The sequence below is a fragment of the Coenobita brevimanus genome, chromosome 54, assembly GCF_032717465.1.
Source record: "Coenobita brevimanus isolate Jiangsu-jjx chromosome 54, ASM3271746v2, whole genome shotgun sequence".
NCBI classification, from domain to species: domain Eukaryota; kingdom Metazoa; phylum Arthropoda; class Malacostraca; order Decapoda; family Coenobitidae; genus Coenobita; species Coenobita brevimanus.
In genome coordinates, this window is record NC_137007.1 from 32,213,210 (window position 1) to 32,285,298 (window position 72,089).

Sequence of the window (72,089 nt, forward strand, 5' to 3'; positions counted from 1 at the left end):
ATACAAAAGACCCTGTTGATGGAAGTGAGTCATTGGTACTGGGTGTTCAGGTAGACAAGTCTCGTCGCCAGACTCCAAGGCATAGATGACTTGAGACCACATCGCATCATTACGTTGTTCCGCTTTTACCGTGTCTGAGGAATACTCGGCAAGAGCAACATCCTCGGCTATGGTAGCAGCAATGTTTCTACTCAACCCGTCGGCTACGACATTTTGACGGCCTGGTAAATATCTGACCTCTGGATCAAACTCCATTACCTTGCCAAACCAACGCGCAACCTTACCGTGCAAGTTTTTTCCTTTAAACAAGTCGCGTATGGGTGCATGGTCAGTTAAAACAATTATCCGGTAGCCAAAGATAATATCCCGGAAATGTCCTAACGCCCACACGACTGCTAATGTCTCCAAATGTGTCGTCGAATAGTTCTTCTCTGGGGGTCTTAGTGCCCTACTAGCATATGCTATGGTATGTGTCTTACCTTGCTCATCCTTCTGCTGTAACACCGCTCCCAGACCCAGACCTGAGGCGTCCGTGCACAGATAGAAAGGTTGAGTATAATCAGGAAACGCTAATACGGGTGTTTCTGACATGGCTTGTTTGAGCTCGTTGAAGCTTTTCTCTTCCGAGGGTCCCCATTTCCATGCAGCGTCCTTCTTAAGTAGCATCGTTAAAGGTGATGCTATGATGGCATACCTGTGGACAAAACTCCTATAAAAGCCAGTGAGGCCTAGGAACGATCTTATCTGATCCTTGTTCTGTGGTGTAGGAAAATTTATTAGGTCATCTAGATACGCTAAGACGTCTTGCCCTAACATCTCGCCAAACAATTGGTTTATCATCCGCTGAAATGTTAAAGGAGCATTACTCAGTCCAAAAGGCATCCGGAGAAATTCAAAGTGCCCACGGTGAGTGCTAAAAGCAGTAATGGGATGCGACTCTTCGGTCAGCTCCACCTGCCAATACCCTGACGCTAGATCCAGACAAGTAAACACAGTATTTCCCTTACCTAATGACTGAAGTAAGTCTCGCAGATGCGGAATCGGGTAACGATCCGGTACTGTTTGTTCACTTGCCGAAAATCCACAACAGGTCTCACACCACCGTCCTTCTTAGGCACTAGAAAGAGTGGTGCATTCCAAGGCGAGGAGGAAGGCTGGATAACTTCATCACGAAGCATCCTTTCAACTTCCTCATCCACTGCTTTCCTTTGACTGTGCGGTAGATGGTATGCGGGCACATAAACTGGATTTGTACCAGGGCACAAACCAATATGATGCTTCACCCTATCCGTCCTACCCAGTGCTTCTCCTGGAAGTGCTACTACGTCGGAAAATTCTCTAAGGAGGGCTAGGAGTCGTGTTTTATGGTCTACATTATCCGTGACCTTCACATATTGCTCCAGCTGTTTTTCCCTTAGCCAGACGTACGGGTTCCGACTGAGTCGTTGCTTGAGATGTAACTACAGGAGAGATCACCGGCACGTCGTCGACTTCCTTTATGGGGGCACCATAGCGCATCAAGTCGCCTATATAACAACCATCTCTGAGCTTAACTGCGCCACCACTCATATTTGCGATGAAGAGGGGCGTCTTCTGGTCTTGGCCAACGCTAGTCAGAGTCGATTCCAGCGACAATGCCTTATGTTTTACAGTCTCAGTTAAGCATGCTACATCAGTTCCCACCGACACGTCAAGTACTCGGACAGGAATTTTACAGACAGTTTGACTGGGTAAGTGGTGATTACCACTCACTATAGCCCTGACTTTCTTCCAGTCCATACCCTCTGCTTCGTGTGCATCCGGGGACTCCCTTGACTCTTCACTTGTCGGGGTCACAACTGGTTGGACGGCTCCTGATTGGATGCCAGTTCCAGTTCGTGTCGCTGAGGGATTAAGGCCTACAAACTCTTTCCCATTAAAGGAAATGGAATGTCTTTGAGGGTGTATTACTATATCATACTCCTCCATGGTTTCAAAGCCTAACAGCCCATCAGCTGGCAGAGGAAAATCCTCAACCACATAAAACGTAGCACGTAACACAGGAGATCGTTTATCTGCCCTCAATGTCAACGGCACCTGGCTTACAATCTTCATTCTACTCCCTGTCACACCTGTCAACATTACATCAGGTGGTGATAATGTCCAGTTTGTTAGAGGCATTTCACTTTTAAGTCTTTCCAACGGTTTACTAGAAATAATGTTTGTACATGCCCCTGTATCTACGATCAGGGACACTTGGCCTTTCCCTATGATCCAAGGAATAGATAATAAGTCCACCTTAGTAATAGCTGCCACACACGCATCGGTGGATTGTACTATTTTAATTACTTTGCGCGCGGCCCTGAGCTTCCCCCAAACTAGCTGGGTTCCCTAGTTTCTTCCTCTTTTCAATGACAAAGGGGCAGAGGACAATGCCCATGTATGACACACCATCTTTTCACCTCTGGCTTAACAGCCTTGGTCCTTTGCTGTGGAGAACTAGTAGCTGTGTCTCTCCAGCCTGAAGTTTGCAAGGCTTTGCTAGCTTCTGCATAGCATATGCCTGCCTTCGCCAAAGCCTGACTTTCAGTACAGTTAGGATGCTGCTGTGCTATATCAGTAGCCAGATTAGGTACAGGTATCTGCCACAAAGGAGGAGGGTTAGTCTGAATTTGCACGCCCATATTGTTAGTCATGCCCCAGGTATTTGGATAAGGGCCCTGGGTTTGCATGCCAATATTAGTATTCATGCCCCATTGATTAGGATTCTGGGTTTGCATGTCAATATTAGTATTCATGCCCCATTGATTAGGATTCTGGGTTCGCATGCCAATACCATCTGTGTTTATACCCCATGCATTTGAATAAGGAACAGAAAATAAATTCTGTCCAAAACCTTGTGGAGTACTGAAAACATCAGAAGTATACACAGGTATGTGAGTGGTTGTAGTACTATCACTAATGACTGGATTTTGCATATCTTGAGTGACCAAAGGTACTGCTGTTGTCTCAACTTCCACAGTCTCCTCACTAGGATTACCCTCTAGCAAGACTAGTGGCCATTTTGGATCTAACTGATTGCTCTGGGACTGTTGAATAAGTATGACCAGAATGCAAATGCAAAACGTTCAAATCCTCATCCTGTCCTTCAGAAATATCCTCATCACCCTGATCCTCAATATGTCCTTCACTCATTTAATATGTCTGAGCACTTTTATTTGATGTATCAACCCACTCATAAAATTCTGAGTCTAGTGGGATTGGCTTATCTCTATTTCCCTAATTCTACGTCCCCACTTCACTGTATCCATCTAACCTTGTCAGTAATATTCCCCTCCCAGTTACAGGAAGATAAACTGACATAAAAAAAGGATAGTTACGGTAAGTGACAGAGAACGGGACACATATAAAATACACAGAAAGTATATTTATTTCAAGGGAATTCTGAGAAACCTTTATTTCCACACATTAACTAACTAACGTGTGTTGATTCAAGTGTGTGTGTGTGTGGATTACTAATGCATGGACACTACCTAGATATGAAAGTCCAGGATGATGTTCCACATTCCACGTTCCACACTCCACCAGACTCCTCCAACCATACACGGCAGCCCGCTCGCTGTGGGAGTTAGCAAGCGAGTGGTTCGCCCTGCATCACGCCAGGCCCGCCGATTTCGGTCTCCCTCGGCTCGCCTCGGCCGTCCGCGCCTCTGGAGTTGCTAGAAGTCGCTAGTTGACCCTCTCCTCACCGCACTGGCTTGAACTCCCCTTATCTCGCCTCTCACACACAAGCGCGAGATTCTTGCCAGTTTGCGTTTGAAGATGGAGATATCTCGCACAGCACAGGGCGAGATAACTGCCAGTTTGTGCTTAAGATAGGAATCTCGCACTGGCAGAATAATGGGAGGAATTAATATGCACCACTCCAGTTTATCTGCTCCACTTAACTCACTGGTAATTAGTCCCCTTACAACAGTAGAGTAAGATTTTCTGTTTCACCTTCAGGAACGAGCGATTGCAAGGGTTACTGGTTCACAGCATAAATCCCTTTAGCACCTATCGTATCCCACCACTGCCACCAATTTAATGTATCGGTACACGGCTAGCACTAAATATCGTGCCACCGCTAGCACCAATAAAATAATGTGTTCTGCTGTATGGTATAACTAGACCACCGTGTTGGATCGACGACACTGTCTGTAGTACACGTCAGCTACCCGCCGTCACTGCCCGACACTTCCCACCAAAGGTCCTCTGCCATGAGAAGATGGAAGCTGGTCTGTTATTAAGTGGTAGCGTAAGGTGACAGAAATGAGCAGATTAAATCTCTCTTTATTGGGTACAGAATAATATAACTGCGACCCGAGAGATATGTAAGAGCGACCCGAGAGATATGTAAGAGCGATACCACCTCCCTTTAAAACTATAAAACGGCTTCTGACGCTGTACGCTCACCGAGCCGACTAGGGCGCGGTGCTGAGGTCAGCTAAAAAGTGAGGTGCCGAGCATTTACATATACTCTGGGCTTATGCAAAAAGTAGAGATAAATGACAACTCTACTAGCACATTATACACCTCTATTAAATGGTATTAAGTACATTCACATATACCAACATAATAAATGGTTCCCCAGGACTTTACACTTACGCACTATTCAGATATCTTTTCACTTCTCCTAACCTTCATTTTATAATTGAAACAGGGTGGCACTTATGGTCTGCCATCCACCTTCTTCTATACCACAGGTAACAGCGAAATGATATTTGGTTGTTCATCATTCACACTTCATTACACACTGTTAATTATGACTAAACAGCTTTAAAAATTATTATGTAAAATGAGTGATACTACAACTTCATATGGAAAAAGATGTTGACACCAGAACACTCAACATTTGACTCCGTCACTTTGCACTTCAACTGATGGCTCTCAAAATCAAATTACTTCATTCTTGTCTAACCCTCAACACATTCACCAAGTCTGGTCGCAATCGGATGAAACCGTTTGAGTTGCCTTTGTTGCGTGATCTTACTGTAAAGGTTTGACCCCTCCCTGTGAATCCCTTACTCTTTATCCTTTGAACTCTCTAATATAATTGTTAAGAGGTATTCTTAGCCTTTCATGTTGACTGCTGGTTAACTTTGGCAGAGCCTTCCTCGGACTGTTTCACCAATAGCCTAAATCTTCTAGGTTTTTCAACGTAACGGCCCCAAGCACTTCGAGCAGAATTGCTCTTTACCTTGGTTTCTTTTTGTTCGCCTTTCTTTGGGTTAGACTGTTCTTGCAAGCTTTTTATTCTTTGGTATCTTCTTAAAAAAAATGGTGTAAGGACATTTAAGAACTTGTGCCCTAAACATACACTGTAAATTTTAGTTTCTGCGTCAGATTGCTTGTTCATTCTTTCGACATTACTCATACAGCTACTTGGCATCTCACAAATCAACCAAAGTGAGCAGTAACGTGGAAAACATGACAGGAGCAGACATTATAGTATTTCACTGCTATGGAAACTTATAATAAAACTTAAGATCTTTTATGAATACAACCAGTGCCGTATTCTAGGTGGCGCAGGCGACTTTAAAATACATCTCCCTTAATTAATTATTTTGCACGTTACACCGTAGCATTCGTTTGTATGCTATTTACATCGCTTAAATATCGATACCTCTTGCATGAGTATCATACAAGAGAAGTATCGTGCAGAATAAATAGCTAAGGAAGAGGTGTTACGAATCTCTAGCGCCACTGAGAATACGGTCCACTAAAGGAGAAAGAACTGTGTAGCCAAATTTTAGGCTTGGATGAAAAAAAAAAATCTAAATTACCTACACTACAGTCACCACCTCATTCCACCATTATTCAACCAGTTTTGTAACACCACACACACACACACACACACACACACACACACACACACACACACACACACACACCCTTCCTCTCCACAAACACACACACACACTCGTACTCCCACACCCCTCCTTACCTCGTACCCCCAACCCTCAAAAAGAAAACTCAGGAACAAGCCACCGTCATTAGAGTTTCACAAAAGAGTTTAGTGGAGCAAGAGAGAAAAACAGAAGGTCCATTACTCTGTGTCGCCTCAGCCCTGCCACTCTGAAACACGCAGCACAGAAAAGGTCTTGATAGAGCTTCCGTCTCTTGAGTGAAGGAGAGAGAATTGCGACAAAGAGGTAGGAGAGAGAGAGAGAGAGAGAGAGAGAGAGAGAGAGAGAGAAGAGTTATAAGGAAAATTAGTACCTCAAAAGGCCTTACGATCCATACTCAGGAGGTCCCATAAATGAGGTTGCCAGGTACACGTTGCAACTCTCACTGCAAAAGGGAAAATATAGTGAAGACGAAGGCTCTCCCCACCCACCTCTCCCACTGGCAAAACGGGCACGGAAAAGAAAATGCATCTTTGTCTGCGTCTCATTTCTACCCTCTCTCTCACTAGCATTATTGTTATTACTCTCTCTCTCTCTCTCTCTCTCTCTCTCTCTCTCTCTCTCTCTCTCTCTCCCTCCCTCTCAACTCGTGGAGGAAATCCAAGCCCCAAGTGTGACTGGCTTAACAACAGGCGGAGGGGACGATGCAAGAAGGCTTTAAGGCAACTTGACTCCCCTGCTGTGCGACTTGACCCTCGAGAAATGGACTAAGCTGCTTGATATCCTCCTTGCTTCGAGGGGTTGGAAAGAGAGGTGAGGGTGGGTGAGTGAGTGATAAATGCATCTGAAACTACTTACCTACTTCTCTATTTATCTATCTCTCTATCTAATATGATATATAATATAATAAATATACATACATATGAGGAAGTGAAAGAGGGTTGTGGTGTGGATGTGGATGTGATAGAAAGAGTTAGGAAAAATACATTAAAGTGGTTTGGCCATGTGGAGAAGATGGAAAGCGAGAGGCTAACGGGGAGAATGTAGAGGTTGAGATGGAGGGATGGATGTAGAGGTAAAGAGGTGTGAGCTGAGGGGAGGGCAGTGAAATGGAGAGGGACAGGGCGACATGGAAACAACTTGTCTGTGGCCACCCCTTACGGGATTAAGGTATCTGGCAATAGATAGATACACACACACACATGTGTATATATATATATATATATATATATATATATATATATATATATATATATATATGTGTGTGTGTGTGTGTGTGTGTGTATGTATGTATGTATGCATTAATTCAAGTAACAAATAATTCAATATTCAGTGGTAGACCAGAAGAAACGGCATTACTCTCTCTCTCTCTCTCTCTCGTGCCAGTGACTCAGGATTATTTTACCTACACACACACACACACACACTTCCTACGATAAAGCTGAACTCTTTGCTCAAACTTTTGCTTCCAACACCAACCACTTGGGACAATTCCGGTGCTGTTCCTATATCCCCCCTCCCCCTCCCTCCCTCTCTCCCTCCCTCTCCCTCTCTCTCTCTCTCTCTCTCTCTCTCTCTGGACAATTCCGATATGTTGCTTTTATCTCCAACCCTTTGTGAATGTGTCTATTTACAACATTTATCCTTAGGACTTACTTTCTGTTTTTTCCTTTCTCCTCACAGTGATCATCATCATCATTATCATCATCATCATCATCAACACCCTAATGCCCCACTACTGCTGCTACCTTTGCCAAAGAAGCTGGACGCAGGTTGTTCATTCACCCGCGCCTGTTTGTCTGCCTGTGTACAATATATCTCAAAAAAGTTGTTATCGGATGTCAATGAAATTTGATGGATAGATGGGCAGTGAGTCATGAAAGCGTTAATTAGGTTTTGAAGTGAACCCCGACCCTCATGCAGGACTATATCATAAATTTTTATTGGTGTTGGCGGAGGTATGCTCTCTCTAATTTTGTGTAACAGGGCAGACTAAGTCCGTAGAATTGACTGAATAGGTGAGAATGAAAAAGTATTCGTCTGGTAAAAAAATGAAATAACCGCAGTAAATCATATATTTTAATGACGTTGGCGGAGATATGCCCTTTCTCGGTGCTTTCTAGTTCTCATTTTTTTTTTCTGTTGTAATTGCTGTTAGTTCATGAAGATGCTTTAAGGTGTTTATCAAGACTGCACCTATCCTCTCCAGTTAGAAAAGTGTATCCTAAATTCAACAAAATCGCCAGGAAATTGGAAATGTAAAGGAAGAAGAAGGACATCCCCGTGTGGAGTGCGTTAATTAAGATGCACCGAGCTCCATCAATATCCGCAGTAGAATAGAAGAGGAAATGGAAAGGGAAGAAGTGGTATTGGACGTGGATGTTGGGTTACTTCACTCATATCCATACTGTAAGTCATTTCAGTACAGAGTGTCAAGGTTATTTCTCTGCAGGATGATCAGTGTTAAATCTTTTGCTGATAAACTTAATCTAATCTAATCCAGTCTAACCTAACTTAACCTCTTTTCTTGTTTTCCAGTCTAACTTAACCTCTTTTCTTCTATTCCAGTCTAACCTAACTTAACCTCTTTTTTTCTAATCCAGTCTAACTTAACCTTTTTTTTCTAATCCAGTCTAACCTAACTTCACATCTTTTCTTCTAATCCAGTCTAGCGTAACCTAACCTTTTTTTTTCTAAACCGGTTTAACTTAACCTCTTATCTTCTAATCCAGTCTAACCTAATTTAATCCCTTTTCTTCTAGTGATCTAATCCAATCTAATCTAACTTCACCTCCTATCTTCTAATCCAATTTAACCTAACATAACCTCTTCTCTTCTAATCCAGTCTAACCTAACTTAACCTCTTACTTTAAGCTCAACAGTAGGCTAATCTAACATGACGCTGTGAGATTAACCTACCCGAATGTAACCTTATGTAACCTAATGCAGCCGAACCTAACCCAGCACTAACACACAGTGCTAACACCAAGACTAATCAATACAACTAACCCAGCGCAATGCAACCCAGCCCCTAACCTAATCCCTTCTAACTTAAACTAATCCAGCTTAACCTAACCTAACCCTAACGCATTTAACAGACTAACCGAACCTGTCCTAATCTTTCCTAACGTAGTCTAAACGTAAGACACTTAACAACCAACGCTAATGTAACCGAACTTGAGCTTCCCTGAAAAACTTAAGTGCCCAAATTGACTACAGTCCGGAAAGTTGCTTCGGACATCTTGCACTGTGACGGACGGCGCTGGACGGAAAGCAATAGTGGACCCAAGAGAGAGGCTAAAGGAGTGGCGTGGTGCTGGGCAACAAGGTGGCCACGAAGTCTATGTTATTGGCCATTTGGGTTACGCGAAACACTGGACCGAGTAGAAGGTGCTTAGGGTGCGGGGCTGGTTGAGTTAGGGAAGTGGAAATAATTTAGTTTGCCTTTTAAATGAATTGGATGCATAAAGTAAGTAGTGAAGGTACTGACAAAGAACGACTAAGGCAAACATACTGAGATTTTGCAAACAGATACTATTGACTAAAAGGAATTGATAGAAAGGTAGACAGATTGATGGATAGGAAAGACAGACAGATTGGAAGAGAGAAATACAAACAAGCACGCACTAGAGAGAGAGAGAGAGAGAGAGAGAGAGAGAGAGAGAGAGAGAGATGATCGGTGGGAAGAAAAAAGAGTGGACAGACAACCCATTAAAAGAAAATCAGATCTCTCGGGTAACAGACAAAGACAACCATCGTAGCCACATTAAAGACCTAACCTTTGACCTGACCCTCCAATATTGCTGGAGTGGAAATAAACGGCGTCAATTTGAGGATAAAAAAGAAATCTATTAAATGTTGGCCCGAGCTGCGAGAGGAAATGGGCAAACTTTTCAAGACGGTGTGTGTGTGTGTGTGTGTGTGTGTGTGTGTGTGTGTGTGTGTGTGTGTGTGTGTGTGTGTGTGTGTGAGAGAGAGAGAGAGAGAGAGAGAGAGAGAGAGAGAGACAGAGAGACAGAGAGTGAGAGAAACATAAATGAAGGATATCAATCAATCAGTCAATTGACCAGTCAGTCAAACAGTCAGCAAATCTACCTACCTTTGTCTGCCTATCAATCTATCAATCTATCTATCAACCAATCCTTTTTTGCCCCATCAGGGAGTTGATCTACTGTAGGGTACTATTGGGGGGTCAGCCTCCCTCGCCCCTGAGTCTCATTATCTTAGCAATAAATCCCAACCACTCCTCGGATACAAGCCCTCTCAAACCCCATTCATTTGGAGCGCCTCAGCCCTCTAGACCACCAGGCCCTTTCAAAATAAAATAAAATAGAATGGGATAAGAAAAAAAAAGAAAATAAACTATCTCTGTTAAATAGCAGAGAAATATTTTAAATCATCATTATTTTGAAAAGCTACAGATGAACCTGAAAAAAAAAAGTCATGAAGGAAATTTGTCACTTTCAACTGGGGCGCCAACTGACGACGCGAAATTATTTTGTTGAGACTTTTTCCAGCTTTTTCATGTGTTTTGTGTGTGTGTGTGTGTGTGTGTGTGTGTGTGTGTGTGTGTGTGTGTGTGTGTGTGTGTGTGCTTTTTTTCCCCGTCTGTGGCGTTTCAGTCGAGAGAGAGAGAGAGAGAGAGAGAGAGAGAGAGAGAGAGAAGAGAGACTGTGTACGTACAGTATACTCTTATGTGTATGTGTGTGTTTGCGTGTGTATGTGCATGTATTCGTTTCCGTGTGTGTGTGTGTGTGTGTGTGTGTGTGTGTGTGTGTAGTTACGTTTGCGTGGATGCGTATATGAAATGTGTATGCGCATGTGTATGATAAAATGCATATATGTGCATGTACACATGTGCGTGTGCATGTGTAATGTGTGTGTGCTGCATACATGAGCCTGTATGTTTGTGTGAACGAAAAAGAGAAAGTGAAAAAAGAACGACTGTGGGATTAATCTAGAGCGGACGTGTGTGTGTGTGTGTGTGTGTGTGTGTGTGTGTGTGTGTGTGTGTGTGTGTGTGTGTGTGTGTGTGTGTGTGTGTGTGTGTGTGTGTGTGTGTGTGTGTGTGTGTGTGTGTGTGTGTGTGTGTGTGTGTGCTCGCATTCGTATATATATACTGTACGTGTTCGTCCGCTTTCACTTTGACAAAGCATTTTTCTTTCACATCTCCAAATGCACAGTAAACTAGAAAGCACTCAAAGAGCTCATACCTCCGCCAGTGCCATTGACATTCAAAAGGATCCAGGTCCGGATCCGTGGAGATATTGTGTGGAATACATAAGATCCGGATCCGACCCAAAATTTATTTAATTTTTTCTTAGCTGATGGCCCACCCTTCCACAAAATTTCATTGAAATTCATTGAGAACTTTTAGAGATATCGTGTGGACAGACAAACAAACTGACAAACATTGGTGAATACATAACTTCCTCCAACTTCGTTGGCGGAGGTAATAAAAAACACAAGTTCGCATCCTCAGAACTGGTATAAAAAAAAGCACGATTGTTTGTCTCTCTGGCCACACACACACACACACACACACACACACACACACACACACACACACACCTCATCATTCAGTAACACCATGGCTAGACAGAATACGTGTGGGATTACTGGTCAAAGAGTGCGTGGTTGGATGCTGCTTTGTGCCGTGTAATGACAGCACAACGCACTTGGCCACACAAGCCTAATACACCGCATCCCACGCTCTTTATTTATTCCCTTTTACCAGCTCATCCTCATCATTTGTTTACATTTTTGCGGTGTCGGACTGGTTGGCTTTCTCTGTCTGTCTGGCTTACTGTCTGTCTCCCTGGCTCTCTATCTGTCTGTTACGTCCCTTGTCTGGCTTTCTGTCTGGCTGTCTGTCTTGCTCATTGTCTGTTTGTTTGGCTCTTCGTTTGGCTTCTGTCTGTCTGTCTGGTTCTCTGTCTGGCTTTCTGTCTGTCTGTCTGGCTTTTTGTTGGACTGTCTGTCTGTCTTGCTCTTTGTTTGGCTCTGTGTCTGTCTGTCTGACTCGCTGTCTGGTTCTGTTTATCATCTGTCCGGCTGTGAATTGAAGTTAATATTTGTAGCTTACTCTTGGTGTTTAAGTGAGTTCGATTTAATTTGCTTTATATCTGTGAGAATGAAGAAAAAATGCTGCAGTTTATTTCATGTGCTTCAATGGAAGAAGAATATATTACGGCTCTGCATGCTTTCCATGGCACTTCTTCGTGACTAGCACCATATTCTTGTACAAATCTACTGCCGCAGCTCTGCATTAAAGATGAAAAGGTGGCAATTTTAGGCCAAGTTAGAATAAAGAGAGTAGAGCAGCCTCAAAATTATTCAAAAGATTATTTAGAATGCGACCAATACTATGCATATAATTTCTCTCTCTCTCTCTCTCTCTCTCTCTCTCTCTCTCTCTCTCTCTCTCTCTCTCTCTCTCTCTCTCTCTCTCATTATACAGGGTGTGCAGAGAAAAGAGTACCTTAGATTAAGGACCATATTGGGTTAATTTTGAATAAGAATTTCCATAGCAACATGACTTCAATTATATTCTCTTTACTTTAACTTGACCTAAAATTTCCCTCTCTCCATCTTGAATGCTGAGTTAAACAAATAGATTAACGCTAGAATAAAAAGCTACTATCGAAAAAATGTTATGGAAAGGATGTGGAGGCTCAGTATCATCTTTTTCTGCCACTGACCTACATGAAATAAGCTGCAACGGGGCGAAAATCTGGGCATAGTTAAGGAAAATAGCTGTCCCACACACAAAACCACCCTCAAGCTCACTTCAAAATACGAATCACACTTTCCCAATCTAGCATGAGATCCCGGTGAAGCGATGTGACAGTCAGAGTGAATTTCAGGACGGTGTAGCGAGGAGACCAGAGCCAGAGTCAGCCATTAGAGTGTGTGGGGTGCGTTTCGGTGTTGGGTAGGCACTTGAACACGCTCTATCCGAGACTAAGAGGAGCGAGGAAGATCATGAATACACACGCGATTTGACACGGTGATCGTATAGCGGGGTGAGAGAGAGACAGAGAGAGAGAGAGAGAGAGAGAGAGAGAGAGAGAGAGAGAGAGAGAGAACACTGAAGAGCTTAGGGGCTATATTTGATGTTCTCCCCTTTATCCCTTTACTCTGAGGAGCTTCGAGGTAAAACTAAGCTGTCTCGGATTTAGCCAGAAAAGAAGGCCTCGGGATGAAATTTAAGAGACTGCTTCTTGTTATAATCAACTCGTCTATCTATCTGCCTATCTATCTTTATTTATATCTGTCTGTCTGTCTGGTGAATAAATTTTAAGTACCTCGGTGCAATAGTAGAGGAGAGAGGTTAGTGTGTGATGTGAAGAGCAAAGTAGCCAGGGGTAGAAAAGTGGTCGGTGCTATGAAGACCTCCCCTTTTCTCTCCATCTACCCTCTCCCCACCTCCTACCGCCACCGTTGTCACTTGTTAGGTCAGTTCTGGCACTAACTACTCCTAATCACCTATTTGACCCCCAAGCACATCCTTAACTACTTTCTCTCCATCTACCCTCCCCCCACCCCCTCCTACCACCACCGCTGTCACTTATTAGGTCAGCTGGCACTAACTACTCCTAACCACCCATTTGACCCCCAAGCACATCCTTAACTACTCTGAAGCTGTGGCTGTGAAATTAAATGCCTCTGTTTAATGCTCTGGGAACTGTTGGCAATTCCGCACCTCGTAGGAGTCCGAGGATGGGCGAAATGAGAGTAGAGGACACGTGGAGGCATTATCATTCCTCCCTCATAACTAAGGCTCGACAAATTTTATGCATCCACGGTCTACTTTTCTATATGTGGGAATAGTCCAGTACCCTTAGATGAAAATAAACACGACAATTGTTACAGTGCCGTGCCTAGACTGGGAATAAAAGAAGGGAGGAAGACTACGGTTGTTTTTATTTTTTTTACCTGTCATTCTAGTTTCCTTGGTTCCCCTGATTACTGACTCTCATGTTTCCATTTTTTGTCATTGCTCTCCTTGGACTAGTAATATCTGTGTATCCATCTACCCATCTATCTATCTATCTATTTATCTATATTCGTATAAAGAGGGAACAATGGTAGTTATTATTTTTTCAACCCACGTCAGACACAAAGTCCTGGAGCTCAGTATTTTCATTTTTGAGAATTTCACCTTTCAGACGAACGCAAAAAAAAAAGAAAAGAAAAAAAAGAAAGGAAAAAAAAAAAAGAAATACGGAACATGGTGGCGTTATTAATTTTTGGACGCACGTCATTTCAAACTTCGTGAAACCTACATTCACCGAGTTTCCGAGTTTATAAGTTAAAGTTTCGAGATTTTCGGTCTTGTGGGAGCTGTAGGAATAAGTGAAAGAAGTCGGCAATGTTGATGTTTCAGTAAGTTTTAAAACCACACGAGAGGAACGCAACAAAAGAAGCAGTAACAATAGCAAGAAATAATCACCATCAACATCACCGAAACAAAACCTAACTTAGAGATGAGAACCGTGGCTAGGCGCATCGTGGCATCTGTCCTCGTCTTTAGTTTTCCTTTACCTTTTTATCTGTTTATTCTGTCTGCTTATTCTATTTATCATCAGAGAGAATTTTTGAACTGAAGGGTTTAAATGTAACCTTTATTAACCTCTTAACTAACAGAGGGCCTGGCATAGTTGAATAAAACGGAGAGAGAGAGAGAGAGAGAGAGACAGACAGACAGACAGACAGAGACAGAGACAGACAGACAGACAGACAGACAGAAAAAAAAAAAAAAACGTACACAGGTAAAAGGAACAATCAATGGACCAGGACAAACCTGATCAGCCAAGAGTGACTAGAAATACCGTTTAACTTTTACCTTAGCGAGAGACGGGCTGACAAAAATGAGAGAGAGAATGTGTGGAAGTTGCTGACGTGTGTGTGTGTGTGTGTGTGTGTGTGTGTGTGTGTGTGTGTGTGTGTGTGTGTGTGTTACTGGACTTCAAAGTGGTAGAGAGATTGTTAAGCACTGGAGTTGTAGTTTCTCTCTCTCTGTCCCTGTCTGTCTGTCTGTCTGTCTGTCTCTCTCTCTCTCTCTCTCTCTCTCTCTCTCTTCATGGAAGCCAGCCTGTCAAACGGATTTTTCGAGGTATGAGAAGCAATTCTCAAAATCCTTGGCAGAAGTTGGTGAGGTATTGGGTGCACTGGTGAGAGAGAGAGAGAGAGAGAGAGAGAGAGAGAGAGAGAGAGAGAGAGAGAGAATTAATAAATGGGAAAAGATACAACAGAGAGAGATATTTGAAAAACAATTGAATGAATAAAACAGGAGATAGACATACAAACATGAGGGATAGTAGAAATTAGAAGGCATTCAGAAAGCGGGTACTTCCACCAATAAAATTTCTGATTTATTGCTGTAATTCCCCCTTCCTACCTGACGATTACTTTTACGGTCTCACATTGTCAGTTAATTCTACGGTTATAGTCTGCCTTATTACACAGTTTCATAAAGCAGATATCTCCGGCGACGCCAAGAGAGTTTATGAGTATGTAATCTGTTCCACCTCAGAATCTAATCAACTCTTCCTTAACCCACTGCTCACGTGTTCACGAATTTAAAATGAAATCTGATAACTTTTTGTGATATCTCGTACCCAAACAGACAGACATGGATGGATACGAGGTATGTTAAAAAAATATCCGACCTTAGGCTCTTAAAAAATACATAACTAACATGTTGAGCTAAGATATTAATCCCCCTCAAAGTAAGCCCCTTCTGACTAGACACATGTAGCCCAGAGTTCTTTCCACTGCCTGAAATAGTTTTCAAAGTTGGTTTTCGGTATCACCTGCAGGTGCCTCGTTGCATTCGTCATGATCTCTCTCTCTCAGATGAACGTTGCTCAAGACACGTTGGAGTGTGCAACTAGCGACCCAGACTTTCTGAGGACTGTTATTACTGGATATGAGACTTGGGTGTGCATGTACGACCCAGAAACCAAAGCACTGTCGTTCCAGTGGAAGCATGCAGGGTCGCCTCGGCCAAAAAAGGCACAAGAGGTTTACAGCAAGGTGAAATGCACGTTGACAGTTTTTTTTTTTTTTCTCGACTACCGTGGTGTTGTGCATCACGAACACACACCAGAAGTTCAGACTGTCAACAAACATTGCTACCTAGACGTTATCCGTCGTCTTCGTGTCGCAGTTCGGAGAAAGAGACCAGACATTTGGAAAGCGGCAAGTTGGAAGCTATACCATGGCAAAGCCCCTGCCCGCTCTTCTCAACTGATTCAGGAATTTTTGGCCAAGTACAACACCCTGCAGGTCCGACAGGCTCCCTACTCACCAGACATGGCTCCGTGCGACTTTTGGTTATTCCCCAAGCTCAAAAGTCCGCTGAAGGGTTCCCAGTTTGAGACGAGAGAAAATATCATGAAGAATGCGACGAAGCACCTGCAGAGATACCGAAAACCGACGATGAAAAATGTTTTAGGCAGTGGAAAGAACGCTGGCCTACATGTATCAAGTCAGAAGGGGCCTACTTTGTGGCGGATTAATGTCCTCGCCCAACAGGTTAGCTATTTATTTTTTTTAAGCATAAGGTCGGATACTTTCTGAATGGGCCTCGTATATAACCTCCTCGAACTTGGCTGGCGGAGGTAATTAAAGAAGAGAAAAAAATATTCGAAAAATTCCAATTGGCTTTTCATCCTCACTTTTTCGGAGCTGATCGACTCTCCGAAAATATGCACCTTCTCATGAGCAGAATTTTGATGGAATTCTTGAGAGAGAGAGAGAGAGAGAGAGAGAGAGAGAGAGAGAGAGAGAGAGAGAGAGACAGACAGACAGACAGACAGAGACAGAGACAGAGAGAAAGAGAGAGAGAGGGAGGGAGGGAGAGGGAGAGAGAGGTTCGTATAATAAAATATGTACCGTACATGAAGAATGCAAAAGGCCAAAATTAGTAAAGGTGAAAGCGGTATGTCTGCTTTCACACCTTACGGGATTGAGGTGTCTGGCTATAGATAGATAAATAAATGAATAAATAAATAAATAAATAAAAAAATAGCTAGAACATAGGTAGACAGATAGATAGATGGAAGGTTTAAGGAAGGAAGGAGTGCATGTCACGGCGTTGTGCAAAATGAAAATAAAAAGTTGCTAAGTTGTTTGTGGTAGATGGGGGTGCTCGCTATCCACTCACTCGATGTAGTGCAACCTTTAGGTGAGTTTACACTGACTGACAAGCCAAATGGTTGCATGTAATCCGTGAATCCACAAACTACGTTGGGTGGTAACCATATAACCAAGTGAACTATTTACTAGGTTGGATGGTAACTATATTGCCAGGTCCTCCACCCCTCCCCCTCTCTGTCTCTGTCTTTCACTGCCTTTGTGTGTGTGTGTGTGTGTGTGTGTGTGTGTGTGTGTGTGTGTGTGTGTGTGTGTGTGTGTGTGTGTGTGTGTCAGATGGCAGAAACTGTGTCTGTAGTTGCAATAAAAAGGACCATTATTGTGCGTCCATCAGCCTAATGTGCACACACCCCGCCAAGTGCACACAGGGGACTGCACAACAAATATCCACACTGCTGTACCCGCAATTACGACCAACGAGGGGACGCGCACACATCGCCGAGGTTACACACACACACACACACACACACACACACACACACACACACACACACACACACACACACACACACACACACACACTCACTCACTCACTCACACACTGTTGAGATAAAAGACAGAAACTTCAGTATCTATATCTAATTATCTCTCTATGTATCTATCTACCTATCTTTTTATTTCATTATCTATTTCTCCTACAGGATTCACTTTCCTGATGTTATTACCCACCCCGTCATTTCATCAAACTCGGAAATTCAAGTTGCGAAAGGAGTAATAATGACTCTAACCTCATTAACTATAAAAGTTCCTCTAAATCTGATTAAAACAGACCAAAGTAAAAAAGAAAAATGTTAAATTTCGTCTAGGAAGTGAATGACATAAAGAAAAGTAAAAAGAAAATGAACGAAAAGAACAGTAAAAAACTGGAGTGTCGATCGTACGTCTCTCACAAATATCTTAACACAAAATGAGGAAAAAAAAAGAAAAAAAACGAAAGGGCAAAGGCATTAGAGAGAAAGAGAAGTGTGTGGAAGAAAAGGTCAATGTCTGCTCGGGGGAAGATTGGTTTGTATGATGGTAGAGTACTCGGCATGGGTTTTAAATGCTAGGGGTCAAGAAAAAGAGTGAGAAGTGTTGGAAATAAAGTTGCCGGAGGTTTGAATAGGGAGTGAAATGGTGGAAATGATGTGTAGAGGTTTGAATATGAAGTAAGATGGTGGAAATGAAGTTGCCTGAGGTCTGAATATAAAGTAAGATGGTGGAAATGAAGTGCAGAGGTCTGAATAGGGAATGAGATGGTGGAAACGATGTGCAAAAGTCTGAATAGGGAGTGAGATGGTGGAAATGAAGCTGCCTGAGGTCTGAATAGGGAGTGAGATGGTGGAAATGATGTGCAGAGGTTTGAATAGGGAGTGAGATGGTGGAAATGAAGTGGTGAGGTCTGTGTGAGAGAGTGAGATGGTGTGTTACGCGATAAACTGTTGGAAATAAAGTGTCTGTGTGGGAAATCAAATGATATGTTAAGCGAAAAAGATTGAAAGTGTTGGAAATGAAGTGTGGGAAATGAAATGCCGGAGGTCCTAATGGGGGTGAGCTGATGTGTTAGGCGAAGAAGTGTTGGAAGTGAAATGCCTGAGGTCTGTGTGGGGAAAGAGATGGTGTATACGGAAAAATGTTGGAAATGAAGTGTTGGAAATAAAGAGTTGCAAATGAGATGTTGGAAATGAAGTGTTGGAAATGAGGTGCCTGAGGTCTAAATGGGAAGTGGGAAAATGTGTTAGGCGAAAGTTGTTGGATATGAAGTGTCTGCGTCTGGGTCGGGGGTGAAATGGTGGGTTAGGCGAAAAAGTGCTGGAAATGAAGTGCTGAGGTCTGAGGGGTTGGGGGGAGGGAGGTAAATGGGGCGTTAGGGTGAGAAATGACACTGGGCGAGAGAGGTGTGAAAGTGGACATGGAGAGAGAGGTGTGAAAGTGGACATGAAGAGAGAGCTGTGAAAGTGGACATGGAGAGAGAGGTGCAAAAGTGGACATGTAGAGAGAGATGTGAAAGTGAACATGGAGAGAGAGAGAGAGAGAGAGAGAGAGAGAGAGAGAGAGAGAGAGAGAGGTTTGAAAGTGGACTCCTATGATGGAAAGGGAAGACCAGCGTGTATTGGTGAAGAAAATTAGACACAAAATAAGGATATACAGATAAGAAATAGACGAAGTGAGGGGAACGAGGGAGGCCAAAGGAAATGAGAAGCGTACAACCGGCATCCCAAAAATATCGTTAAAAAATCCAGTACAAAATACAAAGTACGTATATAAAAGGATTCGACGCTGTTTTCCAATCCCTTCAACATATTTATTTTTGTAGACGATGAACAGAGGAAGGAGAAACAAATCAAATAGAAAAAATCCGTACACCAGATTACGGATGTCCTTCAATCATTAAAAAAAAAAAAAATCTATAGCAGCTGGACTTCAACTACTGTAGTTTTTTTTTTTTTTTTATGGGGACTGTAATCTGGGTCTGGAAACTGAAACGCTGAAAAAAAAAAAAAAAAAACTTCGTGGTTAACAAGAATAAATTTTTAAAGGACTTTATCCCACAAAAAAAAGTTTGGTGTTAAGAATTTATTTTAAAGGACGTTATCCCACTAAAAAATCCTTTGGTGTTAACAAGAATTAATTTTCAAGGAGGTTATCTCGCCAAAAAAAAATCGTTTGGTGTTAACAAGAATTAATTTGAAAGGATGTCATCTCACTATGTTCACAACAAACACAACCTCAATAACCTTTTCAGTGCGCTGTGAACCAAGACACTCTAACCTTTCAAACTGTGTCTGGGTGGAACTCAAATATCAATGCCTTCATACGCTATGCTGCAAGTTTTCTGCTGTTACATTAGCCATCATTTAGTCATTGTATTTATCCATTCACGGTCCAAACTCTCTCAGTTGCTGAATAATTCACGCTGGATTGGGTACGTAGGACACGGAGTTATTTTTGTTTATTACCTCCGCCAAGGAGGTTATGTTTTATCCCTCGTTGGTTTGTTTGTCTGTCATTTTGTTTGACTTTTAGCAGTATTATTCAAAAGTTATGAACAGATTTTGATAAAATTTTATGGAAGGGTGGGCCATGGGCCAAGGAAGAAATTATTAAAGTTGGGGGCGGATCCGGGTCCGGATCCGGAGTATCCCGCACAATATCTCCAAAATTTCTCAATGAATTTCAGTGAAATATTGTAGAAAGGTGGGCCATGGACCAAGAAAAAATTGATAAAATTTTGGAGAGGATCTGAATCCGGATCCGGATCCGTATCCTTTTTAATGGCAATGGCATTGGCGGAGGTATGCGCTCTCTGAGCAATTTCTGGTTTATTTATATATTCATTTACTTATTCATTTGTTTATTTAACCCCTTCAACCCAAGGGCGTTACTTGATTTGTATCCTATTCTCGAAACCAAAACAGACGATTTCATCTAGTTTAAAGAAACCCTTGCCTGGTGGTGGTGGTGGTAGTAGTAGTAGTAGTAGTAGTAGTAGTAGTAGTAGTAGAAGTAGTAGTAGTAGTTGTAATGGTGGTGGTGGTGGTGGTGGTGGTGACGGTGGTAGTAGTAGTAGTAGTAGTAGTAGTGCTAGTTGTTGTTGTTGTTGTTGTTGTAGCAGTAGTATTAAAAGTAATTGTGGTAGCAGCAGCACTAAAGACCGCAATTTTAGGCCAAGTTAGAGTGAAAGGGGTGTAGTTCATTTTTGCTATCTCCAGGAAGTCCTACTCAATGATTACCTCACTCACTCAAGGGATTAAGGAAGAATGTATGCGATTTCTCCATCTCGAAAAAAATCCCTCTGAACTTAATAAAATTATTCGTATACAGCAAGAATAAAGAATAATATAATTTTCTTTTACTGATGGGTTGTTTGCAAAAAAAAAAAAAAAAAAAAAAAGGGTAAGAATTAAGTGGCAGAAAATAATCAAGGTAAATCATCCCTTGTGTGTAAATTCTTTGTAGTTTCCCCCCTCTGTTTTAAATTCATCTGTGTAAATCTTCTCCTGTATGTAAATTCATATACTGGATGTAAATCTTCCCTTCTGTTGTAAATCTTCTCTGTAAATTCTCCCACGTAAATCATCTCTTCTACACTTACCCTCTATTCCATCAATGTTTTCTAAGATATAAAGCCTCACTTTTCCCACATAAGAGACTGTAAAACAGGCCAACATTTTAGAATCTTCTGTAAACAAATCCCTTGCACTAAGTAGCATAAGGACGGGAGGTGTGCCAGCTAATGATGTTACGCAGGCTACATTTTCTTTACCCTTCCCTCCATCCCTTCCCCTTCCCTCCCCTTCCCTCATCCCTCCCCTCCCCTTCATTACCTTACCGTCAAATCCCTTCTGCTTCCTTCGTTTACCGTCCCTTTCATTACCTTCCTTTCCCCTCCCTTCCCTCTCTATCTCTTCCCCTCCCTTCCACTTCCTTCCCCTCCTGTCCCTTTGTCTCCGCTTCCTACTACTTCCTTCCCCTTCCCTCCCTTCCCCCCATTTCCTTCCCGTCCCTTCCCTTCCCCTCCTATCGTTTCCCTTGCACCCTCTTGCTCTCCCTCTCTCCTCCCGCCCCCTCCCCTCCTCTCATCTTCATATACCCCCCTCTTCTCTCCCCTCTACTTCCCACCACCTTCTTTCCCTTCCCTCCTCTCCCTTCAGTTTCCCTACCTTACCCCTCCATTTCCCTCCTCTTTCTACTCCCCCCACTTCCCTCTCTCTCCCTCCTTTTCAATTGCTTTCTGCTCTTCTTACATCTCACTTCCCTCCTTTCCCCTCATCTCCATTCATTTCCTCTCTCCCTCCCCTCCCCCTTTCCTTCTCTTCCTCTGTCCTCCAGTCTTTTCTTATTTCCTCTCATTCCCTTCCTTCCTTTCCCTTTCCCTCTCATCCCTTTCCCTTCACTTCCCTCCCCTCTCCTCCCTTAACCTTCTCTACCCTCTCACTTCCCTCCCTTCCTCCCTTCTTCTCACCCTCCCCTCCCTTCCCTTCCTCTCCCTCCCTCCATGCTGTTACAAACGCACTCCATTATGCATTCACCTCCCTGCCTCCCTCTGACTCTCTCATTCTCTCCCTCTCTCTCTCTCTCTCTCTCTCTCTCTCTCTCTCTGTAAACCAAAGTGAGAGAGAGAGAGAGAGAGAGAGAGAGATACACAATGGCCCTCTGCGGCAGGTTTCGCAACATCTCCTCCCAGGCTATTTATTTTGCATATTAAATCTTACCCCATTAATGTCCAGGGTTCCTGAGTGTTGGATTTTGGCGGCAGGGCACTTAGCGTACCGCCATCCGCCTATCAGCTCATGGTCGTGAAGGACTCTAGGCCCGTCGTTTTTAAAGGACCTTGGACACCAATGGGGTAACATTTTCTATGTTTAGATAGATAGATAGATGGATAGACAGATAGATAGATAGATAGATAGACAAACAAGCAGACTGACAGACAAACAGAGATAGGTAGGGAGGTAGATATATAGACAGATAGACAGACAAGCAGACGGACAGATAGACAGATAGAATAGATAGACAAATAGAGATACAATATGTAAATTATGCCGATATTAAAAAGTACAAGCAGAGAGGAAGAGAACTTTAAGGTGCAATATCCAAAAACAAATCGCTCAAGAAGAGGAATTACGACCTCTGGAAAACTGCTTAAAATCTGACCCTCCATCTTCAGCATCGAGAAGAAAGACAGCACAAAGGTAGGTGTCTCACGTGCTGTTGTTGCTGCTGTTTTTTTTTTGCAGTTGATTTATAACAGAGGAAAGTAACGTGACCTGGAATGACCTCCAATCGTACTCTGGATTAAAAAATAAAAATAAAAGAAGGGGGAAGAGGTAATAATGAAAGAAAAATAAATCGCTAATGTTCCTTCTCTTCCTGCGTCTTAAATCATTTTGCTCCGTCTCTAGAGTCTGTGTGTCTGTGTATCTGCCTCTTACCTTGATTCTCACTCTCTCTCTCTCTCACTCTCTCTCTCTCTCTCTCTACCTACCTACCTACCTCCCTCCCTCCCTCCCTCCCTACCTACCTACCTACCCGCGTACCTACCTACCTACCTACCCACCCATCCACCTACCTATCTTCCTAGCTACCTTCCTACGTCTCTCTCTCTCTCTCTCTCTCTCTCTCTCTCATAGTCTACCACCAAGCCAAAGATCAGAAATTAATTGGCACTCACGAAACCCAATTATAACCACGAAATACCGCCACTGAAATGCCACCGCCTCGAGTACAAGCAGGGTACAAAGTGGCTTAACAGGGTACAGAATCGGGTGTGTGGGGAGGATACAGAAGAGGGAGGGGAGAGAAAGATGAAGAATGAGGGGAGAGAAAGGTGAAGAATGGGGGAGGATATAGAAAGAAGAATGAGAGGGAGAGAAAGATGAAGAATGAGGGGAGGATACAGAAAAATGAATGAGGTGAGAGAAGGATGAAGAATGAAGGGGGAGAAAGATGAAGGATGAGGGTAGGTTACAGAAAGAAGAATGAGGGGAGAGAAAGGTGAAGAATGAGGAAGCCTGTTGAGTAGAGAGCTTAGAATGTGATGAGGAGGGTATGGGAAAGATGAAGAAAAGGTTACGAGAGAAAATACAAAATGACGATACAAAACCAAGGTACAAGCAGGCTACAAGAGTACAAAATTCAGTAGATGAGCGGCCATAGAAAGATCGATACAGGAGAGAAAGATAAGACATTAATATAAATCGATAGGTTGGATAATCGAATGAACAGATAGGATATAATACAAGAGGGAGATGGATACAAAAACCAAGGTGCAAGTGGGTCGACAAGGTACAAAAATAGCTTGGTAGGTAGAGTACAGAAATACAAAATTGTGTTGGTAGAGAAATTTTAGGGATCAAATGGGGAAGAAGTACAGAAAGAGAGGAGTATACAAAGACACTAATACAAAATCACAGGAAAATAAAAGATACAAAAACAGAGTGAATAGACAGGGTACAAAATGAGGGTACAGAATTGACAGAGTGAATTGACAGGGTACAATACAGGATGAGGCAAGCAGATGAGATGAAAAAAATAAAAAAAATGAAGGAAACAGGAGCAAAGGTTATTTCGTATTCTCTGCTCTGATGTCGGTCCATATCTCTGATGTACCCTCGCTGCTAGGTATTGGAAATGTGTGTGTGTGTGTGTGTGTGTGTGTGTGTGTGTGTGTGCCGGAGAAGAGACGGAAAGATGTATGAACTAGCACTGTTTGGCTTTTGTGTGTGTGTGTGTGTGTGTGTGTGTGTGTGTGTGTGTGTGCGTGTATGTGTGCCGGAGAAGAGACGGAAAGATGTATGAACTCGCACTGTTTGGCTTTTGTGTGTGTGTGTGTGTGTGTGTGTGTGTGTGTGTGTGTGTGTGTTTGCTGTCCACACACACACACACACACACACACACACACACACACACACACACACACACAAGGAGACATCGTATTTAACCCCACACTGTTAAACTGCAGTGGAGAGAAACCATGACAACGAGACGAGCATCCCAGTCACTTGTCCTCCCCACCTCACCCCCAAACTACCCCTCCCCCCTTTTTGCGCCTCCTTCCGCTTGCCCTACATTCCCCTTCTCACCCTACATTCCCCTTCTCACCCTCCAACTACCAACCCCCTCTCCTTGACCCCTCCTGTCCCAGATTTCCCCCCTCCCCATCTCTCTTTTTGTCACCTCAGAGCATCCCACTAGCATTCCACACACCTCACATGCAATACACACGCGGGCTATCTTAGCGTAAGGTGAGATTGTAGATAGATAGATAGATAGATAGAGAGATAGATAGATAGGCAGAGCTAAATAGATGGATGGATAGATAGAATAAATGAGTATAAAGGAGAGCAATGTTTCCAATGCCTGGCGAATAGGACTAACACTAACCCTTGTGGCACTCCACGTGTAACATTTCTCCAGAATGACTCTTCTTCATTTAATATGACTCTCTCTCTCTCTCTCTCTCTCTCTCTCTCTCTCTCTCTCTCCATATATATCTGTCTATATAAATCAGTTTATCTATGTATCTACCTATATCAATCATTCTGTTTATCTGTCTACAGTATATCTATCATTTTGAAGTACCACACCCAGAAAATAAACTTGGGTTCAGATATTGTGTTCATTTCAAAGTCCATCAGACCCAGGGGTAAGGATGGTACTTTTGCCGATGGGGTGGCCCATAAATAGCGCCCTACTAGAACCTCACCTGGCTGTACCTTGTGTGTTGCGAGGGCGGCTCAGTCTGCTGGTGTGGGTGTGGCAGTGGAGTAGGAAATGAATAAATGTTGCAGGGTAGACTGTGATACCTTGTGTGTTGCGAGGACGGCTCAGTCTGCTGGTGTGGGTGTGATACTGGGGGTTGGAAATGAGTAAGTGTTGCAGGGTAGACTGTGAAATCCCGCCATCTAAGCAGTCCCCGTAACACAAGAGATTCATCCGGCAGCCGTCCCAGCAACACAAGAAAATCACCCGGCAGAACTGATGAGGAGCGTTATATATGGACCACCCCGTATTTATTCACTGCATAACGATAAGCAAAGGGACGGTGAACGATATCTTTCGGGTCCTAATAATGGGATCTTCGTAGCCGAGCAAATATTTCAGAATAGTATGTACAAGATCTATAATAGTTCAGGTATAACGTGGAACGATATAATTGTCCCCAGGTGTGCATAATTTTTTAATAACAGTGACATATTCATTCTGTTGCTTTCTTCTAAATGAAAAGAACAAACTGTAGGGATCATGCAGGTATTATCTACTTCAGATATAGTTGCGAAGGAAATATTAAGAGTCCTCTGTCTCAATGGACGGAGGTTCGAATCCCGGATGGAGCAAGAAAGTGGATTAAATTTCCTTAAAGTAGACTACTGATTCACCATAAGACTCTCCGACATGCCGTAAAAACATCCCCACCACAGCCAATACACGAGTCCTGTTTGTATCGCTTTCAGTATGGACGGTGGGTGTTGGTGCTGAAGAGGTGACATGTGGAGGTGCATCGTACTTAGGAGGACTGCTGGATCTCAGGGAAAGGGCTGTTAATAACCAAGCCCAGAGTTGGACACATTAAAAAAAAAAAAAAGAGCTTCATCCTTTTCTGTGCTCCCCGTTGCCTATGATAAGTGAGCAGAAAGAGGGAGAAAGTGAAAAAATGTGAGAGAACATGAGCAAGAGAGACAAAACCGTGAGAGGAGGAGGAGGAGGAGGAGGAGGGGGAGAAAAATGTGAAAGAGGATGAGGGAGGAAAATGTGAGAGAGGAGGGGGAAGGGGGGAGAAAAATGTGAAAGGAGGAGAAAGGAGAGGGGAAAATGTGAGAGGAGAAGGAGGAGGAAGCAAAAAATGTGAGAGAAAGATGATGAGGGAGAGAGAAAAACGCGAGAGGAGGAGGATGGAGAGAGAAAAATGTGAGAGAGGAGGAGGATGGAGAGAGAGAGAGAGAGAGAGAGAGAGAGAGAGAGAGAGAGAGAGAAATAATGTGAGAAAAGAGGGAGAGAAAAATGTGAGAGATGAATAGGGAGAGAAAAAAAGAGACAAGAAGAGAAAGAGGAAAATGTGAGAAAGGATGAAAGTAGGCAAAGGAGCAGAACCATTACACAGAAGAGTAAGACCCTGATACTTTTTACCGAGAATTGCGAGAGAGAGGGAGACTCCATTACCCACACAAGCACCAAGAATAAGTGTAAATATCATGCGTTGGTGTATCTGAGGGGAGCAATTTTTTCTTCCCTCCTCTCCTGTCTCTGTCTCTGTCTCTCTTTGTCTCTGTCCCCCCCCTCTCTCTCTCTCTCTCTCTCTCTCTCTCTCAGTAGAATTAGCTTATTTTTCCTACAGAGAACCTCGTCATGGACCAGCAGACCTTGTGTTATCTGTACTTTCTATTTGCTCCTATGTAGTCTCTCTCTCTCTCTCTCTCTCTCTCTCTCTCTCTCTCTCTCTCTCTCTCTCTCTCTCTCCATTTTTACGAGGGAGGGAGAAACACGGGATAAATGTTGCTTCCCTTCATCACGCCCCTAATGTGGGAGGAGGCAGGTGGGAGCGGTAGGGTTCACGAGGGATTTTTAACGAGGGGTGAGAGTAGGCAGGTGTGTGGGAGGGAGAGGGTGAGAGAGAGGGAGAGGGAGAGAAGGAGAGAGAGAGAGAGAGAGAGAGAGAGAGAGAGAGAGAGAGAGACAGACAGAGAAGAATCAAGATAACAGAGTAAATATTAGAAAGACACATCACGCTGATAAAGGAGAAATGACGATATTTGCATAGAAGAAAGTAGTGAACTGGGATAGGAGAGGGAGACAGCAAGCGAACAGGACGAGTACAGGTAAGAGGAACATTATGCAGGAAGGGCGAGTGGGATGGGGTAGTGGATTAAGGGAGATTATGACGAAATCTGTATGCATTGGAGTGGAGTGGGGTGGAATGAATGATGGCTAGGTCGCTGCTGGGGGGTGGAATGAAGTGGAATGAAGGAATGTAGGTGGATCAGTAGGAGGGTGGAGTGTTGTGGAATGAAGGAATGTTGATGAATAATTAATAAAAACTGTATACAGTGGGTGGAGAGAGGCAGAATGAAGGGCTGGAGAAGAATGAGTCGCATGGGTTTTGAGAAGTTTCAAGAGGTTAATCTATACGTAATTTTGAGTGAAAATAATCATGTGAGTGAAAATAATCTCCCTCATTATTCGCACTTGGTTTCATCAGTAGGTATAACTCCATTACGGTTCAGAATTAACACTTAACATACCGCTTTTTTTTTTTTTTTTTATTTAGAGGGTGGGGTTAAAATTAGTCCTAAAAATCTCTTGAAGAAAACAAAATCTTATGGGAGTCTCTGTATACGTATGGGACCGAAAATTGATTGGAAAAAAAAAAAAGCATAAAAATTAGGGTGAAGCTGAAAAAGATACGTAGGAGGGAAGAGTGGACTGGGTAAGGGAACAGAGGTAAAGGATCACGCACAGTACCATAGTTAGCCCCTGTGGCATCGTGAGAGCTTGTGTTTCATTCTGCGCAGGGTGGTCTGTAAATAGCACTCCTAGAGGAACGCACTCATTTATATGTCACTTGCTTCAGGGACGGCTAAGTCTGCTGGGGAGGGCGTGGGAAAGGCAGCGGGGGTAGGAAATAAATACACAGTGCAGGATAGATACCGGTGACACTGAGAGCCGTCCCCACAAAACACGAGGAAGAGGAGCGTTATGTATGGACCACCCTGCATGGATTGCTGCTGCGGTCAATTGATTTTATTTACGAGGAATATCTAATCCCTTAAGTTATGAAAATATCTCCTAAGTTAGATATAAGTGTTTGATAATAGCCAGGATGAGATAGGCCTAAATATAATAGCTGGAAAGGGGTTGTTGATGATGATGATGATGGTGATGATGATGATGATGATGATGATGATGATGATGATGATGGAGAGTTATGTTTACAATGCAAGAGAGTCAAGGTGATGATGATGATGATGGAGGAGAGTTATATATACAGTGCAAGAGAATCAAGGTAATGATGATGATGATGATGATGATGATGATGAGGGAGGAAGAGGTTATGTATACTGTAGAGTGGAAGAGAGTCAAGGTAGTGGAGACTTGAATCCATTAAAGGAGGTGGAGGTAAGGTGGAGGTTTAATGGCCGGGAAAATTAGTCTTATTACTCTTACGCGGATGAAGAAGACCAGAGAGAGAGAGAGAGAGAGAGAGAGAGAGAGAAGAAAGGGATGAGATGGAGGAGGAGGAAGCGGAGGAGGAAGAGGAGAATCGTGTTACTACTTAGTCTAACACCAAACGGTTGTGTTCAGTTTGAGATATGAACCCGAAGTCAAAAGTCTTTTATTCTCTTTATTTCTTGTCCCCTCTTTTTATCTTTGTCTTTCTTCATTTCCTCCTCCTCCTCCTCCTCCTCCTTTCTTTTTTTCTTTTTTTAATCTCCTCACTCCTCATCTAACTCCTCCTTCGCGTCCCCTTTATCTATGTCTTTATATTACTTATCATAATACTGACCTTACCCTTAAACCTGGATGTTTCAGCTATTGTACTGAAATCATGGACATTCTGTCATGAGGGTTCGGCCACCCCATCCACCAAGTTTGGCTAAAATCGAAGAAAAAGTATTTATTTTTTACGGCCGGAACTATTCTCATAGGGGTGGTGAGAATAGTTCCGGCCTTGAAATAGACTTTTTTTCCTATTTCAGCCATATCTGATGGAGGTATTGAGGGACAGCCCACGGCGAAACTTTCTTTATTAATATAACTACAATATCTTAGAGATCACCATCACGATGCATGATTAATTATATGTCTTCCCCTTTCTCCTTATCCTCTGCCTCTCTTTCTACTCCTGCTTCTGATGTGTGCCTTTATCTTTCTCCTTATCACTTGTCTCTCTCCTCGTCTCTCTTCCTTCTCGTCTCTCTGCATTGATTCTCTCCCCTCCCTCGGATTTCTGTCTCCTGTCTCTTCTACTCCTCCTCCTCCTCCTCGAAAGGACCATAATGTCTGTTGCTGTTTGCTTTCCTTTGTATTCCTTTGTATTCCTCCTGCACTTCATCATCATCATCAGCAACAACAACAACAACAACAACCGCGTCATAATGACCATCGTCATGAAGATTATCATAAGATTTGCACTCACCGTTATCATCATTGTCATCATCCTTATCATCACATTCACCATCATCTCCATGAATATGATCTTCAGTAGTCATCATTATCATCACCACCATCATCGCCGTCATCATCTTTCCTCCATGTCTTTCTTGTCTTCCTTCCTCTTCCTCTTCTTCTCTTCCGCTTCCTCTTCTCCCTCCCCTTCCTCCTCCTCCTCACCACCACCGCCACCATCATCGTCATCATGGCCCCCTGCCCCTGGCCCCCTCAACACTCCGCAGTTTAATAACACTGCTTGCCTCTTTACCCTTTATGACAGCACCTTGAGTCTTCCTGTCTTATCACCGTACATACAGTACATACATATGTACAAACACCCACCCATACACATATATACATACATATTTATAAGCATCCATCCATACACATACATACATACTGTAAATACGTACATACATAAATCCTGTACTGTACTGTACATATATATACAAACATCCACCCATACATACATACATACACACTTGCAGGCTCCCACTTTATAAGTGCATATCCACAAACATCCTATGACTTGGACACAAGTACACACACACACAATCACACACACACACACACACACACACACACATCTATCTATCTATCTATCTATCTATCTATCTATCTATCTATATATATATATATATATATATATATCTATATATATATATATATATATATATATATATATATATAGAGTATATAGATATAGATATACTTGCGTATAGGTACTTGTATACATACATATATAATTGCGTATAGATACATGTATACATACATACACACTCACAAACATGCAGGTAAACACTAATCCATACACAGATTATACACATGCACAAGCCAGTACTTACACATTCAAACACATACTTAGTTACAGTATTCATTAAAAAACGGTGAAAGTTAATATATGTATGTATGTATGTATGTATGCATGTATGTATGTATGCATGTATGTATGTATGTATGTACAGTACGTATGAAAATAAGTGTTTTTAATATTACATCAGCAACAGTATTATAATTTTCTAAATACTGAAACACCATATTATAGCACTACTTCCTATATCATAGAGGTAATTATACAAGTATTTACATCGTACAGGTACTTACACAGGTAATATCATACACGTAATTACATCATACATGATACAATTACCTGCATCATAAGATGCAGGTAATTGTATCATACAGGTAATATACATATAATTATATCATACAGGAAATATCAAACATGTAATCAGATCACATATGTAATTATATCATACAGGTAATTATAACATACAAGTAATATCATACACGTAATCACAGCACACAGGTAATTACACCATACAGGTTAATATATCACACAGGTAATTATATCATACCAAGTAATAGGTGTAATGAAATAAAAGATACCGAATGACCACCACTACTCATAATACTCCCACTTCCGTTTGTACTCCTACTCTCACTTATACTACTATTATTAATTCCTCCACTACACTTCCTCCTACTACTCCAACTCACACCTTTACGACTCCTACTCCTACTTGTGCTACTATAGTTACTACTCCAACTCCAACTACTCCTACTACTAATTCCATCCCTCCTCGACCTCCTCTTTCTCTTCCATCTCTTCCTTATCCTCATCCTCATCCAAGTACTACAACTGTTACCACCACCACCACCACCACTACTACTACTACTACTACTACTACTACTGCAGGAAAGCAAAGAAAAGGAATTCTTGTGAGGCTTCCCCCACGGTAAACAGGGAGATTCCAGGCACCATCTTGAAAATCAGAGAGCCAAAGTTTTGTGGAAGACGAAAAGAAAGTCTGAAAAGGAGGAGAGAAGAAAGACGGAGATAAAAGAGGGAGAGGTGGAGGGAAAGAGGAGGAAAGAAGGTGGAGGTGAAAGAGGGAGTGGTGGAGGAAGTGAGAGAAAATGGAGAGATAAGAAAGTAAAGCATGCAGAGAAAGGGGAAAGTAGGAGAAAAAAAGTGTCTGAAAAGAGGATGGTAGAAAGATGGAGATAAAAGAGAGAGAGAGAGAGAGAGAGAGAGAGAGAGAGAGAGAGAGAGAGAGAGAGAGAGAGAGAGAGAGAGAGAGAGAGAGAGAGAGAGAGAGAGAAACCTAGGTCAGATCCCACCCCCCAAAAAAAAAGAAAAAAAAAGAGAGAGTGACAAGAAAAGGAGAATGAACGTCTGAGGAAAAAGGAAAAACATCTTGACAAAAATCCTGGGGAGTTTCAGATATCATGTGTGTGGGTATGTGTGCGTCTATGCGTCTGTGTGTATGTTTGCTTGTTTATGTGGGTGTGTGTGCACCTGTGTGTATGTGTATATGTGTGCTTGTCTGCGTATGTGGGTGCGTGTATTTGAATCTGCTTGTATGTGTGCTTGTATGTGTATGTGTGTATGTGTATGGGTGTATTTTACATATCTAGAGGAGAGAGAGAGAGAGAGAGAGAGAGAGAGAGAGAAATGTATTCGCGCGCGTGTGTGTGCTTGTGTGTGTGTGTGTGTGTGTGTGTGTGTGTGTGTGTGTGTGTGTGTGTGTGTGTGTGTGTGTGTGTGTGTAGTTAATGTGGCAATAATAGCGTATAGACAGTGCGAAAGTAGTGTGTTTATAACAGGCAGACAGTGCGTATACAGTATGTGGGTAGTATGAGAGTAGTATGGATATAGTATGTGGATGCTGTGGGTGAATAATTTGAATATAGTGTGAGAAGAGGTTGGATGGTGTGGATTTACTGTGTGGGAAGTGTGAATTCAGTGAGGGTAGTGTGGATGCATGTGGAAAGAGTATGAGGATTATCTGAATAGAGTGCGTGGACTGTCTGGAATATGTGGACTTACCGTGAATAGTGTGAGGCTAGTGTGGAAGCAGATGTGGATAGTATGCGGATAGTTTGGAAAATGTGGATTAAGTGTGTGGACTGTGTATTAATGGTATTAATTACAGGGGTAGTGTTTGTAGGCAGTAAATGTGGATAGACTGTGTATGCACACTAAAGTACTTGGACACTATGTGTACAGTATGTGGATAGTATGTATAGTGTGTGTGCAGTATACAGACAGTATTTGTAGTGAGTGAACAGTATGTGGACAGTATGTGCACTGTGTGGATGATATGTGGATAGTATGTGTAATGTGTGTACAGAATGTGGATAGTATGTGTGGCATGTATAGTGTGTACAGTATGCAAATAGTATGTATACAGTATGTGGATTGTACGTGCAATGTGTGTTCAGTATGTGGATAGTGTGTGTAGTTATGTCTTAGTAGAGAGTGTGGAATTTTAGGTGAAGTGTGTGGCTAGAGGAAGAGGATATGTGGAACAAAAATTATGGCAATAACGAAGAGGGAGCCAAAAATATGATGGTGGTGAGAGAGACAGACGACACCGTACGCGAATGTACCGCACGAGCATACACAGATAACTCAGTATATCGTGTTACCTTCGCAAGTGAGTGCTGCATATTTTTGGAGGTATGTCTGCAAGTATACACTGCAGGAATAAACCAGCACTTTGTCTTGTGTGGTATTCCGTAGTAAAATGTCGACTGGAGACAGATAATATTTTTACATATACTTACGTGCAATACAGATATGCTAAATTTTATGCAGAGCAGCAAGAGATCTCCCCTGAAGAGCCCCCAGATCGGCTAGTCTCATAAAAATACAATAATATTATTTCACGGGCTGCAGGGATGCTATAATGACTCATTTTGCTGTTAATTATCATAGAAAGTTGGTTGCCTGCCATTGTCTGCCTCATAACGTAGTCGGGTAGGCACAGAATTAGATATCAGTCGGTCAGTCTACAGCTCTTGCCACAATAGGATCCTCCACCGGTGATTCCAGTCTCTTCTCAGGTGAGATGTAAATACTCTGTGGCTCCTGCCTTAGTATGGTAGGCACAAAGCACTCCAGCTCAGATCAACCCAAGATGGCGGTTGTCTGTGATCTTTCACCTTCTGACACAAGTTGTTATTACAGATGACTTGTGCCTCTTATCAGTGAATTTCAGTAATATTTCTTGCTGAATCAAGCATCACCTGCTTAAGTAGGTCATTAATATTCTGGGTGGTTACTCAATCGTCTGAGGGCGATAATAAGTCAGCACTCGATTCTGCTGATGGTGTGCTGGTGGGCTTGCAGGGGGCATGAGCGGGTATGGGAGGTACCTGCTGTTTGGTGGGTATGGCTGCTATGGGTGGGCACACTGGGCAGAAGGTTTTGGTGCCAGTGGTCAGCTTCAAAAGTCCTTTCAGGACTGATTGGGGTGTGACTAAAGGTACCATTGGGAATTTCCTCATAGTGAGAATGGAGGCCTCTGTGCACATGAGTTGTCTACTGCCTGGGAAAACTGTTGGCTGCTTCAGGAGTACTTGCTGGGATCTCCTTTCAAGGTTGGGGTTTCTGAAGAAGACGCTGGTTGTATGAGGGGGAATAAGGAGAGCCCTCACTCTCACTGGTAACCCCGATGGGAGAGTTAGAGTCTTAGGGTATGCTGAGTAGATGCTCTTGTCGCAGGAGACTGAGTCAGGTGACTTTAGAAGGAGGTAACAGACTTTTATCCAAGGACAGGAGACTCTGTGAAATCTGATTTTCGTGGAACTGGTGTCACCTTATGGGATGAACGGCTGCCACTTCGTTTTGACACTTTTCCCCAAGGACTGTGATGGGCAGAAGGGTACTGTTATATATAAAATAATGGGTGACTGTTTCTAGCTTTCTATCTCTCCTCCCAATTTCCATTTTATTCTATCTGCTCTCTTCTTGGGTGTGATGCACCACAGTTTGCATATTCGGTTTAGCACAAAAACAAGTACGGTACATCAGTATGGTTTTTATTTTTCCCGCTAGTGAGCGCTATACTGTACACATTTTTCTTTTATGGAGGCATATTTTGCAGCTTCAGTAAAGGGATTTTCAATAATATCACGTTTTAGTTATAAAAATTAAATGAATTACGTGCTGCAAGGATTCCTTAATAATCAGCTTAGTTTAAGAACACATTAATATCAGCATCCTTTGTACTCTTATTGCACACACACACATACATATATACATATATATATATATATATATATATATATATATATATATATATATATATATATATATATATATATATATATATAATCATAATATCGGTTATATCTTCGGTCGGTGAAAGCAATATTTTTAAAAGGTATTAATTGGACGCACATTCTGCAGGTCTGAATTAATGTTTTTTGGTTTGTCAGTTCGTCACACTACACAGACATGATCAAAATATATATGTCTATCCAGCATTTCTCAGTCAGTAAGCTCTACATTCTGGGGGACGTATTTTCTATGGATTAATATATTGCTATGATGGATTATGATGGATGATGAAATATACTCCATATGATGAGTGGACGGATGTTTTTCATAGTCTCGTGTTCATATTCGTTAGGGCTTGATGTTTGCCTACGTTCCTGCTACGAATGACACTAGTGTTAAGAATTTAGTGTTGCATTTGTAGCCGAATGTTTTAATAGAGACAGGATATACGTATGAAGATGAATGTATTTGTACGGGATAAAATTGTTTGAGAAATGAATGTGTATGTTTTTGAGAAACGATATGTATGGGAAGAGGAATCAGAAGTATACTTTTAATTCGCCTGAAGATTATTTATACTTTGAACAAGTAAAACAGAACCCATCTTACTCCCTTCGAGGCGTTGGTTCCGAGGCTAGGCTACATCATTCCAGTACATATAAGGGTAGATGACCAGCCTATCTTCCCTGATGGCATTACATGATCGATAAACTTTCAATCACGTTCTATGCAAGAACGTCACGATAATTGGGGCACTTACACCAGTAGACCACAAGGGGAAGAAGATAAATGAATGAATAAAGAAGCAAATAAAGTAAGTAAACAAACAAGTAAATAAATAAAAATCAAGAAATGAATACCAAAAAGAAATATTGATGATTCACTCTGATCTTTACATTTTAATATAAAGAATGATGTTTCAGAATACTGCACCGTATGTTGCATCATGACAATCATTGATAGTTTCAGTCCGGTATATAAAAAAAAAAATTATATTCAGACGGTTTTGATCAACGGTAGGTCAGACTTCGAGATGGTGAGACTAGACACAGCCTTGATGCACCCCTCCACTGCCACAGAGTTGAGCAAAATCGTCTAATAACAGGAAATCTAGGTTCACGTCCACACCAAATGCGTGCTGGTGCGGGCGGGAGTTCTGCATCCCTGTAACCCATAGAAGTTCTCTCCCGCACCCGACCGCTTCCGGTAAGGCAGCCTTTATGGGTAATAGTGATGAAAAACTCCCGCCTGCACCCGCAAGTAACTGGTGTGGACGCGCCCGAAAACAAGTATGACGTTCTCGGTCGGAAGGAGTAGAAGTAGAATAATAAGGTAATAATAAGGAAATCTTAGAATAACAGAATAATAAAGTAGAATTATAAATGTAAGATTATTTTGTCGCCAAGCTGAATTTCTCGTCACTGGGATATGAAGGCTATATCAAATACCAGAAAAAATCGTAAATTGCATAAAAGAGTCTGGTGGAAACAAGAATAAATGAAGTCGTTTTAATAAAGGATGGAGGAGTAAAGGGTATAAATGAATGAAGAAATAGATAGATAGATAAATAGATACACAGAGTGACAGATATACATAAAAATACTAAAATCAGCAACGTCGAAGGTACACACACCATTAGTCAGGGCAACAGACACGAAGGAAAACGTCCATCCAATCTCTTTCCCTCGCGCTGCAAGGAATCATCAGGCTGCATGCAACCTTTGTAGCTCTCTCTCCCTCCCTCCCTCCCTCCCTCCCTCTCTCTCTCTCTCTCTCTCTCTCTCTCTCTCTCTCTCTCTCTCTCCCTCCCTCTCTCTCTCTCTCTCTCTCTTTCTTCCACTGGGGGCACCATTGTCGACACACACAACTCCACGATATAAATAGAGCACAACCCCTCATCCACCCTATCTGTCTGTCTGTATGGCTGTCTCTCTGCGTCTCTGTTTGTGTGTGTATGTGTGTGTGTGTATCTGTGTCCGTCTGTACGTGCGTATGTCTGTCTTTCTGTCCCGTACCTGCCTATCTGTCTGTCTGTCTGTCTCTCTCTCTCCCCACCCCATTATCGCCAACAGCAACAACAACGCCAGCACCAGAATCCCGGGCTCGTTTGGCAGATGGGGGTTGGTAGGAACGACTTGGTAGGAACGACTTGGTAGGCGTATGTATAAAGCAGACAAATTAGGGCAACAGTGGGTGGTAAAATCCGATGGCCCTGGAGGTGTTTATGTGTGTATGTGTTGCGTGTTATTTTCCTACGCAAAAGGGCAAGCTCTGATATAACTAGTTGGTCGCGTTTTTGTGTATGCCAAGTTTTTTTTTTGTTTTTTCGGTGTGTGACGGGATTTTTCACTAAGCTCAAAAAATTTATTGAAATTGACATTCTGTGTATTATGTATTTTTGTTTGTATGATCTGGGTGTATGGTTGTATGGTGTGGATGGATGTGTGTGTGTGTGTGTGTGTGTGTGTGTGTGTAGATGGATGAATTGTATCTTGTTACATACATACATACAGAGAGAGAGAGAGAGAGAGAGAGAGAGAGAGAGAGAGAGAGAGAAAGTGATTTCAATACAAGTCAACGTTTCCTCCATCCCCACAATGCAAGTCTGATGAATACACCAAGGAACGCGTAAGAGGGACACAGAGCTGAGGGCAGAGGTAGAGCAGACCCTCCTTCCATAGAGAGAGAGAGAGAGAGAGAGAGAGAGAGAGAGAGACTAGGAGGAAAATGGGTAGAGGAAAATAGGAAAATGATGAGGGAGGGGAAAGAGTGACTGAGAGGAAAATGATTGGAGGAAAGTAGGAAAAGACTGGGAGGGAGAGATACTGGAGGGGAAAAGAATGAGAAAAATGATTGGGAAGAAAATGGTTGGAGGAAAGTAGGGAAAGAATGGGAGGGAGAGGCTGTGGAGGGAAGGAAAAATGAGAATAGATTGACCTAGGATGGAAAACAAAAAAAAGTGAAAAATCATCGCACAGAAGAAAGTGTATAATATATTTTGTAGTTTACCAACAGTACACACACACACACACACACACACACACACACACACACACACACACACACAAACGCGCGGGCACATACACATATATACATACATACATACATATGTACACATACATACACACTCATCTCCCTCTCTCTCTCTCTCTCTCTCTCTCTCTCTCACAGTATCCCCTCGTCATTCACCTCCACCTCCCTCTCCACTTTCCGTCATCGTCAGCATATAAAGCCTTGATTATTGAGGATGTGTGAGCGTGTGTGTGTGTGTGTGTGTGTGTGTGTGTGTGTGTGTGTGTGTGTGTGTGTGTCCCTGGATAACAAGTCTTGACAAGTAAACTACACAAATCAACGAACAGGAAATGGAGAGAGAGAGAGAGAGAGAGAGAGAGAGAGAGAGAGAGAGAGAGAGAGAGAGAGAATGAAATGAATGAGGTGGGGAATATGGGGTGGGGGAGGGAAGGGAGAGGGAAGTGGTGGGGAAGAAGAGGAGAGGAGAAGGTGAGGAACTGGAACGAAGGTGAAGTGGAAAGGAGGGAAAGTGATAGAGGATACAGAGGAGCAGGGAGAGAAAACGGGGGAGAAGATGGGAGGAAAAACTGAAGGGGAGAGGGAAGAAAAGGAAAGGAGAAAAAGGAACGAAGAGAAGAGAAAGAGGCTGGTAAGGGGAGAAAAAGAGGGAGATAAGGGCAGAGGGAAGAAAAAGGGTAGAAAGACAGCAGATGTGGGAAAGGGAGAGGGAAATAAGGGAGGCGAGAGGGAGGATGGGGAGAGAAGGAAGTGGGGGAAGCGAGGGAAAGGACAGGAGGGAGTGGAAGAAGGAACGAGGGGAGAGAAAATACTGAGGTGAAGGAGAGTGGTGGAGAGAGGGAGAGGGGAAAGAGAAAAATATGGCAGTAGGAATATTGAGGAGAGAGAGAGAGAGAGAGAGGGAGATGGGAAAGGGAGAGAGAGATATGGCAGTGCTCGAACCCCAGTCCCGTGAGATGACAGTCCGCCACGTAGCCAGCTGAGTCCACAAAAGTACTCAGCAGAGGGACCAGATGTGGGGCCTCTGTACACATCGCTTAACGGGGATCTGTACGGAAATTTGAGGGGGTAAATTCAATGCGTGTGTGTGTGTGTGTGTGTGTGTGTGTGTGTGTGTGTGTGTGTGTGTGTGTGTGTGTGTGTGTGTGTGTGTGTGTGTGAGACCCCTTGATGTTGTGTTTGTGCATGAGTGTAGCTGCAGTGTCGCTCTGTGTATGTGTCCCTGAGTTTATACATGTAGTTGTGAATGTGTGCTTCTTTATACAGAAATAAAAAATCTCAGGCCGAAAGCTTACAAAAAAATTCCCATCCAAAGAAAAATAATTACAAGAAAGTCAAAATAAAAATCCGTCCAATCTTAAATACCTGGATTCATTGCATTTAGATGATCGAAGACGGTGTGAAAAAGATGCTGCTAAAGAACAAAGTTGCGAAGAGGATAAGGAGAGGATAGGATGACCTGGAATTATGGATCGGGGTTTGGGAGGGGGCCTTGAGAGTGTACCCTGTGGATGTGGGTAGAGTAGGGCTAATGAGGAGCATGAGAAGTGGTGTAAATGAGAAATCAGGGCACATTAAGCATAATAAATCGCCAAAGAAGAGTAGCTACGACGCCTCCCACGCCACATAAAATACTACAATCAGGTACCAAGCAGAATATTACATCAGCAGACAGCATAATGTTATCGTCAAACCTAAAAATAAAGTCGGGGATAGAAAACGGGGTGTGAAAATGAGCTTAAGAAGGAAGAGGAGAGGGTAACAGAACCTTGATGAGGAGGGACGAGAGAGAGATGAAGGTGCTGGAGATGTGATAAGAGAGAGGAAACAGAGGGGAGGAAGTAATGGAGGAGAGATGAGAGGGAAGGAAGAGGGGAAGAACTGAGGTAGGACTGGAGGGGGAGGGAAAGGAAAGAGAGAAGAAAGCGATGAGAGGCGGAGAAGTGACGAAAAGGGAAGGAAAGGGAAAGAAAGGAGGAAAGGAAAGGTATGGAAAAAGGGGAGGAAATGAGGGAAAAAAAAGGCAGAAAGGAAGAAATGGAGAGAGAAGAGATGATGAACTGACAATACAAAAAGGAAGGATGAAACCAGGAAGAAAGGGAAAGAAGAGGGAAGAAAGGAGACAATGATCTGGAAAGGGAAAAGCTAACAAAAAAGAAAAAAAAAAGACGGGAGGAAGTAGAAAATTTGGAGAAATAAAGAGGAAGAAAAGTGAGAAACAGAAGTGAAAGAGGAGGAAAGGAGGAGAGAAAATTATATAAACAACAGGGGAAAAACAGGATAAATGACAGAGATGGAAAAGGAAGAGAAAGGGATGGAAGGAACAGGAGAACATCGAAAGAGGAGGTGAAGAGACAGAGGGGGAGGAAAGAAAAGGGGAGACACTTAAGACTGTGTTGGGGGGAAGTAGGTGAGCTTAAAGTAGTGAAGAAAAGAGGAAGAAAATGTCAAAACAGAAAGGAGAAAAAATGAAAAAAAAAGAGAACAGGGGATAGAAAAATTGAGAGGGAAGGAGGTAGGGGAATAGGAAAGGGATATGAGAAAGAGAGAGAGAGAGAGAACAAGGGGGGCTCGCGTTTTTTGGATATCTGTAATACTATCTATGCTGAGCCAAATGGTATCCAATTACCAGGGAAATAATTTACTGCGTTGGGTGGTAACCATACAATTATACTTTTTTCACTTTTAATTTGCCCTGATTTACGTCCTTTTGCGGCTCACTTCCCATAGCTCAGTGACAGAATCCTGCCTCTATATCCTTTCTGTAGCACTTTTTTCCTGACTAGCATCATATTCTGGTGTTAATCTTATGTTACAACTGGAGAGAGAGAGAGAGAGAGAGAGAGAGAGAGAGAGAGAGAGAGAGAGAGAGAAGGACAATTAGCCAGTGCAGTTCTATCTAAAGCCTCAGAAAGGAGGTAATAAGAGAAGGGTAGCAAAACTCAGGACGACTCTGTTTATCACCCTCACCCACCCTGCTGTCTCTCTCTCTCTCTCTCTCTCTCTCTCTCTCTCTCTCTCGTAAGGATGGACTGAGAAGACAAATTTCAACATGTAAAATACCTTCCTCTCTATACTACACAATATTTCATAAACTGCGATATCATAAAACCGATATGCATAAATCGTTCAAAAACTAACAAAAAAGTATATGACACTTCTTTTATTATTTTCCTAGTTAGAAAATTAAAAACCATCAAGAGAAAATAAGAAATAGTCACCCACCAATCCCAATATCAAAATCAGGTAATATTTAGGCCAGGTAAGTGAAAACCACAAATGATTTTTAAGAGGTTTTTCCACCAGCCCAGCAGAGGATGGGGAGGAAATTTGGTTGACCTTTCCTCCCTGGCCCGTGTTTACCTTCTTTGGCAGGGGGGGCAGTGACCCTCCTTGGCAGGGGGGCAGTGAGACGTGGCCAGAGGGAAAAAGGTCAGAGTGGAATCGGATGCTGTACGTAGGTCTCCATGTTCCAAAGTTTACTCTCTTTTTATATATATTTTTTTAAAATCATATCTGACCTACGATCTGGCTTCTGCTGTTAGAATAAATATCTGAAGATTCACTCTCATAGATAAATAGACAGAGAGATAAATATAGATAAATAGATAGATATATACGCATCTGAGTACCTGATTGTCTTTCTCCCCTCCCCCTAGTCACCATTCACTAACCCTTCCAGTTTCTTTACCCATTTATTTTCTCACCTCTACGCTTTTTCTGGTCCTCTTTCTTTGTCTGTGTGTTGCTCTTTATATGTATGCATATGTGTATGTATGCTTGCATGTATGTAAAATGCCATTCAGTGGGCATAACAGGAAATACAAGGTGGTAATACAATCAGGTTTTATGTGTGAAAATGCAATGAACGTACAGATACACAAAATAACCAAACACACACTCTCTGCACAGTTGAGTACACTCTTTCTAATTCTCTCTCTCTCACATTCACTCCCTCCCTCATTCTCTCTCTTACAGTTATGCCCCCTCTCAAATTCTCTCGCCCTCACTCTCCCAGATTCTCTTCCTCACATTCATGCCATCTGTCAAACTCTCTCACATTCCCTCCCGCACCTTCTCTCTCTCTCTCTCTCTCTCTCTCTCTCTCTCTCTCTCTCTCTCTCTCTCTCTCTCTCTCTCTCTCTCTCTCTCTCTCTCTCTCTCTCTCTCTCTCTCTCTCTCTCTTCAGATGAATAATCCCAACCTTCCCATCCTCTCAGTGTTACCCACCCACCTTCACCCACTCCACCGCCCACCCTCACTCACTCCACCGCCCACTCTCACCCACTCCAACGCCCACTCACCCACTCAACCGCCCACTCTCACCCACTCCACCGCCCACTCTCACCCACTGCAACGCCCACTCTCACCCACTCCATCGCTCGGTATTTTTAACATTAACATGACTATGTGTTTGGTGTGGCTTTCAAATTTTATGATGAAAGAGGTCTCTCTAGGGGCGGCCCTGTCCACCTGCCTCTCACTAACAATTTTCGGATGTCAGGTGCCTCATATTCGTTGACTTCAGCGAAGCCGCACAACACCATACCACACCATTGTCACCGCCACAGAAGTCTGTATATATATTCTTTATTATTTCCGGTTAAGATGCGTTGAGAGAGAGAGAGAGAGAGAGAGAGATGCAATTGGGTGAAGGAGTGTGTGAGTGGATGGGAGGGTAAAAATGTGTGTTGTGGTGTGGGGCTGGAAAGCACTGATCCCATCCCAGTTTACAACCACACGCACACCCACCCATGGAGATCCGGGACCCTTACCACATCCAAGAGTTTACCCTTTGGAATTTCCCTTCAGGAGTTTAAGCTATGTAGTTTACTTTTTAGGACCCCTCCAGAGTTTACCCTTGAGAACCCACTAGAGTTTACCCTTTGGCATCCCTCCGTAGCTCACTCTTTATGTCACCTCCAGCACAGCATTTTTCTTTTTTCTTTAGTTTCTGCTTCGGTGTGCTTCGATTTTTCTCGGCTTCTTGTTTTTCACCTTCTCTCTTTTTTCTCTTTCTGTTTCTGTCTTCTTGTCGTTCCTTCTCTCCATCACTTTTTTTAAAATTTTCGTTTGTTTTTCAGACTTACGTTTCAGTCTACTTCTGCCTATTTCATTATTTTATTTTTCTCGTGGCTTTCATTTATCATCTTTACTTTTTTACAGCTTTTGACCTTGTTACATATTCGTATTTGGGTTTTCCCTCTTTCTTATTTTCCATTTCTGTTTCGAGTGTTTGGTCTTATTATTCTGCCTCACAGTCTCTCTCTCTCTCTCTCTCTCTCTCTCTCTCTGGTATGATTTGCCTTTTTGGGTCTCTGTTTTTTTCACCTTCTCTGATTTTTATACATATTTTTGGCATGCTGGACTGTCCCCCCACTCATTTTTATTTTCTCCCTTTTTTATTTTCAGTCCTTGTCTGCTTCCACCCATCTCATTCGTGTTTTTCTGTTTTATCTTTTATTCTTTCTCTTGCCCTTCCCCCTCCCTCTCTTGCGTTTTTACTTATTCGTGTTCTTTATGCATCTATGTGTTATACTTGACTCTCTCTCTTTTCCCTTTCCCGTTCTGTCTGTCTGCCTTTCTGTCTGTCTGTCTGTCTTGTTGTGTATTTGTCTGTGTCTGTCTATCTGTGTATTTGTGTGTCTCTGTGTCTGTCTGTCTGTCTGTCTGTCTGTCTGTCTCTCTGTCTCTGTCTCTGTCTGTCTGTCTGTCTCTCTCTCTCTCTCTCTCTCTTTCTCAGCTCCACAATCTTATCACACACAGGCCAAATTTTGCGACATGAATAATGGATATCTTTACGTCTTGAAGCGGTGGTTTGGCGCGACGGGGGAGGGGGAGGGGAGGGGGGTAAGCAGCAAATTATTTAGGGAGTGAGGGGAGTGGGGGAGGGGAGGAGTGGGGGGAAGGAGGTGGAGGAGTGAGAGGATGGGTGTGAGGAGGGTGGTGGAGAGATGGAGGAAGAATGTGACGACGAGGGCGAGGAGGTGCGATGAAGATTGAGAGGTTGAGGGAGGGTAAGGGAGGAGAGGATGAAAGAGGAGAGGGGAGAGGAAGGTGTGGGAGGAGAAGAAGGGGGAGTGGAGAAGAAAAGACGGAGAGGAGGGGAAGAAGGAGGGAGAGCGGGAGAGAAGGGAGGGAGAGGCTGGAGGTGACAGAGGGAGGAGGTGAAAGGTGGGAGTGGGATGGACGAAGGCGATGCAGGGAGTGGAGAAAGGAGAGAGGAAAGGGAGGAGGGAGGGAGGACAGTGGGGGAGGAAGAAGGAGAGTGGGAGGGGAAACAGAGTCGGGGAGAAGAGAGTGAGAGATTAGGAGACGGGAAGGGAGTGGAGAGGGGGAGAAATGTGAGGTGAAGGAAGGAGGGTGTGGGAAGGAGGAGAGTGGGGAGGGAAAGGGAGCGGGCCAGGCAAGGGGAGAATGTGGGAGGAGGAGGAGGAAGGGCAGAAAGTGGGGGAGGGAGGTGGCAGAGGTGATGGAGTGATGGAGGAGGGGGAGTTGGGGAGGGACAGTGATTGAGACGGAGAAAATTGAGGAAGAAAGAATAATGGAGAGAGAGAGAGAGAGAGAGAGAGAGAGAGAGAGAGAGAGAGAGTTACACAAACCGCACAGACCTTGCATCCTTTACTAGTTGGTCTTTCCTCCATATTTCCTTCTTATGCTAACTTATGACTTGAGTGACACAGTTCGCTTTATTTCTATACTACGTTCACTTCAGGCGTAAAATGTTCATCTCTCTTTCTTGAACACGAGGCAGGTTACCACTAAAATATTATGCTAGTCACGAAGAATCGCTGTGACAAAGATGCATGGCCGTAGTATTCTTTTCTTCTCTACCAGGTTAAAATGAATGACCCACACTGCCAGAGGGAGGACTGACAGAAAACAAATAACTTACGTACAGTGGAAAGGAACCCACACTCTTTTTACCTTACTTGGCCTAAAACTGCCATCTCTCCAATTTGAGTGTTAGGCTGTAGAATAATTGGAATATGATGCTAGTCACGAAGAAGTGCTTGGAGAGGATGTAGAGCCACAGCATTGCCCTTTTCTGAACAGTGTGAAATATGCCACAAATCGACTAAAATTTGGGCCAAGTTAAAGTGAAAGAATTATACTTTGATAATTCGTAGTTAAAGATATTCACAAGGCAGTTATTTTCCCCATCAGACCTCTGTGTTACCCATCACCCCTCTCACGGTCGGGACAATTCTAGTATTCGATTTAAGCTAACGCAAAGCGAGTTCATTATGAAGAAAGTGTGAGTAGGAACCTGAGTGTGTTAATACCGGCACCATATAGTCCGGATGTCTGAGGTAGATGACACCGTAAAGTCCAAGTGTCTGAAGTAGATGACACCGTAAAGTCCAAGTGTCTGAAGTAGATGACACCGTAAAGTCTAAGTGTCTGACGTAGATGGCACCATGAAGTCCGAGTTTGAAGTAGATGACACCGTAAAGTCTAGTGTCTGAAGTAGATGGCACAGAAAAATCCGAGTCTGAAGTAGATGACACCGTAAAGTCCAAGTTTGAAGTAGATGAGATGTTTGTGGAGCTGCTACGTTGTGAAATGGCCTCGCTGAAACACGGCTCAAGTGAAACAGGGTCTTCATATGAGCTCGTCTGCGACTGAGATGAAACTGGCTTGGCTTGGCTTGGCGGTTCGCAGGGGAGACTTTTAAATCGGAGAGAAAATGGATCAAGCGATGTCATGATCTTTTCTCTGAATCTTTACTTCGTTTCTGGTGCCCCTGGGAACGCCTTGGGACGCTGGGAATTTAAGATTTTATTCTGCACCTTCACAATATTGTCGAGAATTTTTGAGGAGTAGGAGGAGAAGGTGGAAGATTGAGAGAGATGGAGGAGAGATGGAGTGAGGGAGGAAGACTGATGGAGATGGAGGACAAGTAGTGATAAGAGACGGATGGTGTGCGAGGAAGAGTAGGAGGAGGAGGAGGAGGAGGAGAAGAAGGAGAAGGAGGAAGGGGAGAAAGTCGATGTCCAAGAGGAGGAGGAGGGCGGGAAAAATGAAGAGGAGAAAGAGAGAAAACGTGATGAAAACACAGAGAAGACATGAACACAACACAATGGAGGATGCTGGAAGAAAGGAGGGAAAGAGGAGAGATATATATAAGGGAGAGAGAGAGAGAGAGAGAGAGAGAGAGAGAAATTTGCACTATATTATTGTTCTAGCTTGCCATTTCTGACTATTTCCTCTCCTGCTGCTTCTGTGAGTATTGCAAATATTTGAATCACGTAGACATTTTAAATCTTGTCTTGAAGCATTTTATAAGAAACAGAGGTAGGAGAGGAAGAGGTAGAAAAGGAGGAGAAGAGGAGAGGAAGAGGAGGAAGAAATGGAGGGGGAGGGGAAGAGGAGGAAGAAAGGAAGAAGGTGAAGGTTAGGGGCGGAGGGGAAAGAAAGGAAGGGGGAGGGGAGGGGACCAGGAAGAAGGAGAGAGGAAAGGGAAAAGGGGAGAGAGGGGGAGGAAAAGGGGGAGAGGAGGGAAATGAGAAGAGGATAGAAGGGAGAAGAGAAGAGGAGGAGGAGAAGAGGATGTGTAGAGAGAAGGAACGGGGAGCAAGAGATGTGGAGGGGGATGGGAGGAGCATGAAGAGAGAAGAGGAAATGAGGAAAGAAGAGGGAACGGGTAGAACTGTGGAGAGCAGAAGTGACAAGACAGGAGAGAAGGGAGAGAGAAGAGAAAGAGCAATGGGAAGAAGGGGAGAGTAATAAAGTGGTTGGAGGAAACGGATGACGGAGGAGGAAGGAAGGAGGGACACAGGAAGGTGAGAGAGGGAGGGAGGAAGGCTGAACAGAAAGATGAGAGAGAGAGTTTAAGGGGAGAGAAGGGAGGAGGAGATAGGAGGAAGGAGGGAGGGAAGTAGGCGAAGAATGGAAGAATGAAGGAAGGAAGGGAGACAAGGTGGGAAAATGAATAACTGATAGGGAGGGGAAGGTGCGACAAGGAAGCAGAAAGAAAAGGAAGAAGAAAAGGCATGTAGATGGATAGAATGAAAAAAAAAAGGGGGGGATTTTGAAGGGAAAAGACGATAAGAAGGAGCGAAATGGAGAAGAAAAGGAGGGAGGAAGGAAAGGAAGGAGGAAGGAGAAAAGGAGAGAAGAATAAGTGAAAATGCAGAGTAGGAAGGAAGGGTGGAGGGGGAAAGAGGGGATTGGAGAAAGGAAGGAAACAAGAAATGAAGGCGATGGAGGGAGGAAAGAGAGAGATGGAGAGAGGAGAGAGGAGAAGGAAGGGGAGAATGGGAGGGGAAAGAGGAGGAGAATGAGAGAGAGGAGGAAGGGTAAGATGAAAGAGAAGGAGGAAGGAGAGGGGAGGAAGGAGAGGGGAGGAAGGCAAAGGAGAGAGAGAGAGAGAGAGAGAGAGAGAGAGAGAGAGGAGGAGGAGGAGGAAATGAAGAAAGATGTGGGAAAGGAAGGGTGAGGAAGGTGGGGAGGGGAGTGAGGAGACGAAGGTGTGAAAATATGAGAGCAGAGGATGAGGGAGGGGGGTAAGGAGGGACGGAGGGAAGGAGGGAGGGGAGGTAAGGAGGGACGGAGGGAAGGAGGGAGGGGAGGTCAGGAGGGACGGAGGAAGGTAAGGAGGGAGGGAGGAGTGGTAAGTGAATGGATGGAGGTGTGAGAATATAAGAGGAAATGAAGTAGGAGGGAAGAATGGGAAGGAGGGAGGGGGAGGGAGGAAGATGAGGAGAGGGAGAGGGGGAGGACGAATGAAAGTGTGAGAATAAAGAGGTGAAAGAGACAGGTGGGAGAAGGATGGGAGGGGCAGGAAGGAGGAGGGGGAGGTGGGGGAGGAGTAGGAGGAGGAGAAGGAGGGAGGGAGCGATGGGGAGAGAGAATGAAGGGGGGAGTGAGAGGGAGAGAGGTAAATGTTCAAATAAAAAGTGATAGAGGTAGGGAGGAGAGAGGGAGAGTAAGGAGGAGGAGAGAAGGGTGAGGAAAAAGGAGGGTGGAAGGGAAAGGAAAAGGTAAGAGTCTGAGGAGGAAGAGCAGGTGGAGGGGACGGGGGGAAGGGTGAGAAAGAAAGGAAGAAGAAGAGGAGGGAGAAAGTGAGGAGAGGAGGGGTAAGGAAGAGAAGGTAGGTAGGTAACAGTAGAAGGGAAAGAGGGAGAGGGAGAGGAGAGGAAGGAAAAAGAAAGAGCAGAGAGTAAGAGGGAAAGGAGACTAGGAAGAAAGAGGGTATATAAAGAGGGCGATGAAGTGGGAGGAAGAGGAGTAGGGGAAAGGAAAAGAGGGAGGAAAAGGGGAAAGGAGGGAAAAGAGGGGAAAATGAGAAGAAATAATGAAAATAGGAGAAAACCAGGAAAAGAGGGAAGGGAGCGAGATGCGTGGAAGAGAATGGAAATAAATGAGAGGAAAAGGAAGGAGGAAAGCCAGGGGAAGGGGAGGCGGGAGAGGGAAGGGAGAAGGGGAAAGGAGAAAGGGAAAGGAAAAAAGAAGGGAGGACAGAGAGGGAAATAGAGAAGGAAAGGAGAAACGCAAGAGGGAAGGAGGGGAAGGAAAGAGGGAATGGGGAAGATAGGAGGAGTGAGGACACAGAGAAAAGAGAGAGAGATTATAAAAGTGGGTGGGGAAGAGAGGAAGGGGAAAGAGTTTGGGAAGAGGAGAGAGAGGACGGAGAAAGAAGGGCTGGGAAGGGGGAGAGTAATCGGGGTTTAAAGGGGAAAGGGGAGGGGAAGGGGTATAGAGAGGGGGAGGGAAAGAGAGGGGTAGAGGAAGATGGAGCGAAGGAGCCCGGAAATTGAAAAATGTTAAGCCATTACTTTATCACGAAGGCTGCCCGGAGGAGGAGGAGGAGGAGGAGGGAAGAGAAGGGAAAAGAAGAGAGGGAAGGGTGGGGGAGGGGTATGAGAAGAGAAGAGAGGATACGGGAGAGAAGTGAGGGAAGAAGAGAAAAAGGGAAAGAAAGAAAAAGTGTACGATAGGAAATGGGGAAAGGGGAGGGGGAAGGAGAGGCTGAAATGGGGACAGGGAGGGAGTGAGGGAGGGAAGGAGGGGATGAAGAGAGGGGAGTGTGGGCTAGAGGAAAAAGATAAAAGAGAAAGGAAATGACGAGGAGAGGGAAGGGATGAAAATATTTACAAAAGAGTTACGTGGAATTACACAGATACACGGATCACACAAATTTTACGGTCCCAGGTAAATGATCGGGCCTTAAACCTTTCAGTATATATATATATATATATATATATATATATATATATATATATATATATATATATATATATATATTACCTACTGTACATACAGTAGATGTAAATGAAGATCACCTTTACCAACACTGTTCAGTAACAAGTTACTTTTATATTGCACTGTACAGATCTGCAACACTTTTAATCGAATTTATCCAGAACACGTTTGACTGCTGCCTTCACGATATCAGCCTATTTTTTACTGGTAACTCCAAGGCATGGTTTGCGTGATACATGAAAATACTGGGACAATTTCTTATAGTTGTTCTCGTCCGGGTGAATTGATATTGTAACAACTTACCCATAATAACAAATCCCAACACTGGTTTTCTATACAAATTCAATATGTCTACAAAAATGACACCATCGCCATAAGCCTTTGCGGATTTCATAGCCTCTTCACATATATGGCACCACGCACCAAATGATTCAGCTGCATCAACGGGTAACACTGATATACCAAAATAACACTGAACATAAAAAAAATATATATGACCGTTGAATATCACTACATCTTAGCTCTTATTCAAGCAGTGCCTTCGAGATGCCACGTCAGACCCCATCTTTGCTAAAAAAAAAAAAAAAAAAAAAAAAAACAGCATGACCTGGCGACGACCACTCCCTCACCTAGTGGCTAATTATGGAGGTACTGAGGGTGCAACAACCTGGCCCTGTAAGTAGACCCGCTCGCCCCTGTTCAAACGGTCCTGCCCGTCAGATGATAACAAACAAGTTCAATATCACTCCTCACTGCTAAGTCGTTTCAATTTCCTCCCCACGCTCAGAACATCCTCCCCAAGTGCTCCCCATTAATGACCGCGACTTAGTGTTCAAACTGTGTGAGTGGTCCAGTTGTCGGATGAAAAAAAAAAAATGGCAGACCGTCTTCCATAGCGGCCAAGGTCAATTTCCTCCCCAGTCCCTATATATTCTCCCCAGGAACTCCCCAGTCATGAGCCCCAGTGCCAGGAAAGCAGCTGGGGATGGGGATGGTGGGGGGGGGAGGTAGTCATGAAGTGTGTGGAGTTATGTAGCCAGAGTCATATACTTCAGGGACTTTATGTAACTACCACTATAAGCTACAGTGGAGTATGTAACCCACTACACCACCACCACTACTACCACTACTGCCGCCACCACCATTACTACCACCATCACTACCACCACTACCACCATCAACACAGACACAGCAAGGAAAGAAATGGAAGAGGGCGAGGAAGATAAAAACTTGAGAGAGAGAGAGAGAGAGAGGAAGAACGAATGCAGAAGAGGAGAAAGCAAGAGGAAGAGGTGAAGATACGAGAAAGAGAAAAAAGAGAAGAGAAATGGAATACAAAAGAGAAGGACGGGGAAGAGGAAGATATGAGAAGAGAAAGAAGGAAAAAAAAGGGAGGGGAAGGAGGGGAAAGTGGAAATTAGGGGAAGGAAAATGGAAAATGGAAGGAAATAATTTTTAATCTCTAGTTCCACAGAAAAAGGAAATGTATATTAACTTTGAATCACGAGGAGTAACGATGAAATGATAGACAGGTAAGAAAACAGGGAGAAGGAGGAGGAGGAGGAGGAAGAAGCTGCGGAGGAACAGTTATTAAGAGATTAGGAGGCAATAACGGTGACTGATGAAGACGAAGACTTACAAGATGATGAAAAGATGAAGATGACAAGGAGACAGGAGGAAGACAAAATGAGAAGGAGAAGGAAGGGGTAAGTTTAAGAAGGAGAGGAAGAGAGGAAGAAAGAAGGGGAATTTTTTTTTTTAAGATGAAAAAGAGGTAGAAAACGGAATTAAAGAAAGTTAATAGGGAGACTATGACAAAAGAATCCCCAGTGGTAATATAAGGCAGGGAAGACCACAAATTTGATACTGGAAGGCAATTAAAAAGATACGAGTGACCAATACATCTCCCTTTGTTGTCTATGTTGGTCGGTGAATGATGTGAGAAGGGGTGAGTCCCTTTCTCTCTTCTCCTGTCTCTCTGTGTCTCTGTATGTCTGTCTGTGTAGGAGTGAATCTCTCTCTCTCTCTTCCCTTGTTTCTGTCTCTCCGGGTCACTGTCTATTTGTCAATGTGTCGCTCTGTATGTCTCTGTCAGTATGTCACTCTGTTTGTTTGTCTTTCGGCATGCATGTCGCTCTGTGTATGCTGCTTTGTCTGTTTTGCTTTGTGTGTGTGTGTGTGTGTGTGTGTGTGTGTGTGTGTGTGTGTGTGTGTGTGTGTGTGTGTGTGTGTGTGAGTCAGTTTGTGTGCCTTTCTGTCAGTAATTGTGTCTTGGCTGCTATGTGTACTGCTATCGTCTCTCTCTCTCTCTCTCTCTCTCTCTCTCTCTCTCTCTCTCCTCCGTTTCTTGGCCTGTGTTTGGTATGCGGGGGCAGGGACAAGAGGAGGCTGTTCGGCGTGGTTCCATTTGTCGGCTAGGTGTTGACAATTCCATAGTGACGTGGCGAATCGCGGCTCTGTGGTGGGGATTGGGGAGGAAGGATGGGATGGGGGGGAAGTGAGAGGGTGAGGAGGGACTGGGAACTGGAGAGGGAACAGGAGAGGGAACAGGAGAGGGAAGGAGGATAAGCAGGAGAGGGTGGGAAAGGGAGCAGGAAAGGGAGTAAGAGGATGGGGAATGAGGGATGGGGTGGGATTGAGCGGGGGAGGTGGGGAGTGGAGATATGGGATGGAGTGGGAAGAAGTCAGGGGTAAGGAAGAAGGAACATGAGAGGGAGGACGAGAGGGAGGAGGGAGGAGACGGAAAAAGTGGTGGAAGAGAGAGGAGATGGGGAGAAAAGGGAAGAGAAAGAAGGAGGGGGAGGAGAAAAGAAAACGGTGAGACAAAAGGAGAAAGAGGGGAGGAAAAGGAGGAGAAAGAAGCTAGAGGGAGAGAAGGATGAAATGAAAGTGGGAGGAATTGAATCAAGAGGGAAAAAGAGATGTTAGAGTGACAATGAGACAGAGGGAGGAAGATAGGAAAGGAAGAGGAGGAGGAGGAGGAGGAGGAGGAGGAGGAGGAGGGGAAGGAGGAGGAAGAGGAGGAGGAGGAGGAGTAGAGGGGGAAAAGGGGGGGAGGAAATGGGCAAAAAGATAGAGGGGGAAGAAAAGAGATATGTGAAATGGAAAGGGGAAGAGAAACTGGAAGGTGGAGAAAGAGAAGGGAGAGAGGGAGGGAAAGAGGAATGGAAGAAATGAAAACAGAGAGGGAAGGAGGGGTGAATGCAGGGGAGGAAAGGAAAACTAGAGGGGAGAATGTGAGGAGTGGAGGGAAAGGTTGTGGGAAAGGGATGGGTGAGAGAGATACAGAAATATGAGGGAAGAAGAAGAGGAAGTGAGAAAAACGCAAAATGGGAAGAGAGGGTGGGAGCGAGGGAAGGATGACTGAGGGGACAGAGTAGGGGTGAGGGTAGAAGGAGGCGTAGGGAAAAGGGAAAGGGAAAAGGGGAAGGGGAGGTGAAGGAAGAGATAGAAGTGAGGGGAGAGGGGTAGGAGTGAGAGGAATGGATGTGTTGTTAGGGAAGGAGTAGAGGTGAAGAAAATGAATGAACGGTGAGGGAAGAGAGAGTGAGGAGAGGGGAGTGAGAGACGAGGGAAGTGAAGGAGGGGCAAGGGAAGTGAGGGAGGGGTGAGGGAAGAAGATAGGGAGGTGAGAAAGGAGGTGATGAAAGACGGACAAGGAAAATAGGGAGGAGAATGGGGGAGGAAGAGAGTAAGGGGAAGTAGAGAGAAGAGAAGTAAAAGAGGAGAGAGAGAGAGAGGAAGTCCACGCAATGTGAGAAAGGAAGTGTAATACGAGACAGTGTGTGACAGAAGAGGAAATGACGTGTGAGAAAGATGAAGTGAGCAAAGTGTATAGTGAAGGTTCAAGAAAGTAAGAGAAGATGGAGGTGCATCTTGAAAGTGGAAGAGGCGGAAGAATGAAACAAGGATGTAAGAGTGATTTAAAAGTGGAAGAAAGGAGGTGTGTTTTCAGAGAGGAAGACATGAAAGAGTGAAAAAAACAAACAATGTAAGAGTGTATTAGTAAGAGTGAAGAGTGAGGTGGATGAAACATTAGAACTGGAAGAATGGGAGTGCCTTATGGAAGTGGAAGATGTGGAAGAGTGAATATTGAGTGAAAGAGTGACATGAAGGTGGATGGGTGTTTTAACTGTGGAATGAATGGAAGAATGAGGAAAGAGAGGAACTGGAAGGTCAGAAAGAGTGAGGTAGATTTGCAAGAGTGTTTGTAGAGTGGAGGAAGAGTGAAACAAAGACATACTGTACAAGTGTGATGTAGGAGTGGATGATGAAACACAGAAGACTGAGCTGAGTGGTTGTATATTCTGAGACTGAAAATGGGGTGCTAAGGTGAAGGTAAAAGAGTGTGGAAAGAGTGAAAAGTGGAAGAGTGAGGTGGAGATGGAAGGAATCATCCAACACACACCTCATCACACCACACCACACCACACCACACCACACCACACCACATCATACCACAAATTCCCCCACAACTCACTGCCTGGTATAAAACTTTGAAAGCAATTTTATGAAGTGTTGACTCTGGTAACTTTTGGTAGTGCAGTAACGTGAGGCGGCGAGAGAGAGAGAGAGAGAGAGAGAGAGAGAGAGAGAGAGGGGGGGAGCATAAGCTTGTTATTTCGTGTGTGTGTGTGTGTGTGTGTGTGTGTGTGTGTGTGTGTGTGTGGTGATGCTAGCCACTTTGTTTTTGCGTGTGCACCTCCTCATGTTCTATTCATCTCAGTTTTTCATGCATGTGTAACCATGTCTCCGTTGCGGTTACGAGTCCAGGTTGTCCCTTGTGTGTGTGTGTGTGTGTGTGTGTGTGTGTGTGTGTGTGTGTGTGTGTGTGTGTGTGTGTGTGTGTGTGTGTGTGTGTGTGTGTGTGTGTGTGTGTGTGTGTGTGTGTGTTCTATTAACTTTACTTCTGTGTGCGTGTGTACCCAAGCTTGCATGTTGCAGCACTTCATCGTGTGTGTGTGTGTGTGTGTGTGTCCTGCAGTAAGTCCCCAGTCAGATAACACTAACGCAATTCCTCCTACCGCGTACCAGCCCCTTGACTGAAGCTGACACTAACACCATGATGACCCCCTCCCCTCCTCTCTCTCTCTCTCTCTCTCTCTCTGTTCTACCCTCTGTATTCTCCTGTCTATTCTTCTCCTTCTGCCTCCCTTCCCCTTCTATCCCTCCTCTTCCCCCTCTTATCCCCTTCTGTGGGCCCGTCTCTTCCATACCTAGTCTCCTCTTGCCCATTGCCCTACCCTCTCTTATTCTGATCTCGCCTCTCCCTCTCAGTCTCCACAATTCCCATTCTTGTCTACTTATTATCTTCTTTGCCATCTCATAATACCCCTCTGCATTTTCTTTTGCTTCTCCCGCCCATTCCTCTCTTCTATTCCATCTCCATATCTCCTCGTCCTCCTGCCACCTTGATTTCTTTTTTACCTCTCTATCGCCGTCCTTGCTTCACAGTTTTTCTTCTCCGCTCCTTCTCACTCCCTCTTCTGCCCAGTCTATTTCTCCCCTAGCATCATTCTTTCACTTCCTCCCTCCCCTTGTCTCTCCTCTGCCCTCCTTTCCCACATCTCACTCCTCTGCTCCCCCTCCTCCTCCCTTTTGTCTTTCCCCTACCCCTTCTTGTTCTCCTTTTCTCCGTCTCCTACTGTCTCTGCCTTCTCTTGTTTCTTCTCTGTTCCCCATTGCAGCCGCTGTCTCTCCCCTCCTCTGTCCGCCTCTCCTCTCCCTCTCCTCCCAGTTGCTCCCCCTGTACATCTTCTGCACCCCATACTCCCTGTCCCTCCTGCCTCTTTTCTGCCCGGCCCCCCTCCCCCCCTCCTACCACCCCCCCTCCCACTTCCCTGTTCCTCTAACCTCCATCTCTCCTTGTGTCACCTTCGCATGTCCTGTCTCCCCCTCAATTTTCCTGAATTCCATACTCTCCCTTTGTCTCCCTTGTTCCCCTTCCTGCTCCTTTTTTTCTTTTCCTTCTATCTCTCTGTCCCTTCCATCTCTCCCCTCTATCTCTTTGTGTCTCCTTTCACCTTTACCCCCTCTTTCCCCCTCCCCCATCCTCTAGCCCCTTCACCCTCCGTCGCCTCCACCCAGTGCCCTGCATACCTCTCTTCCTCTGCCTGTTCTCTTTTCTTCCTTCTTCCTTCAATTCTCCAGTCTCTTCCTTCTCCTTATCCCCCCTCCTCTCCTTGCTACCCTACCTCCCCGCGCCCGCACACACGCACGCGGGCGGCTAACGCATTTACCGTGAGAACGAGGAACCTCTTCTTGTCATGCTTATTCTCATTCCTCTCCCGCCCCACTTACTCGCCCCACCGTGTTCTTTACCAGGTTTGGTCTCTCTCTCTCTCTCTCTCTCTCTCTCTCTCTCTCTCTCTCTCTCTCTCTCTCTCTCTCTCTCTCTCTCTCTCTCTCTCCACGATCAGACAACCCTGTACTACATAATGACTGATTGTTTTAGTTTTTGAGGATGCATTCTTAAGTTGTCACGGAATCTCTCCACAGAAAGTACGTTATCCTGTCTGAAAAGATTATATGCTTAAAACTGACATGGGAGAATTCCAACACTGAGACAACAGGAGGAGGAAGTGAGGGAGACAGTGGAACAATAACTGGATGTCAGTGAATGGATGTCAAAGAACGATAATCATGGAATCGATGTTGAGGAGTCAGTGTCAAAGAAAGACTGTTGAGAAATGAAAGTCAGAGAATGGATATCAAGGAATGGATATCATAAGAATGGAGGTGGTTGATGAAAATAAAAAATGACTGTCTTGAACTTGACATGGTCCTTAGATAATTAAAAGATGTGAGGGAGGCAGTGGAGAAACTGTTGGATGTAAAGGAATAGATATCAAAGAATGGATTTCAAAAGAACTGGTTAATGTTAAACAATGGATGTCAAGGAAATGAGGTGGTGGCGTGGCTGAGGTTAGTCGTAGTATCAGAGGTAATTGTGGTGGTGGTGGGGGGGGGATGTTCAGTGTGGTAGTGGTAACTGTGATGGTAATTCTGTTGATGATAATTATGATGGTGTCATGTTTGTGGTGTGTTTGTGGGAGGGTGGGGGTGGGGATAGGGGTGGTGGAGTGATGGGGGTGGTGGTGGTGGGAGTGGGGGTGGAGTGGGGTGGTGGGAGTGGGAGTGGAGGTTGGTGTGAGAGTAATAAAACGTTTCACTGGCTGTAAATCTTGGCAAGAAAAAAATCTCGGGTTTAGGTGTACAGTTTTTCTTCAAGAGGGTGCAGAGTATAAGAAAAATTATATGCATTAACTCTTCTGTGCTTAGCGTGCTCTATAGAAAAATGTGATAGGTATTCTCGACAGTTAAATAAGGTCAAAACACTCAAATTTGGACCTATGATTATCACTGCTATGAGCCAGTCAGCGAAGGCGAGTACGCCATGTATACCACCCATCAAAATAACAACGGCAACCCTAGATAGTAACCGGTTAAAGACAACGTTATACTCCTTTCACCGTAACTTGGTCCAGATTTTCTTCCTTTTTGCAGCTTAACTGAAGTAGCTCATCGGCAGACAGAGACCACCACGGCTCCACATATAGTACTTCTCATAGCACTTCCTCGTGACTAGGAGAAAGAATACAGTACTGGCATGGTTAATCAGTCCACCTCAGAACCCCAAGTAGCTAACAGAGAACGATAGCAATAACGCAGTACTTAATGACGAGGGTAAATTTTAAATATATAAAGTAGAGAAAGGAGGGGTTCAACCAGAAGGGAAGTAGTTAAAGCCAAGAGTACGATAATAACCCGTGGTAATTATTTGCGGGTGTACAATTAGCAGAGGGACTCGAAAGGATATGGGGGTAATTAAGGGTAATATATTGTCCAGGAAATGTCAGTTTTGCCATGATATGTGTGACGCTGATGAGGACAGTCACGGGAGACTTAATTGTAGAGTGCTGTGCCATAATCAACCACGAAAATACTGTGTTTTTTGTAATTTATTCTGGAGTATGCTTGGGGGAGATAGATGGATAGATAGACAGACGATAGATAGAGAATGAAAGAAGATAATATAAAAAATGTTAGGTGAAAATTTTAAATAAGGAAGGAGAGCTGCTGAAACACGTAACCTCAGAAATGCTCGCAAGGTAACATGGAGGAAAGGTAATGTAAGGTAAGGAAAGGTAATATAAGGTAAGGTGAAGTTGGGATGACGTGAAGACGAAAAATGAAGTGAAGTTAAGAGAGGTAAGGTGAAGAAAGAGGAGGCAAAGTGAGCAGAGAGGAAGCCAAGTGAGGAGAGGAGAGGAAAGGAGAGAAGAAGAGAGGAAAGGTGCAGAAGGAGAGGTGAGGTGAACTGAGGTAAGGTGATATATGACGCCTGAAAATGCGGTAAGAAAGAAATTGTGTGGAGGTGGAAGGTGTCGCGAGAGGGCTGTGAGGCGGGATGAGTGTGTGTGGGAGGGGGGGGAGGTAGACTAGAGAAAGAGAGAGTTGTGAGAACGTGTGAGAGAGTGTGAGGGAATTGTGAGAAAGTGTGTGAGAATTGTGAGAGAAAGTGTGATTAAGAAAACGTTGAGAAAATGGAAGTGGAGGGGAAGTGCGAAACAAAAAGAGAAAGTTGTGGGAAAGTGAGAGAGAGAGAGAGAGAGAGAGAGAGAGAGAGAGAGAGAGAGAGAGAGAGAGAGAGTGTTGTGAGAAAGTGTGAGTGTGTGAGAAAATGTGAAGAAGCAGGAGAAAAGTTTTAAGAGTTGTGTCATTATGCATAAGGCTGGAGAGAGAGAGAGAGAGAGAGAGAGAGAGAGAGAGAGAGAGAGAGAGACTGACTAAGTATGTGAGAAAGGAGTGAGTGAGAAGGTTAGAGTTTGCGTGTGAGAGTGAGGTGTGAGAATGGAGTGAATGAGAGGTAAGAGCGTGTGTGTGTGTGTGTGTGTGTGGAAAACAGCAACAACAAAGCCATCCAGACACACACACACACACACACACACACACACACACACACACACACACACACACACCTGCTAACAAAGGGAGCAAGAGGAAAACAATATCAGAAATTCAATAGCTATAAAGGATGGGTAATCAAGTGCTGGCAGGGAAATTAACAGCTGAGAGAGAGAGAGAGAGAGAGAGAGAGAGAGAGAGAGAGAGAGAGAGAGAGAGAGAGAGAGAGAGAGGTAATCAAGTGAAGACAGCGATATTATTGGAGCTGTGAGGTAATGGTCAGGGGTGAGAACAAGGCAATTATTAAGAGAGAGAGAGAGAGAGAGAGAAAAAAAAAAATGTATATGTATAAGTATGCGTTTATTCATCTATTTATTTATTATTTACCTACATTGTGTTACACCTTGAATAATCTAACCCTTTGTCATATCCCTATCTCCTTCCATCCTCCATCTCTTCCACTTCCACCCACTCCCCCTCACTTCCTTCCACCTTCCTCTCCTTCTCTCCTTTCTCTTCCACCCTCTCTCACCCCCTTTTCATTCGCCCTTCCCTTCCATCCTTCCTTCCTCTTCCTGTTCCTATCCTTTCCTTTCCCACCCTCATTCCCCCTCGTCCTCTCCATCCAATTATTCTACTCCCTCTTTCCTCTCTTCATCCACTTTTCTCCCCACCTCCATCGCCCTTCTCCTCTCTCTCTCTCTCTCTCTCTCTCTCTCTCTCTCTCTCTCTCTCTCTCTCTCTCTCCCCTGCAATATAGCCAGATTTTCCTTCTTTGCGGTGTTCACAACTTCCCAGGTCCCCTTACCCTTAGCAATGATGTTCAGTAAGAAGTCCTCTTTATGTACGTCCATTTATCCGTCCTAGTTCCATTTAATATACTATTTTATAGACAAGTAAATGAATAAGCATAGAAAGGTAGATTGACAGACAGATAGATATATAGATAGACAATTAGAGACAAACATACAAATAGACAGATATAGACGTAGAAGCAGATTAGAATATATAACATAATCGAAGTTTAGAAGCAAAATTACCCCATGCAGCGTCTGAATAGCTCTCCTTACCTTATACGAAAATTGCAGTAATATTCAGAACTTTAGAATGGTGAAGGAACAATGACGAAGAGGGGGAGGAGGCTTGGATGTAACAGTAAATCCTCTTTTCAATGTTTTCATATCCTTTATTTTCTGTTCAGTCCATAGAAAGTCACAAAGCAGTAATTTAGCTTTCACTATTATCTATAGAAATTATTTCTCATTTTTGTTAGTATATCCACTGTACATTAACTCACAAAACAATTGCATATTAAAGTCCCATGGCACTCGGGAAAGCTGATTCACAAGTTTCCCCTATAAACTGAAGAGATTGCATGTAAAAAGCGTTAACATTTTGGCATACGTCACAGATTCACGATGAAGGATAATTGTACAGTTAAATGCGAAAGTCCGTCCCCATCTCGCATCTCCATTTCACAGATGGATTTCAAGGCGCTTGGATGTGACGCAATGGATTGAGGTGCCTATCATCATTCATTTGTGGGTGATAATAAGCACTTTTGTCCCCTACGTCTCATTCAGGCATTTGTGGATCCAACGATGAAGAAGAGGCTTGGAAGGTGTACGGATTTTTTTATTTGACTGTACACTGCACATGGGTTATAATCAATTTCTTCCAGTCCTAATCGTCCATAGAAACAAGCATCTTATCACTGTTTTTTCTTCAAATCCTTTTTGTAATGTCATGTGGATAAGGAAATGGTGGAAATGCGATCCTGCGCTCAGAAACGATCACTTTCAATGACTGAGGCAGACAGTCACATTTTCCCTCACAGTCTTTCCACAGAACATGGCTCGTAGTAGCACTGTAATATCTAGGTCCCCAATTTTAATGCTGGGTGGACGGGGACATGAGGGAAACAGCAAGTACCTTTATGCATATGGTTTTTATATTTCCCATTCTTCCTATTGAGTTCACATGGAGGAAACAGGAAATCCTTCATTTATATGTCGTTTTTATATTATCCTCTTTTTTTTTTTCTATCGAGTTCACATGAGACAAACAGGAAGTCCTTCGTTCACTGTATCGTTTCTCGAATTGGGGAAACAACATATTCTTAGTTTATACATTGTTTTTATAGTTTCTTTTTTGCTATGAAATTTACCTCAGGGAAACAGCAAGTCTTTCGTTTATATAATTATTTTTTTTTTTTTAATATTTTCCCTTTTTCTAGGTTCACATGGGAGAAACTGCCAGTCCTTCGTTTATTTATTTATTTATTTTTTTTGCGCTTCTTGATTGAGTTCAAATCGCAGAAAAAAAAAGAAAAAAAAAAAGAAAAGGAAAGCACGATCCACCAGTCAGCAGTAAGTCACACACACTCACGCCAATCACCAGTTCCAGTCACACTGACCAGCATCCGAAACGCTCGCAGTCCATACAAACCCAGCGCTTATTCACCAGTGCGGTTCAGTCAGGGGTTCATTGGATCGCTGGGGCGTTCGAATGGCCCGTATAGCTGAGAGACGATTGAGCTTTTCATGATCGAGACAGCTCTGGTTTTTTATATAATAGCTAATGCCAGGCGATTTTATTTTATTGAAAGTGAGTCATACGAGCCTGAATGTTTCATGATCTGAATAACTCTAGCATTTTATTCGAGCTAATGTCAGACACCTGAATTAAGTGACGCCAGTTGCCCGATTCACGATTCGAACTCTGGCGCTAACTGCTGGATCGGCTGGCATCTTCGAAGTCAGAGATGCCAACCAGCCACTGCATCAGGTGTCCGTTCATCCCAAGGAAACGAACAATATGGAGTGGGATACGGAAACGGATATTGCTAAAATGTTTACGTTTACCCTCAAACCTTCACAACTTTCTTTAATTTCACCATTCTTTTTTACTTTGTCGATGTGTCCTACTGACGAGAATGCAGCATTGTCGTTTCCTCCAAGTTTTAATTATAGTTCGATCTTACTCATACCTCTAGCTTCCTTGAGCCACTACATCAGGTGTCCATTCATCCTTTGTGGGTTGGTAGGTAAAATAAGTGTACTCTGGGTAACACGTAGGGAAGGTAGTTGTGGTAACCTGGATGATGCAATGGCCTTGTATCCCAGAATATTTGATGAATAACCCGTAACAGGCTCAAAGGCCTAAGTTACAGAGATAAGCACCACGGCTAAGCGTCTCATAGCGTCTGCCCCCACCTTATTCTTGAACGCCAGTGGAGGTTATTCAGCTGAGAGTATCTGAATGTGTTAAGATTTTGTCTAATAAAGTAATGTGGTGTTTTGCTGCCAGTCACCTTGCACCCTAGAAGCTCAAGATTAAGACAGATTTCTTCCTTTTTTTTTTTTTTTTTTTTTTTTTTTTGTGCATTTCTAGGGGTGTATGATGAACTGAGCACTCACACACACCGCCCGCTGGCGCAGTGGTAACGTTCTCGCTTGCCATCTGGTAGACGGGAGTTCGCGCCTCGCTCAGGTTGCGAAAAGTTTCTCTGAAGAAGTGGGTGGTTACTGTCCCCCTGGAGCAAGGGGACGGGTGTGTGGGTGTGTGAAGGTCACAGCCTTGCCCTTAGATCGGACTATATGAGCTCTCAGCTCCTTTCCGGGAGGGTAAAATGCTGACGATCACGACCATCAAGTGATCCTGACCGACCCGGTGAATTACACACACACACACACACACACACAAGCGATAGTGCCTGAGTAAGTCCAAGGGGAAGGAGAGGAGAGTTAATCAGGGAGGGGAGAGGTTAAGAGCAGAGGTTTGCAAATGAACCAGCTGATTGATTGGCACGGGACCGACACACACACACACACACACACACTCAAACGGTAGTGGAGGAATCAGGCGGATGGGTTAGGGGAGAGTCAGTCGGTCGGTCGGCAGGGGAGGGGGTGAGTTAAGAGCAGAGGTCAGGGAGTGGAACAGCTGATTGGCAGGGGAGGGACAAACAGCAGCTGATGAAATGTACACACACGGTCGCCGCCTCCCTTGCTTCCACCACCTGGGCAGCGACACACAGCACAACACAGCATTTTGACTACTGCCATTTACCTCAGCTGAAAGTAGAGAAAAGAGATTACAAGATTACTGAGACTACCCATTCTTAGGTTACCTTTTCTGAGGTTACCCTTTCTGAGGTTACCCTTTCTGATATTTCCCTTTCCTGATTTAAAGAATTGATTGTTTGCAAAGAGGATCGCATTGTTCTATAATTTGTTTTTCATCTGACGAAACAGGGCCGATCTTACTACTTGAATAATAAATCACTTTTACATGAACTTCACCGAGTCTTGGTTATGAGGTGGGCATCAGTCTCCTTGGTTTACCAGGGAAATAACCTTTCAGTCTGAGGACGCTTGGCCATGAACCGAGCTAAATGGGGTTGGGGATCTTCTTTAGGTTACAATAAACGCTTTATAGTACTGGGGGGAAAACCGATAAGCTCTATGGCATATATATATATATATATATATATATATATATATATATATATTACTCCTTTGCTAGTACTTAAAAAATGGTAAATTACATGTACTCTCAATATCAACCCACTGCCTTACGATGAAAAGCAAAACAGTGAACAATGACTTTTGAAACTCAGTGTTGCTACCTGCGACAACCAACAAACTTTTCAGAATATTGTGTAAATGTTTCGTAATTCTTCGACCAAAGAGTAGAGCGATATTCCTGACCATAACTGTACAACGATATTTTCTGATCGCCTTGAGCAGTTCCGTCAAAATTGGGAATCATTTAAACTGTGAGTATATAGTAGACTCATTCTTTTGCCTTTTCTCCTCTGGCTTTTCATTCACTATCCTAATTTTAGCTGCATAACGCTTCTAGTTAGATATATTTTACACAAAGGTACCAAAGCATAGAAAAAAAATAAAAGAATGAAAACGCAAAATTATACGCTACATTTAATACTAAAGTTGGGGATGTTTGTAATTAATAAGGCATTTTTCGGGAAACTCAAACTTCTAGTGATGGCAGCCGACATTCATTTGTTTGCCATATAAATAAAAATAAATAAACAATAAATAAACCAAAACTAACGCAGATTCATTCTACCTTCGTTGGACCTGGACTGTGTTTACGTGTTTACATTCCATCACTATATTTAAGAATCACAGCCACACAGACAACCACAGAATTCTGATACGAGACTTTTGGCCTCTGTTGGAACGTCCTCAAACTCTTCTTTCGTTCTCCACCCCATGTCACCCACGTCAACAGACAAATGAAAGGGAAAGGCCAGCGTTCTTATCGTTCTCTCTCCTCTCTAGCAGTTATCGAAGTCTTTTTTTTTTTTTTTTTTAGCCCAGTCGAAAGAGGCTATACAGCCAAGGAATGTATCTGCGTATCTGTCTAGTGAGTGAAGCTGCGACCTGTGATGAGTGGCCTGATTCGGCGTGTACGCTTTCATCATATTATTAATTATTCATCACTCCTTCAATGGCAAAGTTGTGTGTGTGCGTGCGTGCGTGTGTGTGTGTGTGTGTGTGTGTGTGTGTGTGTGTGTGTTCTTAATATTCGCTCCTCAGCAACGTTTCTGCACACGGAGTATAAAATGTTAAGGTACATTTTTCCTTCGTCTAACGATAACAACGGCAAATTTTTGGGCTGCTCTCCTTTCATTCTCTCTTAATTGATTTTCTCTCTCTCTCTCTCTCTCTCTCTCTCTCTCTCTCTCTCTCTCTCTCTCTCTCTCTCTCTCTCTCTCTCTCTCTCAGTTTATCTATCTGTCTATCTATAACAGTGGTTATATCATCCGCTTCTCTTTTCTCCGTCCACGTTTCGTCTTTCATTTTCTAACCTTTTCCACTACGTCATTTTCCTTTCTTCACTTTCCTTCCAGAATATAAGGCATTTCCTCACGCATAATTTTTCTTCCTCCCTCTGACGACATGCGACTAATATTTCTCCATTATTTCCTTCCTTGCATTTCTGTCTCTCTGCTTCACATATCTCTGTTCCCTTTACATCCAAAATTTAACTGTTTACAAAGATGATTTTTCTTCTTTCCTTCCTCCGTCAACACGCTGCCCTCTCTCCTTCTCACACACCTCTCATTCATATCTCTCTCCACCTCACCCCTCCATCTCATCCTGCGTCTCCCTCTTCCCCTCTCTCCCTCCACCTCATATATCTCCCCACTCCATTCTTCCATCTCAGCCTAGGTCTCCCCCTTTCCCTCTCCCCTTCCACTCTCCTAGTCAGTCTCTCACTCTCTCCACATGGCGAAAATCCCAACTTCTCGTGATCAGGAAAAATTTGATCTGAGGGTGGCAAGCATGAACAAAAAAAAAAAAAAAAACTTGAAACATGCTGAAGGAATGAAAGAATTTGTAAAGCTTTTTTCTTATAGTCTCTGTTATTCTTATTGTTTATTCTTTCACTTTCTTTAATTTCTCTTTCTTTCACTCTTTCTCAATTTGATCTCTCTCTCTTTTAATTTTCGTTCGAGGATTTATGGTATATGATAATACGGCAACTTATTCTCTCTTTCTCTCTCTCTCTCTCTCTCTCTCTCTCTCTCTCTCTCTCTCTCTCAATATCCTCGCTTTGTTTTTTTCTTCTCACCTCATTCTTTTATTTTTCTAACTCTTGTCGCTTCATTTCTCCTTCCTTCGTTCACTTTCCTTCCAGAATTTAACGCATTTCATCGTGTGCCATTTTTCTTTCTTTTTCAGTCATACATACGATTCATTTCTAACTTAATTATTTCCTCCTCCTCCTCCTCCTCCTCCTCCTCCTCCTCCTCCTTCTCTCTCTCTCTCTTGTTATCTCAGCAGTTCATCCCTTCAAATTTCCTATCCAATTCCCATCCCTTTCTATAAAACTCTTCTCTCTCCAGTGGCGTTATATACCGTTCTAATCTCTCTCTCTCTCTCTCGTTATCACAGCATCAGCTTCCTATAAATTTCCTTTTCAATTTATATCTCTTCCCATACCACACTCACTTTGGCGCTATCTACCATTCTAATTCTCTCTCTCTCTCTCTCTCTCTCTCTCTCTCTCTCTCTCTCTCTTAATTTCTCCCTGTTCATTCTCTGTTGATATACATACCTTTCACAGTACCATTTTTTCCCCTCTTCTTTCTACTTTCACCTGATGGTATTCTCATTTCCGTCTTCATCTCTCACTCTTGTCCTTTCATTTTTCCCCTCATATTTTTTCCTCCCTACATCTTCCTCTCCTGATCTCTCTTCTAATACAGGATACCACAGCATTTTTCCTGTCCCTTGTACACAGTTTAGTCATTTTTGTTCACCACTTTCATTTCCTGCGTCTGTCTCTGTCTCTGTCTGTCTGTCTGTCTGTCTCTCTCTCTCTCTCTCTCTCTCTCTCTCGTAATCTGTCATTCTTTGTTCATATTCTATTCATTTTCTTTCCATGGCAGGCTATCACAACATTCTTTACCTCTCCATTTTCTCGTTTCCTTTCACCAGTCTTGTTTCACTTAGTCTGTCCCCCCCCCCTCTCTCTCTCTCTCTCTCTCGCTCCAGTAATTTCCCTCTGTTCCTCCTCGTCTATTGTCTTGCTCATCCTCTTCCCCTCATTATCCTCTGAAGGGACGATCTCTTTCCTCCTCCTCCTCCTCAGGTACTCTTTTACCCTCCTACAGCCTGGCGCAAAAGTTCTCCTACAATCCCTCTTCGTCTACCCCGCCCTAAAAGCATGTCCGTCATTTTTCGTCATTTTATTAAGGAGAACAGTCTCTAGGTGGGGAAAATTACCAAGTCTCTCTCTCTCAACCTAGAAAGATTAGCTAGCAAAGGAAAGTGAGAAGAGGTGGATTGTTATATAGGGCATACTTTTGGTCCAGGCTGTTTGGGCGGACAAAAGTTCACATACTATTTCACTGCGTCTACTGTACTTCACACTTACCCTGAGACATCATACTAATGGTTAGCTAGTAAGAAGGAAAAGAGGTGAAATATTAGGAAGGGAGGTATAAGGCGAGAAACAGAAGAAGTGGAAAATTAGGAACGGAGGTATAATGCGAGAAGATCTGAAATATTAGGAAGGGAAGTATAACGCGAGAAGATCTGAAATATTAGGAGAGAAGTATAAGGCGAGACCTGAAATATTAAGAGAGAAGTATAAGGCGAGAAGCAGAAGAGGTGAAATATTAGGGCAGGCGAGAAGTGGAAGTGGTGGAATAGTGAGGCAAGAGAGGGGTAGAAGAGTCAAAATACTAGGCAAGCGAGAAGTAGAAGGGGTTAAATATTAGCAAGCGAGAAGTATAAGTGGTGAAATATTAGGCAAGCGAGAAGTACAAGAGGTGAACTATATGGCAGGCGAGAAGTACAAGAGGTGAACTATTTGGCAAGCGAGAAGTACAAGAGGTGAACTATTTGGCAAGCGAGAAGTACAAGAGGTGAACTATTTGGCAAGCGAGAAGTACAAGTGGTGAAATATTAGGACGAGAAGTACAGGGTGGTCCGTAAACAGCGCTTTACTAGAAACTCACCTGGGGTTATCTTACGTGCAATGAGGGCGGCTCAGTCGGCTGGTGTGGGTGTGAGTGTCGCAGTGGGAGTAGGATATGAATAAAACAATGTAGGATAGGCACTGAAAAGTCTGACTAAGCCAGCCCCACAAAATACGAGAAATGGCCTGGCGGAGGGGAAGAGGGGCGTTATATATGGAGCTATGGATCACCCTGTATAAAGGAAGGAGTAGAAGAAGTGAAATATTAAGACACCCGCAAACTCTTGTTCCCATCTGTACCAACGCACGCCCTCTCCCCCTCGCAATATTGTCTCAAGCAGCTCGTCTCATTGTCGGGTCGAGTATCACATTTCTCTCGCTTTTACCCTCGTTGCTGTCGTCTCCACCTGACGACGCTCCCATCTCCAACCAGCTGTCTTGACGGTAATTTTCCTCGTTCCTCAAGTCTCGAAGACACACACACAAAAATAATAATAATCCAAGTGCAAACGAAACCCCCACCACCCATCCCACGCCCTCTTAGACACTACCTCGCTGTGGGTTAGGTTAGGTTAGGTCAAGCCACCTATCCTTTTCCCCAGGCCGCAGGAGTTAGTTAATTAGCTCAAGTTTCGTTGGGCAGAACTGGAGTCTGTTCGTTTGGGTGTATTCTTTCTCCCCCATGGTCACACGTCTCACTTAAGTTGTTTAGATTAGGTTAGGTTAGGTTAGGTTAGGTTAATCCACCCCTCTTATCCTATGGCCACACGTGTTAGTTAATTTAGGTTAGGTTAGCTTATGTTAGGTTATTTTACATTAGGGTACGTTAATCCACCTGTCTCCCCCACAGGCCACATGTGTTAGTTTTGTTTGGTTTGATTAGGTTGGGTTAATTTCCCCTCCCCACGGCCTAATATCCTGTGACTTTGACCCCCTCCACACAAGCTCTATCATATCGTCTGGAGGTAACAAATCTAACCCTCATAAGACATCTTACTGCTGAGCGTCTTACCTGATGTCTAAGCTATGTTCTTAGACGAAAACAATCCCGAACTGAGTATCGATGGCAGCCTTTGGAGAACTTATTGCAATTTAAGTTAGGTCTCCATTCCATTGACTGATACCCTTCTTTTTTTTTTTTTAAATATCTGTTCTTTATTTTTATATTTTCTTTTTCTTCTTCTTTCTATTTTCCACATCCCCTTTCTCCGTCTTCCCCTCCTCCTCCTCCTCCTCCTCTTCTTCTTCTGTGTTCGACTTACTTGGGGAACACTTTTTATTGCAGATTTAAAGTTTCAGTGGACTCTCTCTCTCTCTCTCTTTCATATATCTCCCCCAAACACGTGCCTAACAGAGCGACTCACTGCCTTTAAAACAACACAGGAGGCGACACGAGGGGAACACGGCCCTCGCTTCCTGACATGAAGAGCAGAATGGAAATGGTTTAAGCTGCACCCTAAATTTTTCCACTATTTCTTTTTTTTGGGGGGGTGGGGGTGGGGGAGCTATGTTACTTTCCTTTTTGGCTGGGAAAGTGTGTGTGTGTGTGTGTGTGTGTGTGTGTGTGTTTTAGATATGAGCAGCCAAGCAATAGTCTATGCATTTCCTATTTCCCACATACTAGCTTAATAAACGCCGTGACTGATGCATAACTAGTGACTAATTCCCACTTAATGCACGCTTACCTGTTGCATAGGTAACGACTAACACCTGTTGCTCTGCTATTTATTTGACTTTTTTGGCCTTTTTCAGCAATTGGTGGGGAATATTGAGAAAAGCCACTTCGGTAACACTTATTATTTACCATAGGCTTTCCAAATGATGTAAGTCGGCTGTAGGTTTAATGGTGCCTGAGATTACTAAGTTTTGGTGCTCGTTCTAGTGCTTTATTCGCGGATTTTGAGGGAAACTACTTAAGTAATATCTATTTCCTTTTTCCATAAATTTTCGTGCGATGTGTGTAGGTCCGATGTAGTAATAATAGTTTCCGAGATAAATGATTTTTTTAAATGCTGTGCTCCAGAACGCTTTTCTCTCTCTCTCTCTCTCTCTCTCTCTCTCTCTCTCTCTCTCTCTCTCTCTCTCTCTCTCTCTCTCTCTCTCTCTCTCTCTCTCACTTGTGCTGCCTGTCTGTGTCTCTGTCTGCATAATTATCTCTGTCTCTGCTATGCTGTTTTGTCTACTTTGTCTCTCTCCCTCTTTTTAATGAAACTCAGAGGTAAATGCTGACGAAGACGGTGCTGACGAAGACGATGCTGACGAAGACGATGCAGTATGTCAGCGCTGTAATATCTGACATTATATATTTTTCCCCTGTTTTTCCCTCTCTCTCTCTCCGTCGTCAAGGTGAGGAGACAACACCACTCTAAGCTTTTACCAGCAGCTTAACTTTTTGATGGGCCCGTCCACCCCGGCAGATGTCATTTGTGGCGTTAATGTAAGCTTATTAGAGGAGGGAGGGAGGGAGGGAGTGTGTTGTTGTGGTGGCTCGCGTTCTTGATGCTTGGATGATTGTTTTCGTAATTTTTTCCCTGTCTGTTTCTCTTGCTCCTTTTTTTCTTCCTTCATCCCTCTGGCTCCCTTCTCTTTTGTCTCTCTTTCTCTTCTGTTTTTTCCCCTCTCTCTCTCTCTCTCTCTCTCTCTCTCTCTCTCTCTCTCTCTCTCTCTCTCTCTCTCTCTCTCACTCTCTCTCCTTTTGTCTTTTCTCTTCTCATCTCCATTCTCATTAACTCATTCACTCACATTCACTCACCCGATGACTCTATCTATCTATCTATCTATCTATCAAAATCTATATCTATCTATCTATCTATATATATGTCTACCTGTATGTTTCTCTCCCTGTCGCTGGTTCCGTCATTCCTGTGCTGTCTGTCTCTCTGTCTTTCTGCTCATCTCTATCTCTGCTGCCCTGGTTGTCTCTGTCCATGTCTCTGTCTCTCCCTGTCTCTTTCTAATGAGCCCCCTCACCCCGACTAACGTAATTTGTGGCCTTAATGTGAGTTTATTAGGTGATGGGTGGGGGGCTCTGCGTCTGTCTGTCTGTCTGTCTGTCTGTCTGTCTTTTTCTCTCCGCTTTCCCGTCGTTTCTCTGTTTCTTCTGTCTGCCTGTGTCTTTATCTCTACTTTTTCGTGTCCTCTCTCTGCCTCTGTTTTTTCTTCTGTCCGTCTGTCTGTCTTTATCTCTCCCTTTTCGTCTAATTTCTCTGTCTGCTTCTGCCTCTGCTGCGTTGTCTATATCCCTGTTACTCTTTCTGTTCTGCTCTGTTTGCTTGTCTGCCTTTTCCTGTTCTGTTTGTCTGTCTCTATCTCTCTGTTGTGCACGTGTCTCTGGTGTGTTGTCATTTTCTTCTCTCTCTCTCTCTCTCTCTCTCTCTCTCTCTCTCTCACTCTGTGTGTGTGTGTGTTTACGTCTTTTTAATTGGCCTCTCCAGGTCAACCAGGCGTAATTTGTAGCGTTAGTGAGACGTCATTAGATGTGATGTGGCCTTGTTTAGTTCTCTCTCTCTCTCTCTCTCTCTCTCTCTCTCTCTCTCTCTCTCACACACACACACACACACACACATACTCAGTACCCTATCTTACCATTCCCTGCACCACCTTCTCTCTCTCAAGGTCTCACCACCACACTTCTCACCTCTTCCCTCCACCTTTTCTCCATCCACACTTCCTTCCTCCTCCCTCCACACCTTCTTCACCTCCACACTTCTCTCCACACCTTCCCTCTTCCCTCCACACCTGCACCCAACTCCCACAACACACCGCAAACATGGCCTCTACACCCAATACACAGCATCAGTAAACAGAGTCTCTCACTGGTCCCTTCCTCCATAAACTTTCCTTCCACACCTTCCATTTATATGTCTCCCTAACTTTCCACACTTTCCTCCACACTTCCCTCCTCTCTCTCTCCAGTCATCCACACCTCTCCTCCACCTCTCTCTGACTTCACAACTCTCCTTAACATCTCTCTCTCTCTGCCTCCACACCTCACCCCCACCTCTCTCTTCCTACACATCCCTCCCCCACCTCTCTCTACCTCCTCACTTCTCCTCCATCTCTCTCTACCTCCACACCTTTCCTCCACCTCTCTCTACCTCCACACCTCACCTCCACCTCTCTCTTCCTACACATCCTTCTTCTACCTCTCTCTGCCTCCACACCTCTCCACCTCTCTCTGCCTCCACACCTCTCCTCCACCTCTCCCTTCCTACACATCCCTCCTCCGTCTCTCTCTACCTCCACACCTCTCCTCCATCTCTCTCTACCACCACACCTCTCCTCCACCTCTCTCTACCTCCACACCTGCCTCCAACTCCTCCAACACTCAGCAAACACGATCTCCCACTCAGCACCCAACACACAGCAGCAGTCAACAGCGCCTCACCACCTCCCTCACGCATAACTCCAACTGACAGCTGAAGTTTCCCAGGCCTTGAGGAGAGGAGAAGGAGGGGAGAAGGATGAGGGAAGGAAGAGAAGGAAGTGGGAAGGCAGGGAGGGAGGAAGGAAGGGGAAGGAAGAGGGGGGGATGAGACGATAGGAAGCAAGGGAGGATGGAAGTTGGGAAGGAAGGGAGGGGAGGGAAGGGGGAAGGAAGGAAGAAGGAAGGAAGGAGTGCAGGAGGAAGGGAGGGAAGGAGGATGGGAGAGGGAAGGAGGGAAAGAAGGAAGGATAGAAGGGAGAAAGGGAGGGGGAAAAAAGAAGGAAGGAAAGGATGGAGGAAGGGATGGGGAAAAAGTAGGAAGGAAGGGAGGGAGGGGAGAGGGAGAGAAGGAGGAAGGAAGGGGGCAACAGGGGTGAAGGAATTTGTATTGTCTCAGAAGGTCAGCACAGGCTATTTTAGGAGAGGAAGGAGGAATGAGGAAGAGGAAGGAAGGACGCGAGAGGAGCTGAGAGGGAAGGAAGGGAGGGGAAGAGATGGAGGTGGAAGGAGGAAAGAAGGAAAAAGAGAGAGAGAGAGAGAGAGAGAGAGAGAGAGAGAGAGAGAGAGAGAGAGAGAGAGAGGGTGGTGGAAGAAAAAGAAAGAAAAAAAGAAGGAAGAAGAGACAATGACGTTGCATGGTTTCAATAGGCTAGGCAGAGTTTGTTCTAATGGGCAAGGATGTGGAGGGAAAGTCGGTCAGATGAAGGGAAACGAGGGAGGTAAGGAAGGGAGGGGGAGGAAGGAAGGAAGAGAAAGAAGGGGATGAGGAAGGGAGGAATTTGTGGTATGATTCTGCTATGACAGGAGACTATTCTAAGAAAGGAATGATGGTTGATGAGGAGGAAAGAAAGGAAGGGAAAGGTAACAAGGGGAAGAAGATGGGGGGAGGAAGAGGAGAAGATGAGGAGGCAAGAGAGGAAAAGGGAGAGAGGAAGAAGTATAATGTCAATGACTACTTAGAAAAGGAAGGAGGTGAAAAAAAAAGAAGAAAGTGAGAAAAGAAATGGGATGAGTGGAAGGGGAATGAAAGCTGGGGAAAGAAGTAGGAGAAGGAAGGGGTAAAGGAAGGAGGAAGCAGGAGAAAGTGAGAGAGGAGTGGAGGATGAGGAAATTAAGATGGTCTCACCTGAGTTGGTACAGATTAAAGTATTATTAAAGGGGAGAAATGGGAGAAGGAAGGGGGTAGGAGAGGAAGGGATGGGGTGGAGTGAAGCGGAAAAACAAGAAGGGGGAAGGAAAAATGAGGGGGGAGGAGGAGACTGGGGAGAAAGTGGGTTAATATGGTATTAATTGGGCAGGTACAAGCGATTTAGGAGAGGGAGGATGG